At 35.6% G+C, this 72,089-nt stretch overlaps 1 non-coding gene across 1 annotated transcript; it reads left to right on the top strand.

The window, feature by feature from the left end:
- The first annotated feature begins 71,534 nt into the window (after positions 1–71,534).
- LOC148090426 (U1 spliceosomal RNA) lies at positions 71,535–71,698 on the top strand. Its single transcript, XR_015713815.1, has one exon. It is a non-coding gene; the product is annotated as a U1 spliceosomal RNA (small nuclear RNA).
- The last annotated feature ends 391 nt before the right edge of the window (positions 71,699–72,089 follow it).

Here is a 72,089-nt window from a genome sequence, read left to right as displayed (position 1 = left end):
CCGCCCTCCTCCATCCCTCTGACATTCGTCAGTCTCATCTATGCTTCCATGTCATTGAATCTATTCTGTTCATCAGTTTATTAAGTTCTTTAGATTCCACATAAGTGAGATCACGTGATGTTTGTCTTTCTCTGCCTGGCTTATTTCACTTAGCATAATATTCTCCAGGTTCATTCATACTGTCCCAAAGGGTACGAGATTCTTCTTCTTTACAGCTGCGTGGTATCCCATGATGTAAATGTCCCACAGCTTTTTTATCCACTCATCTACTGATGGGCACTTGGGCTGTTTCCAGATCTTGACCATTGTAAACTGTGCTGCTATGAACATCGGGGTGCATATATTCTTTCTGATGAATGTTTCAGGATTCTTAGGATACATTCCTAGGCGTGGAATCACTGGGTCAAAAGGCAGCTCCATTTTTAATTTTTTGAGGAACCTCCATACTGTTTTCCAGAGTGGCTGCACCAGTCTGCATTCCCACCAGCAGTGTACTAGGGATCCCCTTTCTCCACACCCTCGCCAGCACATGTCATTTGTTGACTTGTTGATGGTAGCCATTCTGACAGGTGTGAAGTGCTACCTCATTGTGGTTTTAATTTGCATCTCTCTGATGATTAGCGACGTTGAGCATTTTCTCATGTGTCTCTTGGCCATCCGTATGTCCTCTTTGGTGAAGTGTCTATTCAAGTCCTTTGCCCATTTTTAAATTGGGTTTTTTGTCTTCCTCTTGCTGAGTACTATGAGTTCTTTGTACACTTTGGAAATTAGCCCCTTATCAGATACTTCCATGGCAAATATGTTTTCCCAGACCATGGGGTTCCTTTGTATTTTGAGACTTTTCTTTTGCTGTGCAGAAGCTTTTTAGTTTGATGTAGTCCCATATGTTTATTTTTTCTTTTGTTTCTCTTGCCCTAGATGTATCAGTGAATATTCTACTATGTGGGATGTCTGTGACTTCACTGCCTGTGTTTTCTTCCAGGATTTTTATGGTTTCGTGACTTACATTTAAGTCTTTAATCCATTTTGAGTTTATTTTTGTGTATGGTGAAAGTTGGTGGTCTAGTTTCATTTTTTTGCAGGTATCTGTCCAATTTTCCCAGCACCACTTATTGAAGAGAATGTCTTTACTCCATTGGATGCTCTTGCCTCCCTTGTCAAATATTGACTTTCCATAATGCCATGGGTCTATTTCTGGGGTCTCTGTTCTGTTCCATTGATCTATAAGCCTGTTGTTGTACCAATACCAGGCTGTTTTGATTATAGTGGCTTTGTAATACAGTTTGAAGTCCAGTAATGTGATCCCTCCCACTCTATTCTTTTTTCGCAAGATGGCTGCAGCTATTCAGGGTATTTTTTGGTTCCATATAAATTTTCAAAATGTTTGTTCTAGATCTGTGAATTATGCTGTTGGCATTTTAATAGGAATTGCACTGAATATATAAATTGCTTTGGTTAGTATGGACATTTTAATGATATTAATTCTTCTAATCCATGAGCATGGTATATTCTTCCACTTGTTTAAATCTTCCTCTATTTCTTTTTTCAGTGTCACGTAGTTTTCCAGTATAGGTCTTTTATATCCTTGGTTAAGTTTATTTTTAGGTATGTTATTTTTTTAGTTGCAATGGTAAATGGCATTGCTTTTTTAGTTTATCTCTCTGAAAGTTCATCGTTGGTGTATAAGGATGCCATTGACTTCTGGATGTTGATTTTGTATCCAGCTACCTTGCCAAAATCGTTTATCAAATCTAGTAGTACTTTGATGGAGTCTTTAGTGTTTTCTATGTACAATATCATGTCATCTGCAAATAATGACAGTTTTCTTCCTCCTTACCAATTTGGATACCTTTTATGTTTTCTTCCTGTCTGATAGCTATGGTGAGGACTTCCAGTACTATGTTGAATAAGAGTGGTGAAAGTGGACATCCCTGTCTTGTTCTGGTTTTTAATGGAAATGGTTTTAGTTTTTGCCCATTGAATATGATGTTGGCTGTAGGTGTGTCATATATGGCCTTTATTATGTTGAGATATGATCCCTCTATTCCCACTTTGCTGAGAGTTTTATCAGAAATGGGTGCTGGATTTTGTCAAATGCTCTTTCTACGTCTATTGATATGATCATGATTTTTACCCTTCATTTTGTTGACGTGATGTATCACATTTATTGATCTGTGGATGTTGTACCAGCCTTGCATCCCCAGAATAAGTCCCACTTGGTCATGATGTAAGATCTTTTTAATGTATTGCTGGTTCCAGTTTGCTAGTATTTTAGTGAGGATTTTAGCTTCTGTGTTCATCAGGGATACTGGCCTGTAATTTTCTTTCTTTGTAGTATCTTTATCTGGTTTTGGGATTAGAGTGATGCTGGCCTCATAAAGAGTTTGGGAGTTTTCCCTCCTCTTGAATTTTCTGGAATAGTTTGACTAGAATAAGTGTTAATTCTTCTTTGAATGTTTGATAAAACTCGCCTGTAAATCCATCTGGTCCAGGACTTTTGTTTGCTGGGAGTTTTTTGATTACTACTTCAATTTCATTAGTTGTTATCAGCCTATTCAGGTTTGTCATATATGGCCTTTATTATGTTGAGGTATGATCCCTCTACTCCCACTTTGCTGAGAGTTTACAGAACATTTCACCCCAAAGCAGCAGAATACATATTTTTCTCAAGTGCACATGGAACATTCTCAAAAACAGACCACATGTTAGGGCACAAGGCAAGTCTCTACAAATATAAGAAGATTGAAATCATATCAAGCATCTTCTCAGATCAGCCTCTTCTTAATTCAGCTTTGGAAGGTTGTATGCTTCTAGGAATTTATCCATTTCCCCCAGATTATCCAATTTGTTGGCATTTAGTTGCTCATAATATTTTCTTATAATCTTTTGTATTTCTGTTGGGTCTGTTATATTGTCTCTTTCATTTCTGATTTTATTTATTTGGGTCCTCTCCCTTTGTGTCTTAGTGAGTCTGGCTAAAGGTGCATCAATCTTCTTTACCTTTTCCAAGAACCAGCTCTTGGTTTCATTTATTTTTTGTATTTTTTTTTTTTTAGTCTCTATGTCATTAATTTCTACTCAGTTTTTATTATTTCCTTCCTTCTACTTCCTCGGGGGCTTTTCTTGCTGTTCTCATTCTAGTTCTTTTAGTTGTGTCAGGTGGTTCATTAGATCTTTTTCTTGTTTCTTGAGATAGACCTGTAATGCTATGAATTTTCCTCTCAGGATTGCTTTTGCCGTGACCCATAGATTTTGAGTTGTTGTCTGTTGATTTTCTTTACTTTCCATGAAGTGTTTGGTTTCTTCCTTGATCTCATTGGTAACCCATTCATTGTTTAATAACATGCTATTTAGCCTCCATGTGTTTGAATATTTTTGAGTTTTTTTTTTATAGTGGTTGATTTGTAGTTTCATGGCATTGTGATCCGAGAAGATGCTTGATATGATTTAAATCTTCTTATATTTGTAGAGACTTGCCTTGTGCCCTAACATGTGGTCTATTTTTGAGAATGTTCCATGTGCACTTGAGAAGAATATATATTCTGCTGCTTTGGGGTGAAATGTTCTGTAAATATCAATTAAATCTATTAGGTCTAGTGATTCATTTAAGGTCTGCGTTTCCCTGTTGATTTTTTGTCTTGATGATCTGTCCAGTGCTGACAGTAGGGTGTTAAAGTCCCCCACTATGATTGTGTTGCTGTCAGTCTCCCATTTAAAGTTTCCGAAGAAATTTTTTTTATATTTATGTGCTCCTATATTGGGCGCATGAATGTTTATAAGGGTTATTTCCTCCTGTTGGATTGATGCCTTTAGTAATATGTAGTGACCATCTTTGTCATTTGTTATGGTCTTTATTTTGAAGTCTGTTTTGTCAGAAATAAGAATTGCTACTCCAGCTTTCTTTTCCTTTCCATTTGCATGGGATATTTTACTCCATCTTTTTACTTTTAGCCTGCGTGAGTCTTTTGCTCTCAGATGGGTCTCTTGTAGAGAGCATATATTTGGGTCCTGTTTTCTTATCCATCCAGCTACCCTATATCTTTTGATTGGACCATTTATTCTGTTTACATTTAATGTTACTGTTGATATAAACTTATTTAATGCCATTTCCCCCCTTTATGTTGATGTACGTTTCTCTCACTATTCCTTCTTTTTCTTACAGCAGTCCTTTTAGCATTTCTTGCAATGCTGGTTTGGTGGTACTGAACTCCTTTAGCCTTTTTTTTTTGTCTGGGAAGCTCTTTATTTCACCTTCAATTTTAAATGATAGCCTTGCTGGATAAAGCAATCTTGGTTGTATGCTCTTGCTTTTCATTACTTGGAGAACTTCATGCCACTCCCTTCTGGCCTGAAGAGTGTCTGTTGAGAAATCAGCTGTCAGCCTTATGGGGGTTCCCTTGTAGGTCACTGCTTGTCTCTCTCTTGCAGCTCTTAATATTTTCTCTTTGTCCTTGACATTTGCCATTTTAATTATGATGTGTCTTGGAGTGGGTCACTTTGGGTCCCTCTTGTTTGGAACCCTCTGTGCTTCCTGAACTTGTGTGGCTTTCTCCCTTGCTAGCCTAGGGAAGTTTTCTGTCATTATTTCCTCCACCAAGTTCTCTATCCCTTGCTCAGTTTCCTCCCCCTCTGGCACTCCTATAATGCAAATGTTGTTTTGCTTTATGTTGTCCCAAAGCTCCCTTAGACTGTCCTCATGCTTTTTAAGTGTTTTTTCTTTTTGCTGCTCTGATTGATTTTTTTTTCTACCTTGTCTTTTAAGTCACTTATTCTATCCTCTGCTTCATTGAGCCTGCTTTTAATTCCTTCCAGCATAATCTTAATATCAAATACAGCATTCTTTATCTCTGTCTGAGTTTGGTTTATGTTATGTATCGCTTTTTTCATGTTTTCCCTAAAGTCCTTGATCTTATCCTCTGTTGCCTTGTTTTTCTCCTTAAGTTCCTTGAACATCTTCATCATCAATACTCTGAACTCCGTTTCTGATAACTTGCTTAAGTTCATCTCATCAAAGTCTTTTTCTGGCAATTGTCCCTTTTCTTTAATTTGGGGGTTGCTTTGTCTCCCCGTTTTGGTAGGTCTTAGTGTTTGTACCTATATATTAGATATATTTACTGTCTCCCAGTCTTCTGGGATGGGATTTTGTCTTGTGCGTCCAGTGGAGCCCAGAGGTGTATTTTCCTTCTACTTCTGAGCTCTTTGCTCTAGCCATGTGCCTCTTGTGGGTGTCCCTTTTGTGGTTTCTTTATGTTCTACTATTGTGGTTGGGTCTAGATTATCACTGATCGGTCCTTGGGAGGACCCTCTTCTCAGGTTGGCTAACTGTGTCTCAGCCCCTACCTCATTGTGTAAGCTGTTGTATGGGTGCTGGCAAGGCAGGACAATACACAACTAAACTTCAAAGAACTAAGAGGTATCTTACAAAATATCTTGACAGTCACAATGAAAACAACCCATGTGAAAACAGAACTGGGAGAGTGAAGGGAGAATACACACACACACAAAAACGCTTAAAAAAAAGAAAGAGAGAAAGAAAAGTAATAGTTAGAGAGAGAGAGAGAGATGTATATTGTTGTTAATACTGGTGAAAATTTAGAAAATAATAATAAACTAAAATGTAAAAAATAGAGAAGCTACTGGGAGATAACAGAAGCAGAGAAAAGATTCTGAAAGAAGGGCCAGCAAAAAATTAAGGGAGAGAATAGGAATAGGATAATAGTTGAAAATGAGAAAACAAAAATACAATAAAGAGAATAAGAGAAACTAACAATCGAACAAAAAGACAGGAAGACAGAAGGGAGGATAACAAAAGAATGAAAGCAAAGCATAAAAAGAAAAAAGAAAAAGAAAAAAATTTATGCCAATGGATCGAGAGGAGAGAGAGAGATATAGCCCAGGCAGAGAGGCTGTCCAGTAAGCGATTTGGTGGAAACTATAGAGGAAAGCAGTAAACTTGGTTATAATGATAAAGTCCCAGTCGTTAAGCAGGGATATCAAGAAAGTCTTGATAGCAGAAGCAAGGATAAAACAAAACAAAGCAAATAACCAAAAAAACCCCTAAAAACAGGCTAAGCAAGACAAAATTGTTTTATAAAAAAGAAAAAAATTTAGTTAAAAAATGTTTTAAAAAATTATTATAAAATTTTAAAAAGAAAAAAAAAAACAAATTTTCTCCCCTTTCTCTTCTCCCTACAGAAAAAAGAGAAAAAATAAACAAACACACAAACAAAAAACAAACAAAAAAAACCAAAAACAAAAAAACCCAAAACCAAACCAAACAAAAATACAGAAGAAAAAAAGGTAGTCAATTAGGTGATTTTCTTCTGGGCAACTTATGTTGTCTGAGGGTCACTGTTTTGTGTGGTGATCTCCTGGGAGGCGCTTGTGTATCAGCCAATGTGAGGAGCGTCTAGGTTTGACTCTGGTGCCCTTAGGTAGATGGTTGATCTGAGCCTCTCTGTGGAACACCTCCTCTTGTCAGCTGTTTTGCAACCTTGTAGTTGCCTGGTCTTACTCCAGAGTCTTCTGTAGAGCCTTTAGGGTGCAGGGTGGCTAGTGTAGCCCAGGGTATCACTCCCCTTAGAGGTTTTGCTGTCAGCTGCTCACTGTCTGGAAGTTAGTCTCTGCTCCACCGCCAGCTCCTCAGTCCCTACCCTGTCCTCTGATTCTAGTTCCCCACGCTCTGGCCTGCTGCAGCTTCAGGTTGATTGTATCCTGTTGCCTTTTCTGTATGGGCTGTTTCAGCAGCCTGGGCTCAGTGGGTTCAATTAAAAACACATTCTGGTGAGCCCTTTGCCTGCCCAGCCCCCAGCAGGGGTTTTAGCTTTTCCTCTAGCTTCCAAACAACAGTCCCTGAGAGTCTTATTCTTGTAATGTCCTCCTGTGAGCTGCTCTCCCTTCCCCCTCAGGACTGTGCCCTTCAGGGGTGTCTGGGGCCTCAGTGAGCGGGACCTGCCCCTTTCCTGTTGGGGGCGGTGCTCCCAGCTGCAGGAGAGGCAGGTGGGCTCCGCCCCTCCCTGCTCAGCTCTGGTTGTCTGGTCGCACCAGGCCCGCCCCTCAGACCGTCTACTGTGCAGACCCCAATCCCAGCCTCCTCTTGTCTGTCCCCTAGTGCACGCTGGGAAGGTGGGAACCAGTTCCACGATCAGACTCACAAACTCACAAAGCAACACAGGCAGAGTCTACCCTGCAAGGTCCTGCCACCCACGCACCATGGCACCCAGCCGGGGGGGACCCAAAGTCAGCTCCACGTAGCTCCCCACATCACTGGTCTCAGCAAAGCTGGGGTGGCTTCACTCGCCACCATGGTGCCCCTCAGGGCTGGTCATGGATCTCAACCCCTCTGTACCGGGAGCTCAGGGCGGGAGGGCTCTTCCCCTCCCCCATGCCATGCAGATTCAGTGCTTTCTGGGGCTCAACACAATGTCCCACAGGGAGGCAGAGGGTCCCTGTGTGTGGGTGCTCAGCACAGTCCTCTGGTCCCTCACCACTTGGGTGCCACAGACCTTGGGACAGCCTTCCCTGTGGTCGGCACCCCAAGCACCTGACGCTGGTCACAGCCGCCATTAGAGGGTTTGTTTCCTAGGAAGGCGCCGACCCCTCCCAGATTCACAGCTCCCCTGGGCCCCTCTGCCCTGTGTGTGGGGCGCTCCTTCACCTCTCATCACTCCGGGTCTGGGATCCCAGCTTTCGGATGCCCTCCCGAGGGGCGGGAGCTTTGCAGCCTCCAAGCCTCTGGGTTTGGAGCCTAGCACAGGCTTCAGGGGGAGCTCCCCCTTCCTATGCCCCCCCTCTCCTACTGGACTCCATGATGTTTCTTCAGTGCCCCCCATTCTCACTCCGTCTACTCAGGTATGTTTCTCTGGTATTTTCAAGCTGGCTACATAGGATTTTAGGAGTAAATCAAGTCCGTGGCTGGGAGCGGGGGCCTCTGCTGCTTCTCACAGTGCCACCATCTTCCCTCTTGGCTTTATTTTAAATGCACTATATTTTAAAACAGAACCAGATAAGAGAAGCCTAACAAGTCTTCACAAATATACTCTGTGAAAATGATTGCAGCCTCCAGACTGAGATACAGTCTCTTTTGGTAAGAGATTAATAGTTCTTTGAAGTCCCTAGCTAACACCATTCTTCTGAGGGCCCCACTAGATAACAAGCTGCTCCTGCTCTACATATAACCTTACCCCTCCCTCCTTTACCTAGATAAGCTAGACTAGCAAGTGGTAGTAGATTCAGCTTCTTTCTTACATGGGTACACTTTTATGCATCCTAGACCATTCCTACCTCCTGGGCAACTACAACTCATCCTTAAAGACTCAGCCATGATTACCCCAGACTGAGTTGGGTGCTCTTATTTCATGTGTTTGCAACATGTTTTATTATACCTCTAACATTGTTCTCATCTCTACAAGCTCCTTGAGGGCAGGGGAGTGTCTTACTCATCTCTGTATCTCCAAAGCTCTGCATAGTTTCTAGCATACAGTAGAGGCCCAATAAATTATTGGTAAATGAATTAAAGATATATTTTGTATTATAAATAAAATATATTATTTCATGGACTTCAGCCACTTGAGTTGTATTTTTTATATTTTTAATTTATACTATTGCAATATACTTATTTGCAAAAGCTGAGCATATGTTTGCTGACCTAAAAGTTGTACATTTTGTATGCTTATATAAACATTGAATGATTTGTTTGGACAAGAAATCTAATACATTTACCTAACTTCAAACTTTACCACACCCTTTGAGCCAATTTTAAATTTAAGCTACTTGTCTCAAAACTTAGTAATTATTTTTCAAGAGATCCCACAATATTTTTTTTAAATCAAGGTAATGAGATGAGAAATTTTGCTTCAATTTAAAATACCCTTATTGTATTATTTAAAAATGATTTCAGCTTTAGTCTACATAGATTTTTTTTTTGGAGGTAACTAAAACAAAGCTATTTGCTATATGATAAAGAAAGGTAGGCATATTTGTGCCTAGCCAGGGTGGCTCAGCAGTTGAGCATAGACCTATGATCGCTGTTTGATTCACGGTTGGGGCATATACCCAGGTTTCGGGCTTGATCCCCAGTAGGGGGCATGCAGGAGGCAGCTGGTCAATGACTCTCTCATCATTGATATTTTTATCTCTCTCTCTCCCTCTCCCTTCCTCTCTCTGAAATCAATAAAGACATATTTTTAAAATAGTATTAAAAAAGAAAGGTAGGCATATTTGTAGTAAAAATATTGAATGTTAAACATTTCAGGTTTCGTCACCAAGCGACTGGATCGAAGTTCTTCACACCAGTAGCTTTTTGGATATGAAATAATGAACACCTCATTGGCTTTAGGTAGTTTTAACATTTGTATGTACTTAGCCTACTTTGTGTCATTTTCAAAATTAGATTTAAACTCAAATCTCTGAAAGAAGATCAGAATCAAAGTTGTGCGGGTACCTGTTAGCTACAGTGCTGGTAGCTTTTAAAGACACATATTTTGAATCCTTTATTAGAGTTTTATTCTACCATAGGATATTGGCTGCCCTTCTGTGGCTGTTCATCAGTCTTAATATAATGATGATTACAATGCAGCAGTTTCACTGTGAAGCCATTCTGTGATATAACCTGGAGTCTGATACCATTGCTGGGATCCACTAAAGTATGCATATATGCTTCAGAATGCAATAGAATACTTCACACCATAAAGTATGGACTTAAGATGTTAAAGTCAATTTGGAAAATAAGTTCACTGACTCTAGTGACTACAAATTTGGAAAAAAATACTCGAAGAGCCTGGGCTAATTTGTTTCTTTTGCAAAAACCTATAAGTTACCAGAGGAAAAAATTTCATAAAATTTCAGAACTTGATTACAGTCCATTTCTACTCACTTAAGAGTGGAAATTAAATTTAAAGAAATATTTTATGGATCATTCTGATATCTGACTCTAAAATTTCTTTTAGGACAGGAGAGAGCAGATATCCTTTCCATATTACAATCTGGCTTTGATAAACCACCAATTCACAATATCGCTATTAATTATGAATTATCTCTAGGCAGAAATAAATTCATCTAATGATAACAAATATCTAATCTTATCAGATAAATATTACTTGCAAATTGTGATGTCATGGAGCTCAGTTTAGATAAAGATTTAACCTATTGAAATTGAGCAAAAGTTTTAAAGAAATTAATATATATATATATGAATCCTATCAATACAGGATTTTGAAAAGATTATTCTTAAGAGTGGTTATAGTGAAGGGGAAGATTTTAGCACACTTACAAGCTAACAAGTTAGCCTGCTACAATTTCACTGATGCTGACAAGAGACTTGAGACTGCTGGGTCACAGAGAAAAGACTGTTACTCATGGTATAGCAAGTAGCATGAGTATCCTGTTCACTTAGTTCCCCTTGCCCTCCCCCCAAACACCACAGGAGCAACACAGGGTGACCTAAATAGTGGGTTTACATCACACTTGAGGAACTCCAAGCTTAGGAAGCCCTAATCTTTTACAATTAATTGCAAGCAAACCTTTCTCCAACTTGCTCCAGAACAGGGGTGGGGAACCTTTTTCCTGCCAAGGGTCATTTGGATATTTATAACATCATTCATGGGCCACACAAAATTATCAACTTAAAAATTAGCTATGAAAAAAGCTCCTAGATTTGTTGAATTTCAAGTCCCGCCTGCGGTTGCCTTGGCAGGGCCAGAATGAATGATACTGCCCTCAGACTGGATGTTCCCCACCTGTGCTCTAGAGGAAGACATTTTTGTCATATTGGGCAATAAACAAACCTGTCCTTTGTTGTGGAGAAAGACACTACTTTATATTCCAAAGATATCTGCTGTACAAAGATCTCAGAGAGGATAGCTTAGAACAAAGGCAATCAGTTCTTCTGTTCATAAGACATACATAAATGCAATAGACCCTTGGAGAATTGTTTCCCAGCAGTCATTTATTAATCATACTAACTTCAAATTGCTATTTTAAAACCTGAAACTATAGTGCAGATAACTTGGTTCTTATCAGATCTTACCACCTAAGTAATTTTTTAAAAATATGTGAGCACTTATGCCTCAGACAAGCTGTTTGTCAGTTACACTTTACACAATGGGTCCCTACAACATTTAAATACTTGGATTGCCTTTGGAAGGTCATATAAATCTCCTGAAGGCACAATATGGCTAATGGCTTATATTAGTGGCTCTGCATGGGCCATTCACTTTCATTCCAATGATGCAGCTGTATCACAGTTTCACTGAGTGATTTTGAAATCCTTAGCCAAATCGCTTCTTTCAAAGGTCATGTTTACACAATAGCTGACATTTTGAGAAGATGTAAATTTAGAAATATGAATGGAGATGTTAGTTTGTTGATATAGAAATACATTTCCTAATGCAGATTTTGACAGCTTTTCTTTTAACAGATTTTGTTCTGCTGGATCAAAGGCAAATTTTGATGCAAAAGTCTTTTGAAGAGTTGTCAGGGATTTTTGTTTTCCTTTGGCCACATGGTCAATGCTGCTTGTATCTATTTAGTGGACACAGAAGGACACCTTATTACTGATCATTCAATTATTTTCATGTGCCATTTTCTTGTATTGTCATTGTCACAAGTGCTTCCTCCTTCCTGGAACTTTCAAAACTTTCTTCATCCTTTCCTTGACTACCTTTGATTTATCCTACTGGTTTAAATTTTAGAGGTAGCTTCTTCCATGAAGCCTATTCTATTTCTCCAAATCTGGAATAAGTTTTCTCTCGAGGTAATGTCACTGACCACCATGGTTACCTATATAAGAGCACTTACTACTTTCTCATATATTGTACATCTTTACTTAGTTGTCTGAATTTCCTTTTAGCTCCTTGAAAGCAGAGTGTGCATATCTTATTTCTCTACCCAGAATAACTAGCAAAGTGCCAGACACAGAGTAGATAATGAATAAATTGATGCTGAATTGAATCAAAAAGAAATGATGATCAATTTAGATAATGTATATGCCTTAAGAACTTGTTTAGCAATTCTAGTAGGTTTTCAAAAAACTTTCCTTGAATTTCATTAAATTGAAGTGGTTATAATCAGTTTAGATCATCTAAGGTATCTAGAACAGTCCCTTGCATATACACACTGGATAACTTTAATACGCTTGTGGGCCCCAAACACCTAAATGTAAAAAAGAATTTTTAAGTAATTTTGCTTCAAAATTATTTGTCTCCAAGTAATTTATTTATTTATTTATTTTAAATTTATCTTTATTGTTGAAAGCACCACAGGTGTCTCATTCCCCCCCCCGCAATGACCCCCTCCACCTCGCTCCCACCCCTTCCCCAGGCCTTCACCCCGTCATTGTCCATGTCCATGGGTTATGCATATATACATGTAGCTTCTTTGGTTAATCTCCTCCCAACCTCCACCCCCCTTCCCTCTTTCCTCTGAAATATAATCATCTGTTGCATGTGTCATTGTCTCTGGATCCATTTAGTTTGTCAGATTCTTTTGTTCATTAGCTTCTTCTTAAAGAAGATCCTTCAACATTTCACATAGTACTGGTCTGGTGGTGATGAACTCCTTTAGCTTTTCCTTGTCTGAGAAAATCTTTATCTTACCTTCAGTTCTAAATGATAGCTTTGCTGGGTAGAGTAATCTTGGTTGTAATTCCATGTTTTTCATCACTTTGAGTATTTCTTGCCACTCCCTTCTGGTCTGCAAAGTTTCTGTTGAGAAATCAGCTGACAGTTGTATGGGTGCTCCCTTGTGGGTAACTAATTGCTTTTTTCTTGCTGCTTTTAAGATTCTGTCTTTGTCTTTAACCTTTGGCATTTTAATTATGATGTGTCTTGGTGTGGGCCTCTTTGGGTTCCTCTTGTTTGGGACTCTCTGTGCTTCCTAGACTTGTAAGTCTATTTCTTTCCTCAGGGAGGGGAAGTTTCCTGTAATTATTTTTTCAAATAGGTTTTCAATTTCTTGCTCTCTTTCCTCTCCTTCTGGAACCCTAATAATATGAATGTGGGCCTCTTAAAGTTGTCCCAGAGACTCCTTACACTGTCTTCCTTTTTCTGGATTCTTTTTTCTTTTTGCTCTTCTGGTTGGGTGTTTTTTGTTTCCTCATGTTCCAAATTGCTGATTTGATTCCCATCATCCTCTACTTTACTGTTGATTCCCTGTAAATTATTCTTCATTTCAGTTCATGTAGTCTTCATCTCTGATAGGTATTTTATTAGGTCATCAATGGTCTCACTTGTTTTTGTAATAGTCTTACTAATATCCTTGAGCATCCTTATAACCAAAATTCTGAACTCTGTAACTGTTAACTTGCTTGGTTCTATTTCATTTGGTTCCTTTTCTGGAGATTTCTTCTGTTCTATCCTTTGTGACATGTTTCTTTGCCTCCACATTTTGGCTGCTTCCAGGTGTTTGTTTCTACGTATTAGGTAGAGCTGCTATGTCTCCTGGAATTGGTAGGTGTCCTGTAGGATCCAGTGGCTCAGCCTCCCCAGTCCCCTGAGCTGGGCCTTCTAGGCACTCCCCTGTGTGGGCTGTGTATACTGTCCTGTTGTATTTGAGCCTTGGTTGCTCTTGACTTCACTGGGAGGAATTGACCCCCAGGCCAATCAGCTATGAGGACCAGCTACAACTACAGCCAAAGAGCTTCTGTGCTGGAGACACCTCTATGGAGCAGGATTTATTTCAGTGGGGTTTTGGTGTTCACCAAGTGTGTCCTTGAGTGTGTCACTCGTGGATGTGGTAGGGTTGTAATCCAGTGTGGTCGAGTTTGACCACCAGATGCAGTGTCTCTGGAGCCTCCTGGGAGGTGCAAAGTCAGCCTGTGCCAGTGCCTTTGCCCAGGGCCACCCAGCATGAGCTACACAGCAAACTGTAGTTCCCTGCTACTTGTGCTGGGCTTGGAGGTGTCCAGGAGAGGCCAAGCTATGAACCAATGCAGGCTGCTGTGAGTGCCAGGCCTGGGGCCACTTATCAAGAGGTATGGAGCACGCTGAGGCCAGCTGCTGCTTGTTGGAGAGATTTTAGGAAAGTCCTAAGCATGAGGATCAAAAGGCCACTTACACAGAAAAGCCCCCGGAAATGGCCTGGATGAGCCTGCAGGTGGGGAGGGGCGGGGCCTCCGGGGATCATGGGGCGGGGCCAATGGTGTGAGTCAGGTGCTGGTGATTCAAATATGGTGCCTGCCTGCTGGCTGGTCGGGGAGGACTCACCAAAGGAGCAATGGCCTCTGCCAGCTCTTCTGCCTGGGAAAAAGCTGCCCCTTCAGCTCTCGCCTGGATTTCAGGCAGGTTAGTTCCTCCCCAAGTGTCCCAGGTCCTTTCAAGCTGCTGCCTGGCTCTGGGCTCAGAGGGAACGTGTCTGAGTCCGTGCACAGGCGCTTTAAGAGTAGCTGCTGGGGTTCCTGCAGCCTCCACAACCCTCAGGGACAGACCCCACTGGTTTCACAGCCCTGGAGCCCTGGGCTGGGAGCCTGGTATCGGGCTGGGACCCTCACTCCTCTGGGAAACCTCCACCACTGAGATTCCCTTCCGGGTTTACCAGCGGCACATCTCCATGATCCAGCCCTGACCGGCCACCACCTGTGCCCCTCCTACCAGTCTCGGTGCTGCTTCAGTTCCCTGGTTGTAGGGCTTCTGTTCAGCTGGATTTCAGGAGGGTCTGAGTGATGGTTGTTGTGTATTTTAGCTGTAATTTTGATGTAGTTGTGGGAGGCAGCGGGTACAGCTGTTACCTTCTATGCCATTTTGTTTCTCTCCTCAATAATTCATTTATTTATGATCAACCATGATTTCTCTGCTGTCATTATGCATACTTGGAAATTATTCCTAAATTAAAAGGTCTAACCCATAAAGTCCTTTTGAAATGCAATTAAAATTTTATGCATACTAAACTAACAATTAATGATGTTGACTTAATGCTGCATTTTGTGGACATTTAATTATACATTAAATAATTTTGATTTGCAAAATTTTGTCTTAATAGGGTGCTAAGAACTTTTATTTTTAATGTTGCAAACAAATTTGGGGGTGCCTGGAAAAGATGATAGGCTTGGGTACCTTGCTTATAGTGACTAGTAAATAAAATTATCTTGTATACAAAGCACTCAGTAAATATTTATAAACTGGAATAAGAAAAGGTGACAGAGAAATGGGTTTATGATTTTGACTGTAAGCATTTATGGTAGAGAAAAAGTAATCTCTACTGATCGTACTCATGGAAGACCTTTTAAATTACTTTTTACTATAATATAAAAATTTGTATATAGTTTACCTAGAGAATTGCCTCAGATTTTCTTGGATATTTTCTCTCTTTTTTTCTAAAGTGCTGAGTGTTATTTTTACCTAGTAAGCCCAGTTACCCAACGTGATGATGCTATAATTGTGTTTGGTATAGAGGTGTTCTAGTATTAGCAGCCTCCCAAAAGAATACATATGACATGTGCTGGCAAGGATGTGGAGAAAGGGGATCCCTAGTACACTGCTGGTGGGAATGCAGACTGGTGCAGCCACTATGGAAAACAGTATGGAGGTTCCTCAAAAAATTAGAAATGGAGCTGCCTTTTGACCCAGTGATCCCACTTCTAGGAATATATCCTAAGAACCCTGAAACACTAATCAGAAAGAATATATGCACTCCTATGTTCATAGCAGTGCAGTTTACAAGAGTTAAGATCTGGAAACAGCCCAAGTGCGCATCAGTAGATGAGTGGATAAAAAGCTGTGGGACATTCATACCATGGAATACTACACAGCTGTAAAGAAGAAGAATCTGTACCCTTTGGGACAGCGTGGAGGGACCTGGAGAGTATTATGTTAAGTGAAATAAGCCAGGCAGAGAAAGACAGACATCACATGATCTCACTTATATGTGGAATCTAAAGAACTTAATAAACCAATGAACAGAATAGATTCAATTACATGGAAGCATAGATTAGACTTACAAATGTCAGAGGGATGGAGGAGGGTAGGTGAGTGGAGGGGGAGAGATTAACCAAAGAATTTATATGCATATATGCACAACCCAAGGACACGGACAGTAGTGGGGAGAGGGACTGGGTAGGGGGGTGGGATGGGGTAGAATGGGTGATTGGGGAGAAAAAGGGACATCTGTAATATTTTAAATAAAAATAAAATAAAATGTTACTTGTTCATAATTAAAAGAAATAAAAAACTAAAGAATACATAAGCACTTGGTAGATGTGTAACATGAAACAATGAAATAATTTTACGATGAGATTTTGCTACTCTTGCAATAGCCTGAAAATATAAAGTTGTGCATTTATTTTTAAATCAAAAAATACATGATGGTACAAAAAAGATGTAAGTATAAAGGACTCTATGGGTAAATATTAATTAAATCACTAACATGCTATCTTCTGTTGATTTTTTAATTCTCTTTTCTATGAAATTGAATCATATTCTCATTGAAATTTATTAACAAAATGACACATGCAGAACACTGGAAATTAATCTCTTATATTTTTATGTATTTGAAAATTGAAGAGGCAAGGAAGGTTAGGCTTTCAAAAATCAATTTCCTCAACAATATTTTTATTAGGTCCATAGCAAACAGAATTGTTATCTACTTTCTCATTGTAGATGAATTACCAATGCTGGTATACTGCAGTCTAATATTGAACTTGCTGGAATATATTTTGTAACTGAAACATTAAGCTTTGTGTAAAAATCAAGATGATTCAGTGAAGCTTAAACTTCTATCAACACCTACTATGATTCTTAACAATACGTTTATAGACTAAAGGATTATCTTAAGAATTTGAGAAAAAGATCAGCCATATTTCTGAAGTGATTTGAAGGAAGTCTTCTTAGAAGATCTTTAAGTGAACTTCTAAACATTGAATCAGTTTAGGAAAGCTAACTCAGGGCAGATACATTACTTCTCCTAAATTCATTCTCTTCCTTTCACTTAGTTATACTACCTGAATTTCTACCAGTTGGGGATTTATTCAGGTTTCCCACATCTTCTTTTTAAAAGTGAAAATGTTTGTGAAAGGAAGAAAGACTATCAGGCTTTCATACATTCCAGTAGATAACATTAATACAATTGCTTCCACTTAGATCTCAGTTGTGTTACAGGAAAGACTTAACAAGTTTGAGTGTAAAACAGAAGTTGGTAATTTTAGAGCTAGAGCATAGTATGAAATAGGGTCAATAAGAGTGGAATGCTGCAATGTATATAGGAGGGTGGGAGTGGAGGAATAGTAGTGGGGGGCAACGAGTACCTCCTGCCTGAGGAATGACCCAGTAGGTGCTAATGAGAAAGGAGTACAAAAAGGAAGTAGAAGGATGACAATGACAACCTGTGTCTACTGTAAGATTTTGCTTAGTTCTAGTTCTTTGTCTTATTACATAGCCTATTTGTATCAAGGATTGTATCATTACTATGAGAGTTCAATTATATTAAGGATTAAAATCGGCTTTTGTGGGTTAGTATAGCGGATGTTGTGGTCAGTGGGCCAGATCACCTCTTTCTCCATTTCAGGAATGCAGCACTCACTTCCCCAGCTTCTGGTAGTCTTATCCAGCTGATGGCTTCCAACTGAGCCCCTCTTTGGGATTTGGCCTTGAACAAAGATTATTTCACTCAAATTATGCCCTCTCCCCAAGATCAGCTTGCATGTAATGACTGCTCAGTCTGAGCTATAAAGGCCCTACCTCTTTGTCTCAATTGGACATAATTCTGAAAAACCATTCCAACTTCAGAGCTCCCCATGGAATCAGCCGAGGCCTTTGTTGTGACTACCTCACAATTCAACTTCTCCAGATGCCTCGTCCTGCTTCCTTCACTCCTCTCCCACAGATGTTCATCCTATTCCTAAATAAACTTCCACCAGCACATTTATGCCTCAAAGTCTATTTCCCAATGAAACCAGCCTTCAATACTTGATATGAGATCTTAATTACTTAAAACAGTATTTTTATTGGGAAATGAATTTCAAGTTTTAAACATCTTATTAGGTATAGATAATCTTTTAACTTGCAAACTGTTTGTTTATATTTTGGAAAGACAGATTCCTGGACCTTACTTTTCAGGAGTATATAAAGCTTTTGTATTAACACATTTGATGAACCTGGTCAAATTGCTTTGAATGTAAAGCTCTGAAAAATTATCCTTATCTGTTCCTAGGCTTAAGTTGTGTCTTTCTTATATAACCATAAATATTGCTTCTTTTGTTAGCCCTATTTCCTTTGCATTTCTCTAATAAATTTCATACTAACAGCCATAATTGCATTTATGGATCAGTATCACACTGATGCAAGACTTGGAATTCAGTAGGCAATTGTCAGCAATTGAATCCTCTTTCCTTCCATTTTTCAATTCTAAGCCTCCCCCCTTAACTTCATGCCCCAGTGCTCCTTGCAAGAATTTGAAAAAATAAAATAAAATTCTTAGCTAACATCTGTTCAACCTTGAGTTAAAACCCGAGGTCTAAGTATAAATGTATATCAACATTAGAAAAGTATAAAGGAAGGAAAGAAATGGAGAGGAGGCAAAGACATAAATTTTCCAGAGAGACATACAATAATCCAATAAACACACTTACTAATTTAATAAAATGTGAGACCATGTATGACAAAAATGCGCATGCTAATTTCTTCACCATTTTTGTTCACAGTAGGAATTCTAAGGTTGCAAGGAAGAACATATTTTAAAAGACTTAAGATAATTTTCTTTTCTCTTTGTGTTCTGAGAAGAAAAATTAAATAAAAGGAACACCATAATTTCTTATATAGAGATATGTGCTCCGATTTCTTTTATTTCTTATTAAGAAAAAAGATATGGAATGAACTAAATGAGCAGATTGATTTAAATTCATATGAAGTTTCATGTTATCATACATGCATGTCATCACCTTGTGTTTATTTGTTTTAGGAGCTTTGCACTACTTTGAGGAATTCAGCATGTTGTAAGAGGTAAGCTAATTTCCTTTGTGCACTAGTTTGTTTGGGATTTAATTGATATTGGGTAGCCTGAGATGACTACATGTCACAAGATAATAATTTATTGAAATTTGACCTGATCTAACATGCAGAGAATTCATCAGATTTGTTTGTGAGTTTCGAACCATGGCAATCAACAGTCAGGCCAGATGTAGTGTTGAGTGAGATTAGCTAAGTGAGAACGCCCACACTCCCTAGGTGTAATGGTAAGTGAGGATGTTTCAGTTTCATGTGGATACTTCAAGACTAGTACTGAAAAAAAAAATCCTACTCAAATCTTTCATCTATAATACAGCACAGAGGAATAATTTCAGTCTGAACTCTGGAAGCAATGTAGAGAAGTATCAACATGCTGTGGCATTAACTCAAATGAATGGTAGTTTAAGTAGGGCAGAGCAACATAAAGGCAGGAATATATACATATTCAAATTACCCATCTGCACCATCTACTTACACTTGAGGCATTTCAGTATGCTTATTACCCAGGAACATTTTAATGAGGTGCTCACTCTCAGTACCTGAGCTAATTTGCTTCTCCCAAAAGACTGTTTTTGATATGATTCTAAAAGAAAAATAAGAGAGGGCTGAATATTTCATAGGTATATTTCAGGGGAAAAGTCGTCTCTTCATGAACCATCTCAATAGGCATAATTTTTTTTATTGGCTAATATGTAAGGTTAATGCATGTGTCAATAAAAAGAGATGCTTTAATTAGAAATACGTAATATAAATAAGATAGAAAAACACATCTTCAAAATATCTGTTTTTATTGTTGGCTTGTTGATGTGGAAAAATATGAAATTGTGGATTGTAAAAGATAAAAGTATAGGTAAAAATAGATATAAATCATGTATTCACAATTATTTTATATGTGAAACTATACTTACACATTTTCAGAGTATCTGGTAAGCTAATTAAACCATTATGTTTCTGAATACATGTTTTTAGATAGAGTCAAGAATTTGAAAAATTTTCCCTCTAGCCAACCAAACTGATCTCATGATCATTACTAATGACTTCAGTAAGTTGCGAGCTTGAATTTTTGTAACAATTATCAATGCATATACAGTGGAATAATTGTAGATGATAAATAAATTAGAACAAAAAATGAAAGATTTGGGAACATAAGTATGGTTAATGCCTTTACATGTTAAATTAAAATGTACAGACTTCTAAGGTATTTCTGATCCCCATGTATGACTTATGACATGTTTCCTTAAATGAAAGCTATACCCATTACATACATGATTTTTTTTTCTTTCAAATTTCCATAGATATACTAATACTAAAGTATTATAATACTAAAGTATTCTGTCCCCTCCTTTGTAAAAGAGAGGATTTGAAAAGTATTTCCTTAATCTACTTTCATGTTTAAAAAGTATATGATTCTTTAATCTTAGTACTTTTTCTTTAAAAGAGAAATATTCTATAACAAATGGATATGCCCAGTGTTCTATTAAGATACCATTGTTATTGTGATCCTAGTACTGTTGTGAGAGATCACACTCAACAAAAGGGGCCCAATACTATTTCCCAACTTATATCAATATTGAGTCAACAAAGAGAAGGCTTTTACAGAAGCAGCATTGTTTGTAGCTCCTTTCATCAAACTTCTGCATGTTGTTGTGGAACTATATTTTTAAAAATGCTCTGTCTGTTATACTTTATTTAAAAGGAAAAGTTCAGATTTACTGCTGGACTCATTTATCGTAAGAATGTCCACTTATATCCTGTCTAATTTTATAAAGGGTAGGCTGTTGAGAGTCATCAGAATCCTTAACTCTGGTCTGTTGCCTTGTTTTGAGAAGGCATGCATGAACAGCAGAATGCATTTCTGCTTCTTCTTCGCATTAGAGTTGTAAGATGAAAGAGCTAATTCAGCCTTGTTTGGGAGAAGCAAAAAGATCAGGTTTCTTGGCTTTATTAATTTTTAGACTCCCGGTGCCAATGTAGCCACACAACCATGACTATAGGTAAGCTATACTCACTGAAATTCAGCAGGCAGACCAGAGTCATCAGAAACCTGAGCTCTGATTTTTAATAATACATAAACAAGTACACAACACTTACCTAGTAGAATTATAGAATTATAACATTTGTGTGTGTGTGTGTGTATGAAACAAAGCAAACACTTTTTTTAAAAAAAACAACACAAGCAGCCTGAGAGTTTTTCTAATGACACAAGAATTAAACATATTAAATAGTTTAGCACTATTGTTTTAAAAAAAATCTCTTTCAAAACATCTGCCCCTGCATGTAAAAATCTAGTGTGACTCCATATTACCAAAAAATACATATATTTTATAGATAGGAACACTGAAGCTCAGAGATATTAAGTGAATTGCTGCAAAACCAGTTGTTGGCAAGGCTAGGACTAGTTTGTCTTTTTGAACACATGAATGCCATATCTTCATGTTTGGAATTTAAATGTATTCTAAGAAATGTTTTGAATAGTTTGTTTTGTTTACCTTAATTCAGGGGCAGCTTATCTACATTGCCAACGTTCTTATTTCAAGGTATGTTTAGAGTTTACTAGCTTTGGTCACTAAATAGTGCTTCAAATTGAGGCAGCAATGATCTACCACACAATTGTACTCACTGCATATTTTTGCACCAGATTATAAAATATATTCATTCATTCGTTCGTTCGTTCGTTCATTCATTCATTCATTCATTCATTAAGTGCACATTTATTTTAAGCACCAGTTTTATACAATAAAAGATAAATACATTTAAGAAGCAAGGACATTTCCAGAATTATAAAATTTCCTAAATTATAGAGCTAAACTTTAGAGAGAAAAACCACAATACGTTTTCAATCACATCTATTTTTATGTTGTGAACACTCTTCTTCTTGTTTATGTCATCAAGACCTTTGTGCTGTATAGTTTCAAAAGGAGTTTATTGCAAGCAATATTTTACATCTTTATTTTACATTCCCTCCCAATTCATTTTCCAAAATACACACATATATCATCACTGTTGGACACCATCCCATGGGATAGAGGACACACAGGTGTAATGCTTCTTGCCCATCACCACCATAACCACCACCAAAAAAGGATGGCAAAAGAGGTTGTGATGTCATCTAGAAAACAAAACAAAATGAAACAAAGCAAAGACCAACTTTTTTCAAACAAGCAGCCTGGGAGTTTTTCTAACTACAGAGAGAATTCAAAACACTAAATAGTTTAGCCCTACTTTAAAAAAATACCTCTTTCCAAACATTTGTCCCTACAGATAAAAATCTAGTGTGACTACATTACCAAGGAACTTCAGAAGGCAATTACTCAATTCAATCACAGGGTGTATCAACATTGGTGATTTCATGATATATCTTCATTATAAGGTTTTCTTTAGGATTCCCAGAAACTCAAGAGCAAGTACAAAAATAATCAAGCTTAAGGCACAATTTATTTTAATAATAGAGGAACTGTCATTTATTGAATGCCTATGATATACCAAGCTTTCTGCTGGGCCTTTTCAGATATTATCTTCTACCATTACAACAAAACCACAAGACTTTTTATTTTATTTTTAGTTTGCAATTGAGAAAACTGAAGCTCAGAGAGTAAAGTGATTTCCTCTAGGCTACAGTGGTGTAGCTGAGATATGAAGCCATGTTTATGTCATTCCAAAGTCCATTTTCACTCTACTGGACAACCCTGCCCTAAGTGTATATAGCTTCGAACATTTTTTTCCTTGGCAGGAGGGAATGAGAAAATGTATTCACTATTTCTCAGCTATCTAAATTTCTCCATGACCTTCATCACCTAAACTTGTCTTTCATAGTCCATAGACCATTCCCTCAGTCTGGGAACAAATTTATGTGGTCCTGGAAATGTGAGCTCCCTTCAAGAAGCTACGTATTCTCTACTCACTTACCTTGGATTTCGGTTCGTTTATTATTATGTTTGTTCTATTATTTCCAGTTTTGATAACCTTGAATGAGGTGACCAAAGCATATTAAGGGGTTGAAGATTTTTGCTTTCTTTCCAACCATGCTGTATTACTCATCAGTGATTTTTCTCCCACAATCATTAAAGTGCTATGAACAGCATTGACTGCTGAGCTCAAGGACTGGAACAGCTGACAAACAGTCTGACTCATCAACCATATTCTTTCTTAGGGAATACATTAGGTATTATCTGGCCATTTCAGGGCATTAGTTTTTCCCCCCAAAACTTTTAGCACAGACGATGATATTCTTAATGTTGCTAGCACTTGTCATAGGCCACATAGGTTATAGTTTTAAAATAATTCTAATTTATTTTACAGCATTATAGGCACATTGACCTGTATGTGATACATTATATATGCTTGTATTTTAGTTATTTCTTATGGAAAGAAAACCTAAAATTGATCTTAACCAGCAGGTCCTCTCAGGGTCAAACAGTTCACCTTCCAAGAAATATAAACATAAAGCATGTTTAGGACCTGAGCAGGTCAGTTTCTCTTTAGGCTGAGTTCTAACTGGGTAGTGAGCCTGGCTGTCCTAACTCTCCCCCATCTATCATTGTACTGCCTCTAAAAGACTAACCCTCTCTAACATGTGACAACCTGGATTCTCTTGTTACGTGAAAAAATGTTCTCTCAAGTGTTGTTATATTTGATTTTGTTTCATAAGTCTTTGAAAATATTCCTTTGGCTAAACCTTTTCCTTGAGGTTGTTAATTTTCTTCCACAATATAAATCAGTTTGGAATCACCATGTGCTTGAATAAAGTAAATAGTACAGCAATCAAAACACTACAGTTTGTACTATGGTAAGTGAGCAGAAGAAATATTGTCCAGAATTTAATAAAAGAGCCATGGTATGCAGATGCTAGACCTTAGAGATCATTTCATCTTGCAGACAATGAAATTAAGGACAAGAAAGTTGAAATGAGTCACTCAAGTCACAGGGTAAGTTCATGATTGAACCATGAAGAGAACATATGTCCTGCGAAAGCTCTTTATCCTACTATATCACTCATTTAACATTCACTGTTCATTTGAATTGCTTGGAGAGCTCTTAAAAATACAGACATCTGGGCCACATGTCCAAAGGGTTTTTTGTGTTGTTGTTTTTTTATCTGGGGTGAAGCAAGGAATCTGTATGTTTATAGCCCCTACCCCATGCCCCAGCTATTTTACTGTGCAGCCAAGAATGAGAACTACCAAACTACATCCATGGTTCTTCTCTAAAACTATAAACATAAATCATTGACTTTGAGGCTACAATGGAGATGCCTACTCTCTTGAGTGAATCTAATAAAGACCTTCTCTTGATTAATTATAGTGGAGGATTTACTTCACAAATGGTGTGGTTATAAAAGAATGTTGGGGTGCTGCCCCAGACACTTAAGTGCCCAGCCATTGGTTTAAGGTGAAAAGAATTCTGGCTTCAGAAATCTCCATAATTTGTAGAAAATTATTGGCTGTTTATTGTATCATCTGCTTCAGGAAGCCTTTGCTGAACCTCCCTCTCTCTTATGTCTTATCATTACCCTCTGTTTTCATATGTATCACAGCAGTAAACATATTGCATGGAATTGGGGTCTTGGGGCCTGTTTCTTCTCCTAAACTGTGAGAAACTTGAGGGAAGAAATCAGTTATTAATGTTTGTATTTCCAAAATATAGCATATTTTCTGGGAGAAAGTAGAAGCTCAATAAATACTTGTTGAATTGAACTGAATTTGGAGTCTTAAAAACAGAATTACAATGAATTTAGCAAAATAAGAAGGAACAATATTACTAGTTCAGAATAGTTAAAGATGATGGGAAAGAGTGCCTGGTGCCAAAAGGACAAAAGTATGGATGCCTCTTCTATATTCCTAAGGAACATACACGATGTATATCTTGTCATTGTAGTACGTTTACATATGTTGTAAACAATAACCTTCCAAAGTAGCTATTACCACTTCTGATTAATACATAAGGGAATTGATACTTAGAGAAAACACCTAACTTAAGTGTGTTACCTAACGTGTCCAAAGTCACCCAAGTAGTGAATAAAGGCACAAACTCAGAGAATACATGTCTTGTGAAAGGTTTTTTCTGTCTCTGCAACCCTTGCTTTTCTGATTGATTATCCTGAAAACTTCACCTCTTATAAGGTTAGTTTATCATTCACTCCTCCCAGCATAAAATTCCAAGGAAAAAGGAGTTCATTTCAAATCCCAATTATCAAGTAACTTTTTAGCCTATTTTTTACAATGTTCAACCCCCAGTGCTTTGAACAGGCTGGCATATAGTAAGTGCTGGATAAATATTTGTTCAAACAGTATTAAATGAGTAACTAATACTTTAATCTTAATGAATAGGTACATTTACTCCTACTAATGTTTACTCCTGTCTGTCTCATCCAGACATGTACAAGTTTCTTATACATAGATTGCCACCAATGGTGGTTTGATATGCAAGTAGTTGGAAATCCTATTCTATAAATTATATCTTTGTTCTCCAGATATTTCTAGTCTTAGACTTTGTTAAGAGCCAGGGAAGACTAACAACACAATTTATGAAAAAAATAAAGAAATAGATCCCATTTACAATAACATAAAAACAATAAATTTAAATAAGGGGGTGAAATATCTTTATTCTAAAAAATATAAGGTGATGAAAGAAATTGAAGAAGATATAAACAAATGGAAAGGTATCTCATGTTCAAGGATTGGAAAAATTAATCTTGTTAAAATATCAGTACTACCAAATGCCATCTATATACTCAATGCAATCCTTATCAAGATTCCAATGACATTTTTTTTTTTTACAGAAGTAGAAAAAAACACTCCTAAAATTTATATGGAATCACATAAGACCCTGAATAGCCAAAGCAATCTTGAAAAAGAAGAACAAAGCAGAAAGCATTAAATCTCCTAATTTCAAACTATACTATAAAGCTATAATCATCAAAACAGTATAGTAGTGACATAAAAACAGACAAAAGACCAATGGAACAGAATTGAGAGCCCCGAATTAAATATAAGCACATACAGCCAATTAATATTCTATAAGGGAGCCAAGAATACTCAGTGGAGAAAAGACAGTCTCTTCATTAAATGGTGCTGAGATAACTGGATATTCACATGTAAAAGAATAAAACTGGGCCCATATCTTACACCACCCACAAAAATTAACTCAAAATGGATTAAAGACTTAAATGTAAGATCTGAAACCATGAAACTCCTAGAAGAAAACAAGAATAAAGCTCCTTGCACAGCAAGAGAAAACAACAACAAAGTGAAAAAACAACCTACAGAATGGAAAAAAATATTTGCAAACCATATATCTGCTAAGGGATTAATATCTAAAATATATAAAGTACTCATACAACTCAACAGCAAAAAACAACACCCCAAATAATTTTAAAATGAGCAAACGCCCTGAATAGACATTTTTTTAAAGAAGATATACAAAAGGCCAACAAATACATGAAAAGATGCTTAACATCACTAGTCATTAGGGGAATGCAAATTAAAACCACCAAGAGATATCACTTCATGCTTGTTAGAATGGCCATATCAAAAGGACAAAAGATAACAAATGCTGTTATAGATGAGGAGAAAAGGAAACCCTTGTGCACTGTTTACTGGTGGGACTGTAAATTGGTAGAGCTGCTATGGAAAACAGTATGGAGGATCCTCTAAAAATTAAAACTAGAACTATCATATGATCCAGGAATTCTACTTCTGGTAATATATCCAAAGGAAACAAAAACATTGACTTGAAAAGATATCTGCAGCCCCATTCTGCAGCCCCATGTTCATAGCAGCATTATTCACAATAACCAACACATGAAAACAACCAAAGTGTCCATTGATGGATGAATGGATAAAGAAGTTGTGTGTGTGTGTATATATGTGTGTGTGTGTGTACATTATATATATAAATATAAATATATATATATATATAATGGAATATTATTCAGCCATTAGAAATGAGGAAATCCTATTATTTGGATGGACTTAAAGGCATTATGCTAATTGAAATAAATCAGACCAGAGAAAGACAAATACTGCATGATCTCACTTATATGTGTAATCTTTAAAAAAAACCCAAACTCATAGAAAAAGAGATAGACCTGTGGTTACCAGAGGCAGATAGTCGGAGTAGGGGGAATTGGAGGAAGGTGGTCAAAAGGTACAAACTTCCAGTTATAAGATACATAAGTACTAGGGATGTAATGTACAACATGATGACTATATCTAACACTGCTGTAGGATATATAGGAAAGTTGTTAAGAGAGTAAATTATAAAGGTCTCATCACAAGGGGAAATTATTTTTTCTTTTTATTGTATCTATATGAGAATGTAGATATTAGCTGAACCTATTCTAATCATTTTACATGATATGTAAATCAAGCCATCATCCTGTATGCCTTAAACTTATACAGTAATGTATGTCAATTATTTCTTAATAAAACTGGAAAGAAAAAAAGAAACAGGAGAAGTTATTGAACTCTGAAATGATGCCTCCTTGAAAATAAAATTCTTGTATCTTTACTGTAAGGAACATCAAGGGGATCTTGTCTTCCATGTTTGAACCATACTATCTGGAGTCCATGTTGTGATTCACCAATATATTTAGATATTCCTCTATAACAGATTCAAAAGTCAGGACTGTATCAAAACTTCCTGGCTTATCTCTTTAGGGCTAACATCCCTAGGCACTCCCATCTACCTCTCCTACCTCTCTGCTCTGTTGCAGTTCTGTGACTCCCTTCTCTACTGGACACTTATTGCAAATGAACTAGAACACTTTCTTACCCCAGAGAAGCAGCCCGCCAAGGGTCAATTAAGATGTCAATCTCTGGTCAAGTGGACTGGAATTCAAGGCTAATACTTTTTTTTTTTTTTTAGAGGAAATTGAATTATGAGCTCTTTGAAAAAGAGGCATTGTCTTATTATCTCTAAGGAAAATTCTATAACCTAGGGGCTACATAAAAGCCAGGAATAATTCTGGAACATCAAATTCTGAATTTGAATGGGAGCAGAGAGTTGAGGGTCAGTTCGGTAGGCACCAAGTGACCTTAACAGTCGTGACAGGACCATGGGAACACAATTTTATATTCTGACTACATTTCAAACCACAAAATTCAGGTTGAGAATTGAGGAACAAGCTGGGTTATGGAGTACTATTGGCTTGTGATGTGCCCCGTCAATATTGGCTCAGAAACCAAGATAGAATGATCCTGCAGTTATGGTCAATTAGTAGGCCAAACTGTGGGGAGTTGTGGAGGTTAGAAGCAAGAGGAAAGAAGACAGGCACTGACCAGGGTGCTACGCTAGTGTAAACCTAAGAAATCTCACAGGTACAAGGGCTTTTCTCCTTAGTTATTGACTCTTTGGGAAGCTAGGTCCAGGCATTTTTTATGTTTATGATAAGGGTGTGCATGAGGAAGGACAAGATAGCAGTTTGGTTTGGTATTTAAATGAAGAATTGTAGATCTTTTATTTATTCACAAATAGAAAAATAAACAAATATATCTGGCATAGGAATTAGAACTTATCCAGGCTGCCTGAAATCTCTTTTGGAATGAGACAGAGAATAACAAATAAAAATATAATTGATCACATTCAAATTTTCTTATAAGGAAGAAAAAGATGAGGGAAAATTTAAAACTTTGAATTTTCATATAGTAGGTATGCTAAAGAAGATTTATGAAAAATTTTCATCTGAATATAGAAACAAATCATTGGCAAACAGTTTTTTATTTTAAAAATAAACCATAAATTTGATAATTTTTAATATGAAACTATATTGATAAAGAGTGCAGCACAGGTATAAAGACAGATATTTAGATCAATGGGACAAAATAGAGGGTCATGAAATAACCACATAGAGTTATGGCCAATAGATTTTCAAAAAGGGTACCAAAACATCTCAATGGTCTCTTTACCATATGGTGCTGAGACAATTGGATATGCGCAAGCAAAAGAATGAAGTTGGACCCTTACCACACCACACACAAAAGTTAACTCAAAATTGATCGAAGATCTTAATATAAGGGTTAAAACTATAAAGTCTTAGAAGAAAACATAGGTATAAATCTTTATGAATGTGCATTAAGCTGTGGTTTTTAAAATATGTCACCAAAATCAACCAAAGGAAAAAAATAGATAAGTGGAACTTCATAAAAATATTTTAAAATTGTATTTCAGAAGATACTAAATAAAGTAAAAATAAAACTCACAGAATGGGAGAAAACATTTGCAAATCCTATACCTGATAAGAGTCTAGTATTCAAAATGTAAAAAGACGTCTTACAACTCAATGGTAAGAACACAAAAAATCCAACTGGAACATGAGCAGACGACTTAAGTAGATATTTATCCAAAGATGATATACAAATGGCCAATAAACACACGAAGGATGCTGAACATCATTAGTAATTAGGTAAATGCAAATCAAAACTACAATGAAATACCACTTTACATCCATTAAGATGGCTAGAATAAAAAATATGGACAAGAACAACTACAACAAAAAGACGGACAACAACATGCATTGGGGAGGATGTGGAAAAATTGGAACCCTCATACATTGCTGGAGGGGATGTAAAATGTACAATTGCTTTGGAAAACAATTTTGCAATTGGTGAAAAAGTTATGGAGTTACCATATAACCCAGCAATTCCATTCCCAAGAGAACTGAAAACATACGTTCATTAGAGGGCTTTCATTCACAACAAATGTTTCTAACAGCTTTATTTATAATAGTCAATAAATTGGAAATGACTTAAATGATCATCAACTTTTTTTTAAAATAAGGAAAGATATCATTATTTTAAAATTTATTTTTTAAATGTTTTATTGGTTTCAGAGAGAAGAAGAGAGAGGGAGCGAGAGATGGAAACATCAATGATGAGAGAGTCATTGATCGGCTGCCTTCTGCAAGCTCCCGACTGGGGATCGAACCCACAACCCGGGCCTGTGCCCTGACTGGGAATCAAACCCCGATCTCCTGGTTCATGGGTCGACACTCAACCACTGAGCCAAGTCGACAGGGCTGTCCATCAATTTTTCATGAACAAACACAAATGGTATATCCATTCAGTGCGTTATTATTCAGCAATATCCATTAATTGAAGGATAAAATGTGATATGTTATTTGACAATGAAAAGGAGTAAAGTACTGATACATACATTGCAAATAAGGGAAATTAAATAGTGATACATGATTCAACACAGATGGAACTTGGAAACATTATAAGTGAAAAATAAGTGAAAAATGTCAGTCACAAAAAACCATTTATTTTATAATTCCATTTATATAAAATGTCCAGAATAGACAAATGTATAGAAACAAGAGGCAGATTAATGTTTGCCAAGTGCTGGAGGGAAGGGAGGAATAAAGAGTGGTTGATGATGTGTAAATAGTTTCTTTTTAAGTTGTTTAAAATATCCTGGAATTAGTGGTGATTTTTGAACACTGTGAATCTACTAAAAAATACTGAACCGCTCTTTAAAAGGTTAAGTTGTATGCAATATGAATTATATATCAATAAAGATATTTAAAATTTTGATGGCTCTCTCTAAACCTTGCCAGGAAATGTAATACATTCAGAATGGATCCTCAAATTTTCATAAACATTTCTTCGTCCAAAACATTTGCAAGGTTTTCTTTTTACCCATCTGTTCCAAAGGAATATTTATATATATATTTCTAACACATTATCATATTACCAAGGGGAAAAAATTTCGGCACTTACAAAAACTGAAATGAAAATGAGAAGCTTTATCTCTGCAAAAACCAAGAATGTTTTGTAATGAGCCATGGAAAAAACCAAACTTGTTCATTTAACTTCTTGTGTTCCAAGGTCCCAACTATGTTAAAGTGGTTGGGTCTGGTAACATAACCTGCAGTAACAATCATTGGACACTTCAGCATCCATTTAGAGGAAACTTTTTATATTTTTATCCTTTGTCTCAAAATGAAAATTTCAGTACTACCTGAGTCAGCTGGCTTTGTGAAATTTCAAACATGAAAGCAGACTATGAGAAAGAAAGAAAAAAAAAATAATTCTTAGAAATGCAAGGATTTTTCTGTGCTCTGGAAACTAAATGGGGTGTACCACGTGTGCATGTGTGCACGCATGTGAACTTGTGTGCACATGTTCACACAAAGGCAAAGGAGGGAATGCTGAAGCCACAAGACTCAGAAAATGGTAATTTAAAAAGATAACTTGAGTAGCATATAAGTAACATCAGAGGACCTGAAATATTCATTTCTACACTTTTGGAGGAACCTGTATAATATTCCCAAAGAAACTGATTGTTGAGCATCACATAACAAAGGCACAAAAACATCAGAAAATTTCAGAAATCACAATGGCTTATAATTTCCTCCCCTCCCCTAATTTTAAAAACAAAGATGAACAGGACATAAAACATGTTTTTAACATCTTTATTGAGGTATGATTGATATGTAATAAGCTGCAATATTTGTATTTAAACTGTTCAATATGGTAAATATATTGCCATATGTTCACACCTAAAAACCCACCACCATAATCAGGACAAAAGTAATAAATAAACAAATCCAACATCTCCAGAAATTTCCTAGTGCCTCTTGTAATACCTCATTCTTGTCACTCTCTAGCCACAGCACCTTACATCTATAACCTATCCTTTCTCTCCCACACAGCAACTGCTATTCTGGATTTTGTTACTGTAGGTCACTTGGTATTTTTGTATTTTCTGGAGTTTTATCTTAATGTAATCTTACAGAATCTACTCTTTCTTTTCTGGCTTCTTTTACTTATATTATTTTGAGATTCATGTTTTGCTACATGTATCAATAATTCATTCTTTTAATTGCCTATACTACAATTATTTAGTTTTACTTGTTGATGGACACTTGAGTTGTTTTTAAGTTTTTAGCTGTTGCAAACAAAGCTGCTATAAACATTTATGTAGAAGTCTTAGTGTGGACATATGCTTTCATTTGTTGATTAATTTTTGAAAGCATATGAACCTCTTCTATGCCAATCAGGATTTATTTTACTCAGAAATAGTATATTAAAGTGTTTTTTTTTAAACTTCAGGAATAATTTCTTTCCAGTGAAGTTATATAAGACCCTTGCCACAAAATGGCAAAGTAATTCTTACTTGAATCATTTCTCTGTAATAATTTGTCAAATCATCAGTAGTACAATTATATAGTTGCCTTGTCAACAAATGTAAATAAATGTTTTTATATAAAAATATATTTTATGTTAATGGTAGGTATCACTGAATTGTCAGTGACCTTTCCCCTTTACACTTTTTATTTCCCTTTTATTTAGTCTGAACATGTATAAATTGTAAAAGAAGGCAAATTTGTTTGAAATTATTTATTTATTTTTGTATAGAACCACAAAAGACCCTGAATAGACAAAGCAATCTTCAGAAAGAAGAACAAAGCTAGAGACATTAAACTGTCTGATTTCAAGCTATATTACAACACTAATCAACACATTATGGTACTGGCATAAAAACAGATGCATAGACCAGTAGAAAACACAAACATAAACCCATGGACATATAGTCAATTACTCTATGATGAGGGCACCAAAATACACAATAGAGAAAGGACTGTCTCTTCAGAGATCGAGCCTGCAACTGAGGCATTTGCCCTTGACCAGAATCGAACCCGAGACCCTTCAGTACACAGGCCAACGCTCTAACCACTGAGCCAAACTGGCCAGAGCCAGAATGAACATTTTTAAAAGATAATCTACAAATGATGAGCAGGTCCATGAATTACTAATCATTAGGTAAAATGAAATGAAAACCACAGTGAGGTATCACCTCATACCTGTTAGGATGGCTATCATAATGAAGACAAAGGATCCTGGCCAGTGTTGCTCAGTGGTTGAGCATTGACCCAGGAACCAAGAGGTCAGTTTGATTCCCGATCAGGGCACATGCCCAGGTTTCGGGCTCGATCCCCAGTAGGGGGCGTGCAAGAGGCAGCCGATCAGTGATGTTTCTCTCTCATTGATGATTCTATCTCTCTATCCTTCTCCCTTCCTCTCTCTCTAAAAATCAATAAAAGCATATTTTTAAAAAGACAAAGGATAAGAAATGTTGGAAATGATGTGGATAAGAGGAAATCTTTGTGCACTGTTTGTGGGAATGTAAATTGGTACAGCCATTAGGTAGAACAGTATGGAGTTTCCTTAGATAATTAAAAATAGAACTACCATATCATCCAGCAATCTCACTTCTGGATATTTATCCAAAGAAAATAAAGCCAGTATCTCAGAGTGATATCTGCCTTCCCATGGTCACTGCAGCATTAGTCAGAATTTCCAAGATACGAAATAAACCTGTGCCTCTCAACAGATGACTAGATAAAGAAAATGAGATATATATGTCTGTGTGTATATTTATATATATGCATATACACATGCATATATAATGGAATATTATTCAGCCATAAAAAGGAAATCCTGTCATTTATGACAACATGGATAAACCTGGAGGATATTAAGCTAAATGATACGTCAGACAGAAAAGGACAAATACTGTATGATCTCACTTATAGGTGGAATTTGAAAAAGTCAAACCCATGGAATCGGAGAGTAAAACAGTGGTTACCAGAGATGGGGGTGGGGATGGGGAGATGGTGGTCAAAGGGTTCAAATTTTTCAGTTACAAAGTGAATCAGTTTTGGGGACATAATCTATAGTTAATAATACTCTATTGTTTACTTAAAATTGTCTAAGAGAGTAGACCTTAGATGTTCTCACTAGATACACACACACACAGTAACTGAGGTGTTGGATGTGTTAATTAACTTGATTGTAGTAATCATTTTACATTGTATGCATATATCAAACCACCACATCGTATACCTCAAATATATGCCATGTTTAGCAATTATAACTCAATAAAGCTGGAGAAAAGAATTTTTTTTCTCATTTGGCCCTCTGACTAATGACTAATCACTTTAAAATGTATATTGTTTATATTATTATGTAGTATCAGTATTTTAAATCTATTTTTCATCATGTGTCTGAGCATGCAAATTAAAATGAAAAATTGATGTTTTTATAAAATTCAAGTTGAAAAATTTCCCCTGTAAGTTATTATATTTATTTTTTTATGAAATAAGAGATTAGACCAAAATTCTCCATGTAAGTACTTCAGCATTTCACTTGGCTGTATACGTGAGGGTGTTCATAAACATCATTAGAAAGTGAATTTGGGCACCCATCTTTCCACGAAAAACACTTTGTCATTTAATATGAATTAATCAGGCAGCTGACAAGTTTATCACAAAAGTGGAATGTATTTGATCTTTCAAAAGAAGGGAAAGGGTTTGTGAAATATTTACTAATTTTTCTATCACAAACCTTTTGAGGTTCATTTCCCGTTTCTTATCTTCCTTTGACCATGACAATAATTTACAAGACATTGTCCATTTCCCACCCAAATTAATGTATCATGAGAGCTCTTTTGAGCCTGCCTTTTCATGAGGGTTTGGGTGGTGGAAGACCAAAGGTATCTTCACAATGTTTGTTGGGGAAAGAAAGGGGGAATGGTAAGAGTCATGTTGCTCACATCCTGCATATATTAGTGTTGGTACTTCTTTAAAGGAAACTCTACATACACTCTTAATAATATTTTGTACTTATTGCCTTGTGAAAAACTTCACATTTGTTAGGCCATACTATGCTACAATCTTCATGAAAATCTCATAAGGTAGATAAGAGCATTATCTTATTACAGAATGCATGAGTCTAGAGAAATTAAATAGCTTGCTCTCAATCAAGTGACTAGGAAGAGACTAACAGATGTGGAACCTGGGTTAACAATCTGTTAGGAGAATTATCTAGAGAAGACATGGACAGCAATCCTCTTTCCTGTGTATTTCAGGATCAAGCTGAGCCTTGGTTCTATGTTTTCTGCCAGTGTAGGTATGAGAATTCTGGACATTGATGAGGAGAGACAAAGTTAAGTTACATTTTTGATGCTGTGCGAAGCACCTTGAAGTGGTTTAAAATTTTCCTTTATTGTACTCAAGTTGATAACATTCTCTCATTTCTGCTTAAAACTATTATAAGCAGAGAATAAATTCAGTAGCTTTGTAACCAAAATCATCTTGAATATTCATGAGCCACACACCTTCCATTAGCCCACAATCTCGGAACAAACTCATTTTGCAGATTAATAAAGTAAAAGACCACAAAATTAATCAAATTTTAATATAATTTCTCCCTTTCATATAATAGGCAATAAAGCAACATTACACTTCATACAAAAGTATATCAGTGATCAGGGAAATGAAAAATAAATATGAAGTTAAAAATCTTCTAGGAAAAGATTAGAGTTTAATCAACAATGAAGTATGTGCATACAATACCAATGTTATGATATTTGGAGATTTTTTGGTATCTGGTGATAGTTATTAATCAGCTGCAGTTTTGTTTAAAGAGAGATTCCATAATTTGTGACAATATGAATCTTATTTAATATTCAAGACTGTTCAAGAATTCTCAAAAATTTAAAGTTTTAATTATATACTGACAAAAGATCAGTCCCTAAACCACCATGTTTGTAAAAAACTAAAAGTTAGATTTAAAGTTAAAATTGTTGAAGGAACTGTACAGTTTAATCACATTGAGTCTATGTACTAAAATAACCATTTTAACTTCAGAAAGATTTGTATTATACACAGTTAATGATTTAATGGCAGGTTAAAGACCTTGTCATTTCTTTGAATTGATCAAATTCTAGTTCTATTTTCTAAAAATATAATGTATTGGCCTGATACGTTTAACATCATTAAGATAATCTTATTCAAATACCTCAATTTTATCAAACATAAAATAATTATTTCAAATTGTTCAATGTCTGATGTTTGCATTTAAAATACTATTTATTGCATTTTCAGAATTATATAAGACATAACTATTGTAAAAATTTAGAAAATATAAAAATTGTGTGAAGAAAAAATCAAGCATTATCCCACTACACAGAGATAATCCATTGTTATTTTTAGTATGTATATATTTTTTTCAGTTTTTATATGCTTTTTCTATGCTATTATAAAACAGAGATCTTTCTCCACCCATAAGTTTGCAACTTGTTTTTTTTTCTTAACATGGAATAGTCAAATTAACTTCTTCCCTCTCATTCACATTTCAGCCTACTCTGACCCAACTTTTTACCATTCTAGTGAAAGTGATGTACAAAACAAGCAATTTCTATCTTCATCTTTCTCAAAGACTCAGAGTGCATGGTCCAATATGACAGCCACTAGCCACATTTGGCTCTTAGAATTAAATTAAAAGAAATTCAATTCCTCTGTCACCATAGCCATCTTCCAAGTGCTCAAAAGCCACTGGTGGCAAGTGGCGACTATGTTGAACTGCACAGATCTAGAACATTTTTGTCACTGCAGAAACTTCATTTGGACAGTGCTGTATCAGCAGCTTTTGACAAAGGTGTCTACTCCTTTTTTCTCAAGAAAATTTCTCCTCCTGGCTCCTATAAAAACACACTCTCCTGTTTTTCCTCTTTACTGCTGTCTATTCTTTATCTCCTTTGCTGGATCCTCTTATTTTCATCATGAAAATGTTAGAGTGCCTTAGACCTTAATCTATAGACCCCTATCCTTAGGTGACGATATCAAGTTTCATGGATTTAAATACCATCTCTAAGCTAGCTACTTCCAAAATTATATCTCCAGCTCTAACCTCTAACCTTGATGTCCAGACTTTATATATCCAATTACCTACCCAAATATCTTTGTCTCCAACTTAATATGTCCAACACTGTTTTATTTCCAAACCTCCCAAATCTATTCTTTCCTTAAGTGTCTCCTAGCTTAGGAAATGGTGTTACAATCCACCCAGTTACTCAGTCTATAAATAAAAAATTATTTTTATTAATATCTCTTCCACTACTGACACAGAGAATCCATCTCTTTCTCTTATTTAACAAAGAAGAAATATTTAAAGCCTGATGAAAAGCTTAAAAATAAATAGAAGGGAGAAATACAAACTAATCAAGGGATAATACTAAGAAAGCAGGTGCTGTAATGTTAATATCCAGAAAAAGTCAAATAGTATACTTGGCCAAAACCAATATTTTATGTTCATAAAATAGCCATTCTAGATAGAAAATATACTTCAGATTATATAAAGGAAACACAAGTGAATGTGCAAGGAGAAAGAGTACACAAATCTACATGAAGGGATGGATTTTTCCCCCCAAATGCATAGCAATTTTGTGAATTTAGACAATTCATTTAACCATCATGTTCTAAAATATATAATATTGTATAAGAAAATACATACCGTATTCAAATAATAAATATCAACCAAAAAAGATATACTATCTTTAAAAAGCTTCTATGCTGTCAAAAACTATATACAATATCTTATAATAACTTTGGAAAATGTGAACTATAAACTTTATTTTGGTAAATAAAGACAAAATCCTTAATAAATAAAATAAAAAAGATAAGCCACATTATTAGATGGGAGGAGAATTTGACAAATAGATTATAAATGTCATCTCTAAGTTCTAATTTAGTGGTATAGCTAAGATAATTTTGAAAATAGTAATGAAGAGACCTTGCATTGCCAGATTGAAAATATTTTTGTGAAATAAATCAATGTGCAACTGATCCAAAAATAAAGAGATACTGTCTATACAATCTGTGTCTATGAACTTTATATGTTGTAAAGGTGGCATTTCAAACTAGAAAATAGTGACGGAGCAATTGGTTGCCAACTCATTCCAAATCATAGTAACCAAGGTTGAAAGAACCTTATGGGATTAGACAAAGAGAACTGACTACATTTTTAAAAATTCTGTATCTAAAAAACTCACAAATAATTATGATCAAAACTCAAAGGCTAGTGAAACATGGGTAACACTCCAACATATAATAGAGTAAGGGTGGATAAGCTTACTATGTAGAGTTCTAACAAATAAATGAGAGAACTGACAATATTCCATTACAAAAAATGTTTGGAAGACAAGAATATGAAATTTGCAAAAGAAGAAATACAAAAGGTAAACCTGTGAGAATAAGTTCCATATTATTAGCAATCGAATAAATTTAAACAAACAAACAAAAAACCCTGATAATACTGCTTCTTTATCAAATTAGCTCAAATTTCCTTATATTCACTATTCAGTACTGGCAAGGAATTGAAATTTTCATACTTTGCCGGTGAACTTGTAACTTACAAGAACCATTAGCTAAAGCAATTAGATAATATGTGTGAAAAACCTTTAAAATATTTGGCAAAAAGGAAAACTTTCACTCAGACATTACACTTCTCTGAAATTAAAGAGATTAGAAATAAGCATACATTTAAGGGTAAACAGAATTTGCCACTCCAAAATATGTCTTTTGGGATAGTGATTATTTTAAGCTGGTTATTTTTTAAGAAACAAAAGACTCAAGAAGAGCCTTTTACCTCCTCCTTACCTGTCTAAAATAATTTAGATAGAAAAATACCTCCATTTAACAGTCACTCCCTATTTACTCCCAGCCTCCAACCCGAGCCCTAGGCAAACATTAATCCACTCTCTGGATTTGCCTATTTTGGACATTTCATATAAATTGAATCACATAGTATATGGTCTTTTATGTCTGGCTTTCATTTAGCACAGTGCTTTCAAGGTTCGTCCCTGTAGTAGCATGAATCAGTACTTTCTTTTTACTGCAGAATAACATTCTATTGTATGGCCATAAAATATTTATCAGTTGGTACACATTTGGTTTGTGTCCACTTTTTGGCTATTATGAGTAATGTTGCTGTGAACATTTATGTATGTTTTAGACCTATGTTTTCATTTCTCTTGGGTATATACCTAGGAGTGGAATTGCTGAATCATATGGAAACTTTATGTTTAACTTTTTGAGGAACTGCCAAACTGTTTTTCACAGTGGCTTCACCAATTTACATTTCTACCAGCAATGCAAGACAGTTCTAATTTATTCACATTTATTTTTCACCCACATTTATTTTTCTTTCCTTTTTTCAAAAAAATTCTAGCTATTCTAATGGTGTGAAGTGACATCTCACTGTAGTTTTGACTTGCATCTGTCTGATGACTAATGATGTGAGCGTCTTTTCATGTGTTTCTTGGCCATTTATATATCTTCTCTGGAGAAACGTCTATTTGTGTTAAGAGGATGTAATTTTTGAAATTTATATTTGTTGTCAATGGCCATGGGTGAAAAGATATCTGGAAAACATTTGAAAAACAAAATGCTTAGTGCATTACATCTTCCTGTTTTTATTGCATTCGGCAGTTCTTCATATACTGAGCAAACCTTATCAAAGACATCATGTGAAATCATTAGAAAATGTCCTATTTTTCATCATACATTTCTAATTATAGAGGTCTATTGATGTTAAGATCTCTTCATTTATGTTATCTAAATTAAAAAGCAGGATCAGTTTTCTTATTTTTAGAATTTTGAACTAGAAAGTGCATTAGTTGTTGCTGTGAATTTCAATTACAAATTAATTTTAAAAAACTGTTTGGTTTCCTAAATCAAATTCATTTTTATCCCAGAAGACTGAATCTATATGTAGCAGAATATTTTTTTCTTTGTTTTTAATGATCTGCTATCTTAAAGAAGATAGGGGAATTACTTGAGATAGACTAACTTAATTTAGTCTTAAATTTATTCAGTGCCTATCTCTATTAGGAAAATATTTTATTTCTACTACTTTCCTATTGTAGCCTATTTGTTCATTATCCCTCATTTAGTTGCTACAAAGTCTAGAGGTGAGTTTGATTGGGCCATGTGCTCTTACTACCCCCAAGGGGCTTCTAATTGACCTACAGCTGGACCCACTCATAACAGATAACTTAACCGCCTTTATAAGCAACTCATTTCATATTCTGACTGCTTTGACCTAAAAGAGGGTTATTTCTCTACTTCTCCATTACTTCTGATTTAGCAAGAGAAATTAAGGACAAGTTGTTTGAGGGGAAATTTCATTTTGAATGCAACTGTCTACAGGGAGGCCTATAGTGGAAATGAATTGTTTCTGCTTTTCCTTACATACACTCGGCACTTCTGAGGACTGTCTAGTTGGCTTCCATGGCCCACACTCTCAACATCTTCAGTTTCTGGTCCCTCTTAGACTCATTCAGTTGTCTCCTCAGTCTATCCACTATCTCTGGGTAATAAACAATCAGCCAGTACTGTATTATAAATGCTTGCTCAGAAAGGAAAGGCAGTGTCCCCACCATTATTTTTCCAAGCACCTTTCTAATATTTTCTTTGTCATTTGTTTTATGCAATATGAACTTTTTCTCTTTAATCAAACTAATGGTACATGACTCCTTAGAAATCTCTCTGCTGATTGTTGGCCTCAAATAAGATATTTTAAGTAGGATTCTTCTGAGGGTAAATATTAAAGGATGTTGACGGGAGTATTTGAAATCACTTTCTGAATTCTTCCTCTCTTAATATGTGGTTAGTGAACAGATAGTAGAAAATTCAGTGGTTTATTATTTAAACTTATGTGGGTGTGGGTGTAGGTGTAACTGTCTGTTCTGAATTTGCATCAAGTGTAAAGCACATGCACAAATACTTATTAACTGGAATCTTTTCTTAGTAATAACAAAGTTTTAATTACAGTCTGGAGAATGGGGAAATCTAGGGTCACAAAAATTATTTAAAACAAAACAATGCATATAGAAGTTTGCTGCAGATATAAACCTCCTCTAGTGTGCTGTTAGTATGTGAAGGTTTTTTTCCTGTTCCTTACTGTTACCTGAAGGTGGCACCCTTTCCACAAACTAATTTCTCAGGACCCTGTAAAGTAGGCACTCCCATCTTGCTAACAAGCATAAGCCTGAAAAGGTCAAACCACTACAGAAAACCACCCTGTATCACAGAGTATATTAAGCAAGAAAATTCAGGTACTTTATGCTTATCTCAAACATGACAACGAAAAGAGAAAATGATACAAAAAGATCTCATTATATAGCTGCATCACCAAACCTTTTAACAAGAATCAGAACAGATAAACAAAGATGATCGTGTCCTAAAGACTTTTATGCTGTATCAAAAAATGAACTAAAATGCTTCAAAACTTCAGCATGCTAATAGGACCTGTGTATCAAAAGGAGTTGCCAGGGTACAAAGCATGTTGCTTCAAAACAATAGCATCTAAAAGGGATTTTTTAAAGAAGAAATGATCCTATATAGTCACTATTTCAGTGCCCTGCTTAAAATGACCCTTTTCAGAGGTTCCACATCTCTCTCAACAGTTCTGGGTAAAAAGTAACTTTTAGTGTTTCAGAAATGTTTTAGAAGTGCCAAGTAGTTTATTTGTTACTGGCTTTGCTCAAATTATGTATTTTATAGCCAATGAAAAAAAAAAAAAGCAAATACAAACTTTATCTACTCTTGGAACTAAACCTAATAGAACATGTGTTTTGTCTACTTTGGCTCCCTCAGAAACAAACTGTCAGAGACCAGTTTTGGGGTGGGGAATAGACATAATGTTGTGCTACATAGAGACAAACTTGAAAAGTCACAGAAATTGTAACTCAGATTATCATAGGTTTGAGACCAATTTATTTGTTAACAACATAAAAGGGGTAAGAGAATTTTGTGACAAGCCTTATGTACCTTAGTCACAAGCAATTCCCTAATTATTGTAAGAACATGCAGTTTTCTTTCCACCACCACTGTGCAGAATTCAGAGCCATGAAGGAGACTGAACTTCACAAGTCCATTCTAGTTTTGAAGTAAAGAATGAAGGCTGAGGTAAATGTAGGCCTGCCTTCAAAAGGGGGGGGGGGGCTTTTTTTTTTCATTCCATCTCCTTTATTTATAATTGTGTATTTAAACCAGGGTTGATAAACTATAACCCAGGCAAAATCTGGCCCACCACCAGTTTATGTAGATAAAATTTTATCGGCACACAGCCATACCATTCACTTATGTATTCTCTTTAGCGGCTTTTGCATCACAACCTCATGGTTTAATTGTTGCAGTAGAGACTGTCTGGCCTGCAAAACTGAGAATATTCTTCTTTACAGTAAAAGTTTGTCGACCCCACACTAGATTATAATATTCAGGCTCTGTCTTTGATAAAGGTAAGTTGCATGGCAGCATGGACTATATATATCTTATTCATCACTGTATTTTCTTCCCCAAGCATGTTGTCTGGTACAGTATCGGTGCTCAGTAAATATTGGTCGAATAAAAGCGAATGCATATTCCCCTGAGCACATTCAAGCATGCAGTCTTCCTCTCCATGCCCAGATACAAGTAAGACTGGCATACTGCACTGAGCCTTCATATTTTTTTTAAAAAAAATATCTTTATTGATTTCAGAGAGAGGAAGGGAGAGGGAGAGAGAGAGATAGAAACATCAATGATGAGTAATTGGTTGAGCCCGCAACCCGGGCATGTGCCCTGACCAGGAATCGAACCCCGATCGCCTGGATCCTAGGTCAACTCTCAACCGCTGAGCCACGCCTGGCGGGCGAGCCTTCATCTTTCAGAAGCCTGAGTCATGAAGTCAGAACAAGAAGATTGAAAGGGAATTGGGGATGGAGAAGCAATGGAAGCAATGGAAGCAATGCCTTAACATCTGAATCACATTGTTTGCATAGCCCATGCATGCACGGATCTCTTAGATTGTATGATTGTGATAATGCTAGTAATTATTCTGAAGTACTTGGTGTACATCAAGGACTTTGTATGCATTATCATGTATAAAATTTATAACAGCCCTATAAAGTATGCACTATTATTGTAATTTCTATTTACAAATGAGATATTAAGATTCAGAGATTAAATGACTTTCTAAAGGGCACAGATATAGGGAAGTGGAATGTGAATCCAGGAAGTCTGATTCCAGAGCCTAGCATAGAAGAAGCAAATTTACTGTTTAATGGAAGCTGGTTTTTCATTTATGTGTGTGTTTGTTTTTAGTTATTATGGACAAAATAGTTGCAGAGATTCTCTGTGATTTGGCCACAGCTCTTCAAAAAACCTTTCTGATCATAAATGCCAACTTTTCTCTTCCCTATCCTTGTGACAAGAAATAAATAAGAAGTATTACTGTACTAAGCTCTCAAAGGGTAAATGCTGATAGAAGACGATTTTGAAGAGGTGGAAATTTAAAATGACAAATGTTTCAGAGACAGTGAAAAAAGATGTGGACCTTGGATTTAGCCCTCTTTCTTAGAACGATTTCAATGGAAGGTGAATGAACTTTGATACTTAACAATGGGAGGTTAAAAGGAAATGAATATATCAAGTTCAGACAATGACATCACAAGAGAAAAAGAGAAAAATACTTTAAGCTGATATCCTTTATGACTATAGACACAAGAATTCTAAACAAAATTCTAGAAAACCAAATTCAACAAAACAAAAAAGGAGTATACGCCACAACCAAGCAAGATTTATCCCAGTAATGCAAGCTTGATTCAACATACATAAATCAACCAATGCAATACATTATATTAATAACATTAAGCACAATCTTCTCAGTAGAAGCAGAAATAACATTTAACCAAAATCCACACCCTTTCATGATAAAATCACTCAATTAACTAAGAACAAAAGGGAAGTTCTTCAACCTGATAAAGGCCATTGGTGAAAAATTCAGAGCTAACATCACAATTAATGGTGAAAGACTGATCAGAAACAAGAAAAGGATGCCCACTCTTCCTACTTCTATTCAACATTGTACCAGAGGTTCTAACCAGAGCATTGGGGAGTGTGTGTATGTGGGGGGAGAGAAATAAAAGGCCTTCAAATTGGAAAAAAGAAGTAAAGTTATCTTTAATGAAAACTGACCTCATACACAAAACACCATAAAAAAGCAACAAAAAACAAAACAAAACAAAAAAACCTATTAGAACTAATAAACAAATTCAGCAAGGTTTTAGAATACAAGATCAATATACACAAATAAATTGTATTGTATACAATTATATTGTATTCCAATGCAATTCTTATATAATGAACAATCTGAAAATCAATGTAAATTTAGCAGAAGTATGAAATACTTGGGAATAAATTTAACCAAAGAAGTGAAAGACTTATACCATAAAAACTATAAGACCATCATTTTAACAAATTAAAGATGTATGTAAATGTAAAGACAGCCTGTGTTCATGGACTGGAAGTCTATTATTGTTAAAACGGAAATACTCTCAAAATTTATGTTCCAGTTCACAGCAAATCCTATTGAAATCTCAGATACCTTTTGTTGTAATCCTAAAATTCATATGAGAAGATAAGGGACCAAAAATATTCAAAACGATTTTAAAAAAGAACCAAGTAGGAGTGTTAATGGAGGGGAGTGATTCTTATCTCCCCAGTTGCTAGTGAGGGTAGAATTCTTGCAATATTATGACAGAGGGAATTTTCTGAGACTCTCCCAGGAGAACAAGTGATTTTTATTTGTATAGAATTAAATCCCTGGGTTTCTGAAGTCCCATTTCCCTTAGTCCAGTCATAGAAGAAGTGCAGCTGGGGCTTTAGCAGAGTTAAAATCAGTGCCAATGTCCAGAGTTTTCTTTCCAAGTTGGAGCCAAGTCCAGTCCATCATCAGGCTAACTTAGCTTGTGTTTCCCACTGCAATCCATTAGTCCATTGAATGTGGAGTCTGCATGGTCGTGGACCATATGACTGAGTACAAAGAAGCCAAAAGCAATAGAGCCCCACAAGCCAAGAGTCAAATGCAACAAGAAAGAACAAACTTCTTTGTTTAGGAGATTATGTATTCCCAAATGTTTACGTGCTTGCTGTGGCCACTCCCATTCTAGCCAATGACTTCTGTTCCCAGGTGTGACTAACAGGCAACTACCGTCCCTATATCACCTCAATTTTACTGGGCATGCATCTATTTTCCCATTGTTGGATCCCATCCCCCAGTGTTTTGTAGGGAATAGGCTGGTGGTTCCCTGGGGAATGCAAAGTTGCAGCTTCCTGGTGAAGCTACCCAAATGACAATCCTATAATTTCTGGCCTTCCCCCTTTTCTCCTTTTCTATTATTAATAAATAGCTAATTGCAATGGTATCAGGAGGAATCACACTTTCCAATATCAAAACTTAAGCTCCTATAATCAAGATTGTTTAGTACTGGCATTAAGATATATGTGTGTGTGTGTGTGTGTGTGTGTGTGTGTGCATGTATGTATAATGGAATTGAAAGTATAGAAAGAACTCCACATACTTATGGTTAATTAGTTTTACACAAGTATGCCAAGTCAATTCAATAGGAAGAAATAGTCTTTTCAACAACATGGAAAAGGATGAATTTGAAAGCTTACCACACAATATACAAAGTTTTACTCAAATTTCATTAAAGATCTAAATGTAAGAGTTAAAACTATCAAACTCTTAAAAGAAAACATAGGCATAAGTCTTCATGACCTTTGATTTGGCAATACTTAAAAAAAATTTTTTTCTAATGTTTTTATTGACTTCAGAGAGAGAAAGAGAAAGAGAGAGAGAGCTAAACATCAATGATGAAATAGTCATTGATGGGCCACCTCTTGCACACCCCCTACTGGGGATCAAGCCCAGAACCCGGGCATGTGCCCTGACAGGGACTCAAACTGTGACCTCCTGGTTAATAGGTCAGTGCTCAACCACTGGGCCATGCTGGCTGGGCTGGCAATACTTTTTTTAGATATGACTTTAGAAGTGCAAACAGCCAAAGAAAAAAACTGAATAAATTAGAATTCATAAGAATTCACACATTTGTGCTTCAAAAGACACTATTTAAACAGTGAAAAACAACCCACAAAATGGTAGAAAATATTTGCAAATCATATATCTGATAAGAATTTAGTGTGAGAATATATAAAGAACTCTTACAACTTAATAATGAAAGACAAATAATCCAATTTTAAAATGGGCATAGGATTTGCCCAGCCGGGCATGGCTCAGCAGTTGAGTGTCGACCTGGGATCCAGGAGATCAGGGTTCGATTCCCTGTCAGGGCACATGCCCGGTTGTGGGCTTGATCAATGACTCTCTCATCATTGATGTTTCTGTCTCTCTCTCTCCCTCTCCTTTCCTCTCTCTGAAATCAATAAAGATATATTTAAAAAAAAAATGGGCATAGGATTTAAATAGACATTTCTCCAGAGCAGATACACAAATATCCAATAAGCACATGAAAAGATGCTCAATATCAGTCACTGGAGAAGTGAAAATCAAACCTACGAGATACATTTCTCACTTACCAGGTGTGTCTGTCCAAATGGCAGATAATAACAAAAATTGGCTAAGGAGTAAATGGAACTCTCTTATATCACTGGTAGTGATGTAAAAATGTGCAGACACTTTGGAAAACAGGCAGTTTCTCAAATTTTAAACATTATTACCATATGACACAGTAATTCCACTCCTAGGTGTATAGCCAAGGTAATTGAAAACATATGTCCACACAATAGCCAAAATGTGGAAACATCCCCAGTGTCATTAACTGATAAACATATAAACAATATATGGTACATCCATAAAATGGAATATTCGATTATAAAAAGAAATGAAGTACTTATTCGTGTTACAGCATGAATAAAGCTTGAAAACATTATGCTGAATGAAGCCAAACAGAAAAGGCCACATATTGTCTGGTTACATTTATATAAAATGTTGAGAATAGGCAATTAGTGGTTTCCAGGCTTAGGATGAGAGGAGAGATTGGGTAGGGATTGTTAATGGGTATACGGTTCCTTTTTGAGGTAATGAAAATGTTTTGAGATTGGATAGTGGTGATGGTTATGAATATAGTAAAAACCATTGAATTGTACACTTTAAAATGGTGAATTTTATAGTATGTGAATTGCATCTCAATTTTTTAAAAGAAATGGATTGCAAAGAAATGGGGAAAGAGCACATATACTGCAAATTTGATCATTCTGAAAACTAGAGCAATTCCTAGATAGGAGATCAGTGCCAACTAAAACAAACTACAAAATGAGGAAACTTAGATATGTTTGAAGGTGTAAGGAACCAGTGGAGAAATGGAGGCTGAAAAAAATTGTGATACCATTGTAATTAGCTAGTAATTAATAGTAGGACAGTAGCAAAGGGAGAAAGCCAGACATTATAAGCATGTCATTCAGGCAGCTTCACCAGGAAACTGCAATTTCACACTCCCCAGGGAACCACATAGGGAAGTAAAGTTGGGAGGACAAGGGAAGGTGCTGCCTGTCAGTCAAACCCGGGGACAGAGATGGTTGCCCAGAATGGGCATGGCCACTTGAAGCCCATGAAACTTGGGAATATATTATTCCTTAAACAAAAATGTACTCTCTCTTGGGACTCTTGATGTTCATGGGATGTTTGGCTCCTGGCTTTCTTGCATTTGCCTATATGGCCCATGGCTATATGGACCCCACATGCAATGGACTAATGGACTGCAGTGGGGAAACACAAGCTAAGCTAGCTTGATGCTGCATTGGACCTGGCTCCAACATTGAAAGGAAACTCTAGACACTGGTTCTGATTTTAGCTCTACTGAAACCACAGCTACATTTCTTCTATGACTGGACTAAGGGAAATGGGACTTTGGAAATCCAGGGGTGTACTTCCACAGAAATAAAGCTTTCTACTGTATTGAATCCTCCCATGTGAGTCTCAGAAAATTCCTTTTCTCAGGATATCACAAGAACTCCACCCCAGCAGCAACCAGGAAAGACGAGCCCCTCCTGTCCTATAACAGTTGGATAGAGACAGAGAACATACTTCTGCTTTTCTATAACTACAGCAGAGAATACTAGGGATGTGTAACTGCAGTTGGTTTCCATTTTGTATAGCATTTAATAGCTTCTGAGCAAAAATTGAGAAAAGATCCAATTAATATTTTCACATGTAATCTTTTTGATACATGTGCTTAACTTAGTTTCTTTAGAGAAAATGCACACAGAGATTTAAAGGTTATTATTTTGTAATAAATATAAAATAGATAGCACCTAAATAAATGAAAATTAGAAGAATGAGTTCAACTGAGTTTATTAATTTTCCAATGATGAAAGTGAAGGAGAGAGCCCTTGTAAATATTGTATGTTGATGCTGCATGTGATAAATGTAACTCATTTTTATGTTTTCAGAATAGCAATTTTTTCTCATGCCACTTCCCCTCAAAGTATAAATTATTTATAATTTGTTTGCATTTTAAAGCTTTTTTCCTACAAATATGGCATTTTATTGATTGCCTTAAAGCCCCATGGGGGTTAGGTGAGACCCTCTACAACAGTAAACTGAATCCAGAACTGGAAACAGACCGTGCAAAAAGATAGAGGAAAGCACAGGTGTAGCTTAAAATGATACAGTCTGGCTTTTTTTCTGTACAGTGCCAATGAGACAGGCTAGTAAGCCAGGACAAGCAGAATAGGGAAACTGAGAGAGATAGTTAAAGAGCAGTTTGCAGCCATCTAGAAAATCTAGATGCCAAGCAGTTTGCAGCCATCTAGTAAATTCTATCTTTCCTAAACCAAGGACATTTAAAACTAAATAGTTTGTACTTCTCCTCCCCAACCAGAGGGTAAATAGCTTAAACCACCCTACTCAGGGAGACAGATAACAGAAATCCAATTAGTGCCATTTGCTGGACCACACCCAAGGACAGATGATGTTAAGAGAATAAGCCTCATTTTGGTATATTAGCATAAAGCTGATGAATATTCTATTAAGGTCCTCCCCTAAGAATTCCTCTAAACGCCCAGCCTTTAAAACCCCTCAAAACGAAGGTCTAGGATAGGCTCTCCTTTCCAGGAGCATGCCCACACCTCCTCCCACTTCTTTCCCTACAGACATGGATCTCCTAAACCCTAAGGGACCCCATGAGGCTTGCAACCAGGGCAGTAATGGGCAGTAGCAATTTGTCCTGGGCAACCTCCCTGAACCTGTCCCCATGGCCCCCTTTTCTCTGACTTAGTGAGCCAAAGCAGACAAGCCTAGGCTCCTTTCCCCAGCCCTTTCTTGCTTCACGTCCCCAGCTTTAATAAACATCCTCTAAAATTCACCTGGACTTGTGCTGTAAAATTTTTCTTACACAAAGTTAAGAATCTACACACTACCAGCTGACCCTAGGCAGACCCGCTCAGGACCAGGTCCCCTTTCCAGTAACACCAACACTGCCTTCTTACATTAGCAACTTGATAAGAATCAGATCCCAGAAATCTGCCCATGTTGTGTACAGGGGAAAAATAATTTTTCCTCTACCTTTCTAGATTCTTGGCTGAGATCCCTGCTGTGATAAAAGAGATTACCAGGTGAAAAACAAACAGAAGTTTAATTACATGTATATCTCCTTTATACACAGGAGAGATCCAAGAAAAGAATAACTCCCTGAAATGGCCTAAGCACCTTAAATACCATCACCAGCTAATGACAAAAGAAACCCAGCTGGTGTGGTTCAGTAGTTAATGTTGATCCCTGAACCAGGAGGTCACAGTTCTATTCCCTGTCAGGGCACATGCCAGCGTTTCTGACTGAATCCCCAGCATGGGATGTGCAGGAGGCAGACTATCAATGACTCTCTCTCATCATTGATGTTTCTTCTCTCTGAAATCAATAAAAACACATTTAAAAAAATAAAAAAAATTAATGACAAAAGAAGATGGATGTTGGAGGCTGGGCAGTTATGGTATGTTACTGGTAAAGCATAGTAAACAAAGGTAACATTGTTGTGCATATTTAAGTAAGTTGCCTTTTTCATTGACAAGACTTTCTAGAGATTTGGAGCAGCCAAGAAGACACTCTTACAAGCAGAGATTTCCCTTTAAAAATGTTAATTTCTCTTACAAAAGGGTAACTTCTATTCAGTTTTTATAACTTCTCTTGTGTCTGCTGTGTTTTTTTTTTTTTTTTTAAATAATCAGCCTAAAATAATTTTTATGCCAAAGAGGCATATTTTGAGGTGGCAAATTCTGCTCCCCTTCAATTAAATGGGTCCTGATCATGACAAATACTTTTAGAAGAACTAGTGATTGAGGATTGTTCAAAGAACAAAAGTTAACCAATAGATGTACTTCATCTGTTCAATATTTAATTAAGCAGTTCTCCCTTCATATTCTTTTAAGGCTTCAGGTAATATAGAAATATAAATAGACCCACTATATTGTCTTGGATTAGTACATGACACTATTAACAGGGCATTATGAATTATAGAAGGCTAAACTAGCACTGATTGTGTAGGTAGATTCAACTCTTTCCCTTTACCCCTTCACCAATTATAGTCAATTTTAAAAATCTCTATGGTAGTCCTGGTCAGTTTTGTTAAGTTGTTAGAGCATTGGCCTGCACACAGAAGGGTCGTGGGTTCAATTCTCTGTCAAGGGCATGTACCTGGGTTGCAGGTTTGATCCTGGGCCCCAGTAGGGGCTCATGCAGAAGGCAATGGATTGATGTGGCTCTCTCACATCAAGGACTCTCTCTCTCTCTCTCTCTCTCTCTCTCTCTCTCTCCCTCTCTCCCTTCCTCCCTTCCTCCCTTTTACTCTCTCTAAAAATCAATGGGAAAAAAATCCTTGGGGTGAGGATTAACCAAAGTAAAAAATCTCTATGCTGCATCAGGAGTGGGGGGAGGAGGAAAGAGATGAATTTTGCTTCTCACTGTATTACTGGAGAATTAAATTTCCCCATCACTCATGAGAGTGAGGTTCTTGGGGTACCGCTGAAATAAGAATTTTTAGAAGCTCCCACTGGAGAATGAGGCTTTATTTGCATGAAGTTACATTTCTCAGGTTCCAAAGCCCTATCTCCCTTAAGCCAGTCCTGAAAAGGGTGCAGCTGGGGTTCCAGGGTTCCAGTAGAGCCAAAAGCAAGACCAGTGTCCAGAGCTTCCGTTCCATGTTACAGCCGGGTGTAGTTCAGCATCCAAGCTAATTGAAGTCCATTAGTCCATGTGTGGAGTCCCACATGGCCATGAACCATGTGGGCGCAGGGGAGCACATCCCCCTGCCACAGGAGAGCCAGGAACCCCTCATGTCTGAGAGAGAGGCAAGAGAGAGAGAAAATAGCTCCTTTGTTTGGAAGTTTAAATATTGAGGTTTCACATGCTTGCAGTGGCCATGCCCATCCTGTCGACTAATTTGTTCCAAGGTGTGATTGATGGGCAAGCACCTTCTCACATCACTCAGACCTTATTGGGCATCATCTAAACTGCCTTTGTCCAGTCGCCCCCCTCCCCCTCATCGTTCAGCAGGGAACAGACTTAGAGAGTGTTAAATGCAGCTTTTTGGCAAAGCTGTATAAGTGGCATGCCTATATTATTTAGCCTTCCCTTTCCTGTGAAATAATAATCAGGATATTACAATGGCATCAATTGGATATCAGTTTAAATAATAAAGATTCTTATTCTCTCACCCTATAGCAGAGCTGTGTGACAGCACAAAGCAATCTGTATGTGGGTGTGCTGTTATTATGTCTGTCCCAAAATAAGCCCAAATAGGTTTGAAGACATAGAATTTCAAGGTATCGAGAAGCTCTGAAAACTCAACGGGATTGTTTCTAAGAACTTCTGATAAAAGGATGAGTTTTGTAAAACAGATTGCTGTCTAGTTTAGAAGACACTCTGCTGTTTAACTCCTCATTTAAGGCTAATGCAGTTTGGCATTTCACTAATTAAAGTCATTTGGAATTGAAGCACATTTTCAGAAATTTTTAACAGATTGAAAATTCAAGACACCTATACATTATCGTCTTCCTTTATCTCCTTAAATTTAGCTCTTTCTGATTGTATATCTGAACAATGAATTACTTCTCTGTTACCTCATTTACTATTAATAATTGTGGAATTTAGCTAATACTCTGACTAGATGTAGAAATTGGCTTTCATGCTTTCAAAATTCTTTATTCAATGCCTTTTACTCAGATACTGGTATCCTCTTTCTTCTTTCTCCTCTCATATCTATCATCTATCTATCATCTATCTATCTATCTCTATCATCATCTATCATCTATCTGTCTATCATCTGTCTCTATCTATCATCTATCTATCATCTATCTATCTATCTATCTATCTATCTATCTATCTATCTATCATCTATCTATCTATCTATCTATCATCTATCTATCTATCATCTATCTATCTATATCTATCTATCTATCTATCTATCTATCTATCTATCTATCTATCATCTATCATCTATCTATCTATCTCTATCATCATCTATCATCTATCTGTCTATCATCTGTCTCTATCTATCATCTATCTATCTATCTATCTATCTATCTATCTATCTATCTATCTATCTATCTATCTATCTATCTATCTATCTATCATCTATCTATCTATCATCTATCTATCTATCTATCTATCTATCTATCATCTATCTATCTATATCTATCTATCTATCTATCTATCTATCTATCTATCTATCTATCTATCTATCATCTATCATCTATCTATCGTCATCTATCTATCATCTATCTATCTATCTATCTATCTATCTATCTATCTATCTATCTATCTATCTATCATCTATCTATCTATCTATCATCTATCATCTATCTATCTATCTATCATCATCTCTATCTATCTATCTCTATCTATATCTATCTATCATCTATCTATCTATCATCTATCTATCTATCTATCTATCTATCTATCTATCTATCTATCTATCTATCATCTATCATCTATCATCTATCAATCTATATCTATCTATCTATCTATATCTATCTATCTATCATCTATCTATCTATCATCTATCTATCTATCTATCATCTATCATCTATCATCTATCAATCTATATCTATCTATCTATCTATCTATATCTATCTATCATCTATCTATCTATCATCTATCTATCTATCTATCATCTATCTATCTACCTATCCATCATCTATCTATCTGTCTATCTATCTATCTATCTATCTATCTATCTATCTATCTATCTATCATCTATCTATCATCTATCATCATCTATCAATCTATCTATCATCTATCTATCTATCTATCTATCTATCTATCTATCTATCTATCTATCTATCATCATCATCTATCTATCTATCTATCATCTATCTATCTATCATCTATCTATCTATCTATCATCTATCTATCTATCTATCTATCTATCTATCATCTATCAATCTATCTATCTATCATCTATCTATCTATATCTATCTATATCTATCTATCTATCATCTATCAATCTATCTATCATCTATCTATCTATCTATCTATCATCTATCTATCTGTCTATATCTATCTATATCTATCATCTATCTATCTATCATCTATCTATCTATCTATCTATCTATCTATCTATCTCTATCTATCTATCTATCATCTATCATCTATCATCTATCTATCTATCTATCTATCTATCATCTATCTATCTATCTATCTATCTATCTATCTATCTATCTATCTATCTATCTATTATCTATCTATCTATCATCTATCTATCTATCTATCTATCTATCTATCTATCTATCATCTATCTATATCATCTATCATCTATCTATATCTATCTATCTATATCTATCCATCTATATCTATCTATCTATCTATCTATCTATCTATCATCTATCTATCTATCTATCTATCATCTATCTATCTATCTATCTATCTATCTATCTATCTATCTATCATCTATCTATCTATCTATCTATCTATCTATCTATCTATCATCTATCATCTATCTATATCTATCTATCTAATCTAATCTATCATCTATCTATATCTATCATCTATCTATATCTATCATTTATTTATCGCTATCATTTATCTATATATCTCTATTATCTATCTATCATCTGTCTATATCTTTCATTTATCTATCTAGCTAGCTACCCATCTTTATATTATGCCCTATGCTCTACTCCGACAAAGACCTTATCCTTAAATAAGCCCACATTCTAATGTATGTATATTTGCAGGTTTTATTTTAAGGGTCTACTTTTTAAAACTATTATTTTATATAATACTTCATATAAAATATACACCTATATATTTATATACTGTACATATAGAAAATACATAAGTTATAAAGCACAATAATATAAAAAACCCATGTATCTTCTTAAGAACTAGAATATTTTCAATATTTTGCATTTACCTATGACTCCTTCTTTATCTTGATCCCCTGCTTCTTCCATAAGATGTAACCATGATCCTGAATTTTAATTTAATTTCCTTTTGTCCTTTTCATTTATGCTTTGCAAATATTTAGTTTTGCATATATTTGAGCTTTGCAAGTAGTTGTATGTTATGCATTGCTTTTTTCATTATCGTATTTCTAAGATCCATTTTTGTTTTTGTGTATAGGAGTTCTTCATTTACTTTTAATCTGCTATACAGCGTTCAATTTATTAATTTGTTATAACTTATTTGTCTGGTCTATTGTCAATAAACATCTAAGTTAGTCCAGTTTTTTGTTTATTATTTTTATAAATAAGAGTGATGGAAGTGTTATTGTACATATCTCCAGGTGCACATGTGCAAGAGTTTCTCCAAAGTATATACATGCAAGGGGATAGCCAGGCTTTAAAGTATATATATGTTCAGCTTTACAAGATAGTATGAAATTATTTAAAATACCACCTACAGTGGATATTGTCATACTTTTTAAAAATTTTACCAGTCTAGTAGGCATAAAATGGTATCTCATTGTGGTTATAATTTGTATTTCACTGTCTATTAGCAAGGTTGAGCATAATTTTACATGTTTATCTGTCATTCTGTTTTTTAATCCATAAATATTCATGCTAATATATTTTCCCATTTTTCATTATGTGTTTATTTCCTTTTTCATATTGATTTTTACATATTTAAATATATTCAGTACAATAATCATTTTCAATTATATATGTGGCATATATCTTCTCTTAGGTAGTGGCTTGTATTTTTTCATTCTTCTTTTGATGTCAGTTAGCAAACAAAATTATTTTTTATGTAAAATGTACTAATGTTCTCACTTTTAATGTAATCAAATTTATCAATTTTTTGATGATCAGCAGGTTATGACTTATTTTAAAACTTTTACCTATATTTATTTAGAAAGATATTCCTCTATATTTTCTTCTAAATACTTTCAAATGTTGGCATTCATATTTGAGTCATTAGTCAGTCTGGAACTGATTTTTGTTATGGTTATAAGTAAGGATCCAATTTCATGTTTCCATATAGAAAACCAGTTATTATAGCATCATTTATTGAATATTTTCTCTTTCACACAAAGACCTGCAATGCCAATGTCTTTGCCATATAATAAAGATACGTATTTATTTTTGTTTCTGGGTTCTCTGTTCTGTTACAGTGTTTTATTTCTTTGCACTGTGCCACTTCACCTATTTTTTTTTAATTTATCTTTATTGTTGAGAGTATTACAGGTTTCCCATTTTTCCTCCTAATTGATCCCCTCCACTTCACTCCCATCCCCTTCCCAGGCCTTCACCCCGTTATTAACTGTGTCCATGGGTTATGCATATATGCATGTAATTTCTTTGGTTAATCTCTTCCCACCCTCCACCCCACTTCCCTCTTTCCTCTGAAATATGATTGTCTGTTGCATGCGTCAATGTCTCTGGATCTGTTTAGATTCTTTTGTTCATTAGCTTCTTCTTAAAGAAGACCCTTCAACATTTCCTGCAGTGCTGGTCTGGTGGTGATGAACTCCTTTAGCTTTTTCTTATCTGTGAAGCTCTTTATTTTACCTTTAATTCTAAATGATAGCTTTGCTGGGTAGAGCAATCTTGGTTATAGTTCCATGTTTTTCATCACTTTGAATATTTCTTGCCACTCCCTTCTGGCCTGCAAAGTTTCTGTTGAGAAATCAGCTGACAGTCGTATGGGTGCTCCCTTGTAGGTAACTAATTGCTTTTCTCTTGCTGCTTTTAAGATTCTCTCTTTGTCTTTAACCTTTGGCATTTTAATTATGATGTGTCTTGCTGTGGGCCTCTTTGGGTTCCTCTTGTTTGGGACCCTCTGTGCTTCCTGGACTTGTAAGTCAATTTCTTTCCTCAGGTAGGGGAAGTTTTCTGTAATTATTTTTTCAAATAGGTTTTCAATTCCTTGATCTCTTTCTTTGCCTTCTGGCACCCCAATAATACGAATGTTGGGCCTCTTGAAGTTGTCCCAGAGGCTCCTTATGCTATCTTCATATTTCTGGATTCTTTTCTCTTTTTGCTCTTCTGGTTGGGTGTTTTTTGTTTCCTCATGTTCCAAATTGCTGATTTGATTCTCAGTATCCTCTACTCTACTGTTGATTTCATGTAAATTATTCTTCATTTCAGTTCCTGTAGCCTTCATTTCAAATTGGTACTTTATTATGTTATCGATTTTCTCAGTTATTTCTTAATAGTCTGCTTAAACATCCTTATAAACAAAATTCTGAACTCTGTATCTGTTAGCTTGCTTGGATCTATTTCATTTAGTTCCTCTTCTAGAGATTTCTTCTGTTCTTTCCTTTGTGACATGTTTCTTTGCCTCCACATTTTGGCTGCTTCCAGGTGTTTGTTTCTATGTATTAGGTAGAGCTGCTATGTCTTCTGGAATTTTTAGAGTAGCTTTGTATAGTAGGTGTCCTGTAGGGTCCAGTGGCTCAGCCTCCCCAGTCACCTGAGCTGGGTCTTCTAGGTGCTCTCCTGTGTGGGTTGTGCACACTGTCATGTGGTAGTTGAGCCTTGGTTGCTGTTGGCATCCCTGGGAGGAACTGACTCCCAGGCCAATCAGCTGTGAGGACCAGCTGCAACTACAGCCAGAGAGCTGCTGTGCTGGAGACACCCCTATGGAGCAGGATTTACTTCAGTGGAGCTTTGGTGTTCACCAAGTGCACCCCTTGAGTGTGTCACTTGTGGGTGTGGTAGGGTTGTAACCCAGCATGGTCGAGTCTGACCACCATGTGCACTGTCTCTGGAGCCTCCTGGGAGGTGCAAAGTCAGCCTGTGCCAGTGCCTTGCTCAGGGCCACCCAGCATGAGCTACCCAGCAAACAGTAGTTGGCTGCTACTTGTGCTGGGCTTGGCGTTGTCCAGGAGAGGCCTAACCTATGAACCAATGCAGGCTGCCACTTAATGCAAGGCCTGGAGCCACTTATCAGGCTGTATGGGGCCCACTGCTGCTTGTTTGAGAGAGTTTAGGACAGTCCTAAGCATGAGGCTTGAGAGGTCAGTTGCATAGAAAAGCCCCTGGAAATGGCCTGGATGAGCCTGCAGGTGGGGAGGGGTGGGGCCTCCAGGAATCACTGGGGTGGGGCCAAAGGTGTGAGTCAGGTGCTGGCGATTCAGATATGGCGCCTGCCTGCCGGCTGTGTGCAGGGAGGACTCACCAAAGGAGCAATGGCCTCTGCCAGCCCTTCTGCCTGGGAGGAAGCTGCCTCTCCAGCTCTCGTCTGGATTTCAGGCAGGTTAGTTCCTCCCCGAGTGTCCCAGGTCCTTTCCAGCTGCTGCCCAGCGCTGGAGCTCAGAGGTATCGCATCTGAGTGAGTCCATGCGCAGGCCCTTTAAGAGGAGCTGCTGGGAGTTCCACAGCCTCCGTGACCCTCAGCCACAGTCCCCGCTGGTTTCACAGCCCGGAGTTGTGGGGACGTCTCTTCCCAGCCCTAGAGCTGTGGGCTGGGGGCCTGCTGTGGGGCTGGGACCCCTCCCTTCTCCAGGAAACTGCCATCGCCGAGATTCTCTTCCTGGTTTATCTGCGGCACTGGGTGTGGGCCCGTAGCGTGTCTCTGATTCAGCCCCGATCCACTCGCGTCTCCGCCCCTCCTACCGGTCTCGATGTTCCTTCAGTTCCCTGGTTGTAGGGTTTCTGTTCAGCCAGATTTCAGGAGGCTCTGAGTGATGCTTATTGTGTATTTTAGTTGTAATTTTTATTTGGTTGTGGGAGGCTGCGGGTGTAACTGTTACCTACGCTGCCATCTTGTTTCTCTCCTACAGTTTTTCTTTCTTCACCTATTTTTAATAAGTATTGGCATATAGCAGGACATAGTCTTCATGAAATATGTCTTAGCTATTCTTAGACTTTTGTTCATACACTTGCACATGTACAGAGACACATGCTAGAATCATCTTATCAGGTGTTACAAAAATATTAATGGAATTTTGAATGGAAATTGGCCTGAATCTATAGATAAAATTCAGAAGAACTTAAATGTTTATAATACTCAATATACACATCAGTATTTTTAAAGTCTTCTTTAATAACCTTCAAAATGTCTTGTTATTTCTACTAACAGAGATAATAATACAATTATAGCAGACCTAAGGATGATCCATATGTCGGTGTTAGTGGACAAATACTTTAAATAACTATCACTGAACTACTAAAGCACACAGAAAAAAAGGTGTAAAAGGGGAAGAAAAATGAAAGATTACACATGGAACTGTAATCTATAAAAAATCAAATGGACACCCTAGAATTGAAAAAGTATAAAATTAAGAATCTGTTAAATAGTTAAACAACATACTACATAGAGCAGTAAACTTAAAGACAAGTCAATACCAAATACCTGAAAAGAATCATGCAAAAAACAAACAAGCCAAAGAATGGGAAAAATAAAAACACAGGACAAGTAGAATACAATCATATGTCAAAATATGCATAATTGTTCTATAAATAGAGAAGAGAGAAAGAGAGAAAGGATAAAAATGAAACAATATTTGTAGAGATAATGGCCCCAAATTTTCCAAATATGATGAGGCCTCATCCCACAGATTCATAACACAGCAAACTCTAAACTAGATAAATGCAAATAAAAAACTTAAGTTTATCATAGTCAAACTGCTGAAAAACACTGACAAATGTAAAAGCTTCAAAGCATCACTAAGAAAAAGACATTACCTTCAAAAGAACAAAAAGATGGAGAGCTAACACTTCAACAGAAACTATGAAAGCCAAAAGCCAATGTAATGGCATCTTTAAAAATGCAAACAGAAACACTTCTGACATAGAATTCTAAACCTAGAAAAAGTATCTTTCAAAAGTAGAGAAAAATAAGAGTATTATCAAATAAGCAAAAGATGAAAGAATTCACTGACAACACACTTATATTTCAAGAAATCCTAAACGAAGTTCTTCAGCTTGGGAAATGATCCCAGATAAATAAAATGAACTGCAGGGAAGAATGAAGAACACCTAAAAAGGTAAATATGTAGATAAACTATTTTGACCCACTTTGGTGATATCAAGTCCAACTTAAATTTTAATGGATCCTTATGTGTAAAGATCTAGAGTTACTATAATATTAGGTTAGAAGTGACCTTTGAAATAATTTAGCCCAACTCACTTTGTTGGACAAATAAGAGGGAACAATTTCATAGGTTCATTAGTGGCCCAATTTAATGATGTTAACTTTTGAGTTGCAAATTTGTTGAGCTCCAAGTCATTCACTACCTTTTAGGCCTTTGGAGTCTCTTGGGAAAATCCGTTGTCATTATATATAGCCTCTAGGTACCTTACAGTTTCTATGTTGTTCATGTCTGCTTAACTATATAAGGATTTTTTGCACCAAGAAGTTTCAAGACAAGATCTCTAATCCTTTTGAACTTTTTGGAATGTCAATCTGTTGTAAACTTTTGGATCTTACATGAATAGACCTTGTCTAAATTAGATTCCACATTTGTAGATGAATAGGTACTAATCCTAAAGTTGCTTTCTCAGACAAGTTAAGGGTAGGTAGATATAATATTTATATTTAAAAGAGTTTCCACTAGGAGATTAAAGTGGCATTCTTATGTACTAGTTATAGTGGCTAAAAGGGCATTGAACTATGAAGAGCACAGCCCTGACAACCTGTCCTAACCAGTCCTTCAGGCTGGTAAGTAGTACAATTGTATCAATTAGTACTAACATTTAGAATGTTTGCTGCCATACAACATCGCATATAAAGAAACATTTCTAAATCTAGTGATTGGAATAAATTAACATTTGTAAAACAAATATTTTTTTATTATTTTAGAAGTGGTTTCTACAAAGTTGACTGATTTTGACCAAATTTCACTAATTAATAAAAGATCTCATTTCCAATTTAATATAGGAATCATTCCACTATTTTCAAACTTAGTGGTAGGTAATCACTTTTCATGTGGTCATATGCACTGTGACTTTGCTGTCCCCAATGCATGGTACCTCTATTCTTTCATAGAGCTGATTCCCATCTTGGGGAGGACATGTAGCCTGAATATATTCTTTGCTAATATAACTGCCTGCACTGTCCTGTTATGTGAAGTAGGTGTCTAGCAGCCAAGGATCCTCTAATTCTGGGAAAGGCCTTTTCTAACTTGTTTCTTTTTGTGACCCAGACCATCAGCATGGTGGGATCGATTGTTTCTTTGTTTAATTATTTAATCATACATCATTTACTGAGAAAATACTAACATAATATTATACATAGAGAAGTCACTTTACTTTCATATAGGGAAGATCTGGATTCAAAGACTGGTTCTGCTACTTATTAGATAGTAAGTGATATTTTGGGCAAATCACTTAAACACTGTGAGGCTCAATTTTTTTCTTCTTAAAAATAAGAATAGCTAGTATTATAGCAAAGAAACTATTGCCTTGTATTTACATTCCAGGGCAAGATAGAGCCTAAGAGAGTATTATACACAAATTTTCAGTCTATGACTCTAAGTATATCATAGCAGGACTATCTTCTTATCCTATCATTTGAATTAAATAAGAAAGAGCCATAGGATTGACAGAAACAGAACATCAATATTCATGATGCTATTGCATGGAGACAGAGCATTTATGATATTTTCTTAAGCTGTTATGTCTGGTTTATAATGAGTATTCCAGAATAAGCAAAAGGCTAGACTTTCAAGTCTCCAAAGAACCATTCAGCTCTATGCATCTGTCTGAATTTAAATAACAAAGCTCTGCATGCACAAAAAAGGAACTTAAGGAAAAGGGAGCTAGGAAAATAGTATGCTTACGTGGAGATTTCAAGAGCAATTCTCCTGCTTATTAAAATTCAGTTTCTGTAAATTCACACAGAGATACATCTCTGCTATAAATGACCATCAGTGGAATGAAACTCCCTGTGCACTCTTGATCCTGAAAGGGGGCAAAGGTAAAGGTAAGATGGGGTTTTGAGTTCTAATTTTTAGGGTCCTTTAGTAGTGTCAGCAAACATACGATCTTTCAGAAATACTAAAGCTATATTTGAAGTCCATTTGCACATTCTTTACATACAGGGTGAAAGAAAGACAGAAAAAAAAAAAAAATACCCACAGAATGAAATGGACCCTTTATTCAGCATGAAAATGTCTTGGCTCCTTTACTCTTGAAGGAATCTTGTTTTAAGGTAGTGTTTAATCATAAACACAGAATTAACTCATAATCAGGATCCTCTCTATACAAGACTTAAAAAAAAGTATCTTTAGGGCCTTGGCCCATGTGGCTCAGTTGGTTGGGCATGGTTCCATGTGCCAAAAGGTTGCCGGTTTAATTCCCAGTCAAGACACACGCCTGTGTTGTGGGCTTGATCTCCCATAGGGGGCATGCAGGAGACAGCCAATCAATGTCTCTCTAAAAATCAGTTTAAAAAAATCTCTAAAAATATATCATTAGGAAATAAACAGCATTTTCTTAAGAATATTAAATATATACAGCATTTTTCAACATTTGGAGTTGCTGGATTCAAGGGCACAGTCAGCCTATGGCAATTTATACTTATCTGTAAGTATATGGGCAAAGGTTTATCTGTAGCTAGAGCCAGAGAGCCCAATCTGAATGTATAAGGTCAGGCCAGAGAAACCAAGTTCTGTGGCTCAAGGATCTTAGGTTCAAATAAGAAATCATGGTGTTCTTTTTACCTTGGATAAATACTACCTAAAATAAGTCTTGATATCTGGAATTCAGAGCAATTTATTTAATCAAAGAATGTTATCACATGCAAAATCTCATGGCCAAGCCCCAGTCTTTATTGCATTATTATATTTTCAATATAATAAAAATCCAGAACAGTAAAATAAGATAGAGCTTTTCTACCTGTAGCGGAAACAATTTACAATAGTCATAGATGAAGAATATTTTCTTAGGTGCATATAACTACTTTTTCTTTTAGGCTAACCTAAGTAAAATGGTCTAATGGTTGACTGTGTGTGTGTGTGTTCATCAGATGTTCATAGCTTCATATCATTTCATTATCTTCATCATTCCTTCTTTTTCTAAATTATTCAAAGCCTTAAGATGTATTAGTGGTCTTTTTTGGGAAATGGCCTAGGGTACATGCCATTTCTAATCATTTTATTGTTTTTATATACATGTTTAGCACTGATACTCATGTTTCCATACCTACACACTTTGCTTACTATAAAAATTTCCCCTCTTCTCTTTATCTTAATCAAATTCTTGGTTTCTCAGTTCAATTTTTTCAACTAAACAATATATAACAAACTTTTCAGTAACAGTACTATTCTTGCACAATATAATTTGTTTCTGCATAGTATTCCAGTATTTGGATATTACTGTAATTTTTTTATTCAAGCATTTATTTTCATTCTTTTTGTATGTTTAACTTTTGTATGTGTATAAAGCACAGCATGCTGACTAAATATCTGTGTACATCTCTGAGCACAGTAAATGTCCCTAGGATAGATCTTAAGAAGTAGACTTGTTGGGTCAAAATATATGAAAAATGATAAAGCTTTGTTACCAACTGCCAAATTGCATCTCAGGAATATGATGTCATTTATATTTCTACCAGTGTGTGATACAATTTATTTTAACACTTATATAACCAGGCATAGAAGGTATAGAATAACATCAGTTTTTCAAGATAAAACGAGAAACCAGTAAGAATTTGACCCTTTTCTTTAAAGATAAAAGTCTTCCCTTTTCTTTCTATTGCCTTATCTGTTCCTGATTTGATCTTAAAACTTTGTGAAAGTCACTTAAACATGGTAGAACAACCTTCTCATTGGTTGACTGGAGACTATTTTCTAAAAGATTTTCTCATACTGATGCATTCATTGAGCTTTGTGTATTTTCTACAAGAACTTGTAAGTGTTGTTTTTATTTTTATTATAATAAAAAGTGATACCCAATAATTTTTGAAAGGCCATCTGATAAACAAGAAATAACTGCCTTTCACTTGCCGGCTTCATACTTTTTGTTTTGTGTTTAGGACTGCACAACACCAAGAAGTATTACTACTTTTATTGTTATGGAATAATAAATAATGGATGAAGGAAGATTTAATATGTAAAAGTTGCACTATTGCAAATGACACAACAAATAAAATATTTTCACTTAATCAAAAACTTTGAAAAAGTAATGTGTACTTTAAACATTTAAATGTAAACCACTTAAATGCACACTTATTTACCTGCATTTTGATACAGGGCCAGGACCCTTCTTGAGGATCCAATGACTAGATTGTTATAATCTATTTTTTGTAATTTATACCCATATATATATATTTTAATAAAGAGAGAATTTAAAGCCATTGTAAAACAATGATTACTGCTTAGAATTCTGGATTTTTTGCCAGTATTTTATATTTGTCTTGACTATAAATAATTCAACAATTTAACTATTTATTTTTTAAGGCATCTAACATTTATTTTTATAGAAACAATTACTCTCTTCCTTCTCACATTATCAATTTGTGAAATATTTAATTAAATTACATATTTAAATTAAAAAGGAGAACTAACATAAACATGTCTGTGGTGGGGATGGAAGAATATAATTCTTGGCAGGCATATAATTCAATAGATAGAGGCAGAAATATGAGAATGTTCTAGGAAGTGGCCCCCTAGTCACGAGTCTGCAGTGGGTGATAGGCACCAGACAGGGTGTACAGAGTGACATTTATCATTAGCAGCATATTCATGTTGTGAGTCATTTTCAGCAGCACATCATCATTCAGTTTTAACTCATGATGTTCATTTGAATTTTGTTGGTTTTGAAATTTGGATTGCATTTATTGTGTAATTTTAATTTTAAGGATATAAACTCTTATAAGGATTTATAGTTGGTACAATTTGTATATGTTTAAGTAACATTCTAATCACTGAAGCCAACATGATGGATAGGTGAGATTTTTTAATTTTTAAAAAGGTATTCATACAATATTTAAATATGAGAAGCACTGCCATATAAGCTAGGAAGAAATTGGTAAGAACTGTTATAAAAAGGTCACATATCCATTTCTAAGATATACATACATTTACATTGGCTGTCCCACTCTTATCCTCTACCCCCAATTCTGTCTTGCTCAAATGAGTGCTCAGTTAGCCAGTCATCAAAGAAACAACCAAGGCTCTAAGGTATAAATACTAGGAGGAGGTGGAGGGTGGGAAGTAGATACAAAGTTGAATAAAACTTGATCCCTGATTTCAAGAACAATTGACATAATGTAATCAATCATTCAGCCACAAGTTACTAGTTAACATGCAGGAAGTTAAGTGCCATGAAAAAAAAAAAAAAGTAGAAATGGCTACTTTGGGACATCCAGAGCATGGTTTGATCCTGTTTCTACTTAGTTTTTGCACAATGAGTTGCAGCATTAAAAACTGATTAGTATCTTCAAGAATACTTTATTCTGAACTTGCCTGTATGGACTAAAACTATTATACTGGTGACAAATTGTTCAATTCTCAGTTGTTATTGTTAACATTTGCCCTTATTATACCATATTGTGTAAAATATTGTGTTCCATTGTATACAATATTGTGTACCATATTGTGTTCAATTATATAATGTAATAAACATCATTGAGGCTTACAATTTTCCAGGAACTTAAGCTGCAATGGTTAATAAGACATGCTTCCTATCCTCAAATAGCTCAAAATCTAACTGGAGAAACAAGTAAATAGATATCCAAGTGGAACACCAAAAGATAAGGGTATCATAACTGTCCCAGTACATTGAAAGTACAAAATTAAATAGGGAAGTAGATTATTATATTTAGTAAATTAAAAAATACATAAAAATTAAACCCTTGCTTGTTATCAATTACAACTTAATACAACTCTGGTGCTGTGAACATTTTTTTCTAGTATGCTTCTTTATAGTTTACTGTTATGCCTTTCTTTGAATCAGATTCTTTTGGAAATGGTATAAGGCTTAGAGGACTTCAGGGTCATTATCTAACAACACTAGAGGTTGACTTTTCTCAAGTTCTCTTCAATACATTGTCTTAGAGAGCAGACCTAAAAGTTAAGTTTATAGCAATGTATGCCTATATTAAGAAAAAAGAAAGACCCAAATAAACAACCTAACCTTACACCCAAAAGAACTAGAGAAAAAAAAAAAAGCTCCAAGTTAAGAGAAAAAAGGAAATAATAAAGATTGGAAAAAAAGTAAATAAAGTAGAGATTACAAAGACAATAGAAAAGATCAATGAAAATAAGAGTTAGTTTATTTAAAAAAATAAAATTAACAAATCTTTAATTGGACTAAGAAGAAAAGATGATACCAATACATGCTGAATATAAGATTCAAACCTGGAACTTACATAGAGATTCTAGAATTCATCAACATCTGGTAGTCAAAACAATGAGAGTGGATAAGATAACTCTGGGAAATGTGTTGTTGAAATTAATAGATAGTCAAGGAAAGAATCCTAGGGAACCCCAATGTTTAATGACCAGGCAGCTAAAGAGAAACCCATTAAAGAGATGAAGATAGAATAGAGAGGTAAGAGAAAGAGCAGTAGAAACCATAAGAGTGCATAAAATCACCAAATAAACACCAGAGCTAACAACAGCAGTCTTAACTTTCACCATGCTTGCAGGAAGATCCCCAGAGCACTTAACATTTTCCAACTGATGGGGATGAGTGCAGAAACAGGGCCTAAGGGACCTACTTATAACCACAAAAAGCTAAAAAGTATGGACCTAAATTTATGGAGCTACAGTTTCTTAAGTGATATTGTAAAACAAAATATTTGATAGTAGGACAGATGATACGGTTTGCTTTACCCCTTCTCCACTTAAAATATGCTTGATATTCTCTATATTTGCGCTTACGGAAAACAAGTTTCATAATTGTATTAGAGTTCTCCAGAGAAAGAGAACAATAGAATATACATATACACTCACACACATACATGCATATATACAAACATGTGTATATATATAAATGATTATTATGCACATTATAATACATAATATATTAAATGATTATAAACATAATTTTTTTATTATGAAGAGTTGACTTATGTAATTATGGAGGCTGAGAAGTCCCACAATCTGTCATCCACAAGCTACAGACCCAGGAAAGCCAGCGATGTAGTTCAGTCCAAGTCCAGAAGTCTGAAAAATAGATCTGATAGTGTAAGTCTCAGTCGAAGGGCAGAAGAACAGATGAGATGTCCCAGTGCAACAGTGAGTCAGAAAAAATAGGAGGGCCATTTCTTCTTCTTCTTCCTTGTGTTCTATTTAGGCCCTCAACAATTAGATGATATTCACCCACAGTGGGGAGAGTAATCCATTGAGTCTACCCATTTAAAAGATAATCTAATCCAGAAAAAACTTTACAGACATGCCCAGAAAAATGTTTAATTTGAGCACTCCATGGCCAATCAAGTTACACATAAAATTAACCATCACAATATTCAGTTCAGTAAGTAAAAAAAACAACTATATTTTTGGGTACCTGCTTTCTATATTTCAGGAAAAGTACCTTCACTTTTTAGAAGCTCAAATCTATTAAAGGTTGCAGACAAACAAATAACTACAGTATTGTGACTAATCCTATAATACAGAGATGGGCAAAAGTAGGTTTACAGTTGTTTGTATGGAAAATAATACAATAATTAATAAATAATAATACAAGAATAAGCTCTGTTTTGCATACTCACAACTGTAAACCTACATTTGCCACCCCCTGTCTTGATAGGTACAAAATACTATTAGAAACCAGTTAAGGAAGCAATTAAATTGGACTGATTTGGAGTTTGGTGAGAATAGATTACACTATGTAAGAAAGGTGACATGTGAATTGAAACTTGAGAGATCAATAGCGCTTTGTCAGACAAGAAGTGAATAGGAAAAACATTGTAAGAAGAGTATATATATATGATAAAGACTACATAAATGTAAATAGGCCTTGGTTTTGAAATAACAGGATGTGATCTAAAGTAGCTAGATATGTGAGAGAAAATGATTGATGTTAGAAAGAAAGAGTGAAGTAATTTTTTGGAGGACTCTGAAGTTACACTTGATGGCAAAGGATGATCAATGATGTGTTTTAGGCAAGAGAGTGATATTGTCAGATTTGCATTTTAGAAAGATTATTTGAGCTGCAATTTGGAGAATTAATTGGATAATGCAAGGCTACAGGCAGACAGACCTGTTCAGATGCAGTTGAAGTAATCCTAGTGAGAGATAATGGTGACATGGATTATGACAGAGACAGGATTAGATGGATGTAGGGGAATTTTGAGAGAGAATCCAAAGGACTTGGCCATCTGCCATTTTCCTTCCCTTTACCTTCACTAAGTGATCTTTTTGTTTGATACACTGGAAGATAATGCAGTTACAAAGGTTTGAAAGTATGGTTAAATGAGGAATAGATGTGAGGTTTGGCAAGATCATGGGGCATGAGGGGAAGATCAGGCAGAGAGAAACGAACTTGATTTTACAACATGTTGAGTTTGAGGTTTTGTTCCTACTTTATTCAGTTTTTCATTCAGATTACATAGTGTTACTACCCTGTTGAAAATTCTTCAATGACTCTCCATCACATAAGTATTAAGTAATGATTTATGATGGATTACAAATCTCTTCATAATCTGGATCTATCTTTCAAGTATTATATTTTGTCACTTCTCAGCTCCTACTCTCTCTTACAGCCATATGGAACTACACAGTTCTAAAATGTTGTGCCTTCTCCAGCCACTGGCCCTTTGTATATATAGTCCCTCTGCTGAAAACATGCATTCCTGACTCTTCAGCTAATTACTACTTAGTATTTGAGACTCGACTTAGACATCATGTTTTACTCTAATTTGACTGGGTACTTTTTCTAGCTACTTTGGTACTGCAAATATGATGAGCTCAGGTGGTCAGGAATTTTATCCAATTCATTAGCTATTTTATCCTTAGTGACAAGTATATTCTTTAAGACATAATAGACATTGGTTAAATAATTGGTGAATAAATAAAATTCCTGACAATCATCTGGATAGAAAGGTCTCATAATTAACTAGATATTCAAATTTTTATTTCAGAAGAGAAATGTATTTAATCATTTTTATTATATATGTGCAACTGAAACCTTTAGAATAGACATCATAACTCAGGGAGGCTACTAGATTGAGAAAACTATGGCCTAATAAAACTCAGGAGAATACAGATATTTAAAAGAATGAAGAACCATGAAATGAGACATAGGAAGAGTGGTCAGAAAAGTATGAAAAGGAAAGAATAGTGTCTCAGAAACCAAGGAAAGAAAGAATATCAATAGAGTCAACAGTGTTATACTGCAAGAACAAGAATTAATCAGAAGAACTGAAAAGAGGCTATTTTCTTGGGTAATCTATAAAGTAATGGGGAAATAAGCCAGGATACATAGGCTTCAGGAGATAATTTTTAAAATTATATTTCCAATGATTTCTATTTTTACATACTTGTGCTTCTGCAGTTTGTTGTAAGATATAATTATGAGAAAAAGCCAATAAATATTGGCATTTGAGCTTAGCAAAGGAAAGTGATGTATCAACACTTGTTTGTCATTATGAGTACATTTCTGTGCACTCTCAGCCATATTATAAATGTGCCCAAAGCCACCAACTAATTAAATAAAATAAATATGCTCCAATGCTTTGGGTTTTGCATTCAAATTAATATTTAAACATTTTGTTATATGCTGGGTTGTATTGTGAAAATATTTATGATTAAGTACTTACTGAAAGTTATGCACCCTAAATTGTAATTATAGATTATTCCTTTTGCAAATATCATAAATTAAATTTTACATTAAACAAAAAGATATTTTACAATGCCTTGCTTGATGTATCCTTGATATCCAATCGTATCTATAATATATGCTTTTAACTTTGGATTTCCTTATACCAATCTTAATATGTTATCTTAGTTCATACTCTCTTAATCACACTCAGCTTCAAATAGCTTCATTAGGTAACTAGATTTCTCACACAAAGTAAATTATTACTCCTTTTCTGATGCAATAATGGTATGAAAATTCTCTCTTGGTGAATTCTGGTATCCATCCATCACAGGAAGTAAGAATGACATAATGAAGGCAATAGGACTATATCACATTATTTTAAAAATGCGCCTTCTAAAAGCAATTTCAAATATCTAGAAAGAAGTTAATACGTTTTGAAAACACCTGAAACTAATAATTTCCAAATGACTCAGTTGTTTTAGTCTTTGTCCACATCGAGGTCTATCATCACAAATACTACAAGAAAAAAATGAGAATTATCCATTAGGTAACAATGGCACTGACTATGGTAGGATGTTTCTTCAATAATCAATAGTGGACATATGTAATTTTTAATATATTTTGTTTTATGAATTTGAGTCAATTGATAGCTAAAGGCTATATGGGGTATATACTCATCAACTTATTTAAAACATAAAAACTTCTTAGAATCCCTCAATATTCGCTTCCTCAAAACACAAATGCATGTTTATTTGTTTACCTTTTATTTTACAAGACATTATCAATACTTCATCCATAGTAACACGATTTAGTGAATAGACATTTGCTTAAGATTTGCCTTACATTAGTTGTCAGCATGGTGTCTGAATGTTTTATTATTTTTCTTTTCTTTATTTTTCTATATATTCCTTTATGTATTTTTTGAAATCTTTTTTTTTTTCCTTGGGGGAGGGAGACATGTAATTGTTTCACATTTAATGAAATACAGTTCATCATAGCTCAATCAAGACAACTGGATCCATTCTGAAAGTATTCCTTTCTCCAAAAACCTCACAGAAATCATAAATACCATTCCAAGAAACAATTTCATTGACATTAAAGTTTCTCCTATTCATGGGGACTATAGCAAAAAAAAAAAAAAAAAAAAAAAAGCCTAGTATTTGTGTAATAAGAGTCCCATAAAGAGAGGAGAAAGATGAATTGAAAAAATATTTGAAGAAATAAGAGCTAAAATTTTTCAACTTTTGCAAACCTATGATTTCAAGAAGCTGAATTAACCCCAAACAGGATAAACCTAAAGAAATTCATGCCAAAACACATCATAGTTAAATTTCTGAAAAAGTGAAGACAAAGAAATATTCTTGAAAACAGTGAGAAAGAAATGACATTTGCTTTATAGGGCAAAAAACAATTCAAATGATAAGCAGTTTCTCATATTAAACTATCAATGACAATACAAAGTGGCACAACATTATTCATGTGTTGAAAGAAAAGAATTGTTAGAATTTTATTTTATTATTTTATATGTAGTGAAAATATCCTATAGGAATAAAGAAAAATCAAGTTATCATCAGATGATGGAAAATAAGAGAATTTGTCACCAGTAGATTTACTCTAAAAGAATGGCTGAAGGAAGCTGGATGAACAGAAAGAACAGAATAAAATGAAAAACTTTTGAACAGCAGGAAGAATAAGTACAGAAAGTAAAAAATGAATAATTGCAGTAGGCTTTCCTTTTGTTCTTCATTTTTCTAAATTTTGGTAGGTTCTTGAAGTAAAAATTATAACACTGTCCAATGTAGTTCTAAATATACGTGAAGCAAAAACTGATAGAATTGAAAGGATAAATAGACAAGTCCACACTTATGGTTCAAGATTTCAAAACTCCAATCTCAACAATTGGTGGAACAACCAGACAGAAGATCAACAAGAATGAAGAGGAACTCAGAAACCAACATAAGCCAATAGTATTTAATAGAACATTTATAGAATATTTCCTAGACACAAGAATACACTTCTTTTCAAATACTCCTGGAACATTTACCTAGACACAAAATATTCTGAGCCATAATAAAACTCAACAAACATCACATAATTGAAATAACAGAAAGTGTTCTCTGACCACAATAGAATCAAACTAGAAATCAATAAGAAAAAGATTAGAAAATCTCTAAACACCTATAAACTAAATAACACACTGATAAATAATCCATGATTAAAGAAGATTTAAAAAAAATGTTAACAGTATTACAGAGGTACCCAATTCCCCCCCTTTGCCCCCCTCCACACGGCCCCTGCCCCACCCCAGGCCTTCACCACACTATTATTGTTTGTGTCCATGGGCTATGCATATATGCATATAGTTCTTTGGTTAATATCTTCTGGTCCCCCTGCACCCTCCTCCCCTCTGAGATCTGTCAGTCTGTTCCATGCTTCTATGCCTCTGGACCTATGTTGTTCATCAGTTTATTTTGTTCATTAGAGTCCACATATAAGTGAGATCATGTGATATTTGTCTTTCTCTGACTGGCATATTTCACTTAGCATGATGATCCCCAGGTCTATTCATACTGTTGCAAAAGGTAATAGATCCTTCTTTTTTACAGCTGCATAGTATTCCATTGTGTAAACTTACCACAGCTTTTTATCCACTTATAAAGAGGAAGTCTTAAGTGAAACCAAGAAACACATTGAATTGAGTGAGATGAAATACAACATAAAAAAATTTGTGGGATTCAGCTAGAGCAATACCGAAAGGAAAAATTATAGCTATAATGCTTACAATAGATATGATGAAAAGTTTCAAATAAAAAAATCTGAGCTCCATACTTACCTGGCAAGGGAGATACCATGATCATGAAGATGGTTTTCCCAGGGCAGGGCTTACTCACTGCACTCCAGATGTGCCGACTCCTGAGATTTCCCCAAATGTGGGAAACTCAACTGCATAATTTGTGGTAGTGGGGAACTGCATTCACTCTTTCCCCTAAACAAACAAACAAACAAACAAACAAACAAACAAAATCTAAGCTCCTACCTCAAGGACATAGAAAAAGAAGAGCAAAATATACCCAAAAGCAAGCAGAAAAAAGGGAATTAAAATGATCAGAGCATAAATAAATAAAATTGTAAACAGAGAAGCAATAGAAAAAAATCAATGAAACAGAAAGCTATTCTTTTAAAATATAAAATCATCAAACTTCTTCTAAAACTGACAAAAACATATAGAAGACACAAATTACTAATTTCAGGAATAAAATGGGATATTACTACTGACCATGTAGACATCAAAAGGATCGTAAGAAAACACTATGGACAACTTTACATACACAAATGTGAAAACTTAAATGAAATGTACAAATTCATTGAAACTCATAGTC

Source organism: Miniopterus natalensis, chromosome X (assembly GCF_054644295.1).
Source record: "Miniopterus natalensis isolate mMinNat1 chromosome X, mMinNat1.hap1, whole genome shotgun sequence".
Taxonomy (NCBI): Eukaryota; Metazoa; Chordata; class Mammalia; order Chiroptera; family Miniopteridae; genus Miniopterus; species Miniopterus natalensis.
Note: the sequence above shows the minus strand (reverse complement) of the source record. Positions and strands in the feature narration are given on the sequence as shown.